The following is a 72,089-nucleotide window of genomic DNA, read 5'->3' as shown; positions in this document are numbered from 1 at the left end:
AGAATATTGTCAATATAATACATTAAAATTGGTCATTAAAATAAATGAAAAATACTTGAATTTATTTTTAATGTTTAGAAACTTTTGTTTCAAGAATATATCTTAAATTGATCAGTAATAAAATATATTTTGAAAAATTTAAAACTAGTACAGTTGAGTAGAACATGCTCAAAGAAACAGAGTTTGCTATCTTCTGCCCTCTGCTGTTCAATTTTGGTAATTATCTAAAATATAAGTACTGTTGATGCAAGGGATAAGTTACAGAAAAAAGAAATTAAGATATTATCCATCCTATCATTTGTTTGCTTGACTTGTCATTATTGTTGTTGTTTTATGTGTGTTTTTAGCATCGAGACTAGTAAAAGTATTATGTGTAAAGTTTTAATTTCCGTACCACTCAATTTTTGTTCCAATATAGAAAATAGTTTTCCTTTAAAATCTGAAAAAGCTTTGCATAAAGGAAAGTCATTTTGTGTGAGGAGCCGATAATTTTGAAATGACTGGCAGAGCAAGTTTTAGCTGATGCAACATTAGAAAAGGAGAGTCCATGCTAGTTTCAGCAGAAGATAGCAAAGTTAGAGCTTCTTGCAGAAGGAACCCAGGTTTATAACATGAAATCCTACTGGCTGAGTAGAGAAAATTTAACAATAAAAAACAGGAGCATTTTATTCACACAGGGCTATTAATAGAAATACTCATTCTGGGGAGTTTCAGTTCTTTAATCAAGATAAAGAATAATATCAATATACATAGTTATTCTGATTGAGATAATATTAACTTGTACAGCACAATTTTAAATCGCTGATTCAATAAGATCAATTACATGCCACAATATATTCAGTAAATGTAAACTTATGTACTTTTTTCTTTATGAGTTGAAAATGAAGTCCAAAAATCAAAAGATTAAGTAAAATGTTTATTTTAGATTGTTTAGGGACTTTGATAATATGGATTTTAATTAATTTTATCCCAAAAGATAGCAATCCTGTACCAGAAATATTTATTGAAAAACAGTATTTCAATTCATTAATTAATTCAACAAACTATAAGGACCTGCTATATTCCAAATAATGTGCTTGATACAGTGGATAAAAAGATGAACATAACAGAAACCTTCCTCATAAAGTTCCCAGACTTTATTCAAGTAAGCAAATTGTTAAGACTGTGAGGGGGGCAATAAGAAATGAAACAAATAAGTATGTGATTAAGATAATATGATGAGGCAAAGAAAAATCTGTCATGTACATTATATCCTGGAGCTCACAGAGGAAGAAAGTCAAAGGCTAACACCTAAATGAGTCAAGTAGAGGTTATCTAAGTGAAGAGTTGAGATGTGACTATGGAGAACACTTTATTTAATTTTATTTTCATCTTTATTAAAGTATAATTGACAAAACAGTAAGATGTTTAAAGTGCTACAATGTCAGAATTTCATATATGTATACATTATGAAAGGATTAAACCCATCGAGTTAACTGGCACATTTATCACCTCCATCTTTAACCTATATTTTGTTTTGTGAGATCATTTAATTTCTACTCCCTCAGGAAATCTCAGTTATATAATAGTGTTTTCACTTATAGTCACTGTGTTCAATACTACATCTTCAGATCTTATTCGACTTATAGCTGAAAGTTCGTACCCTTGTACCAAGCTCTTTCTATTTCCCCCAGCCTCCCAGACCCACCAACCACTTTTCTACTTTATTTCTATGAGCTTGACTTTTTTTGTTGTTGTTTAGATGGGATATATAAGGGATGCTATGCCACATTTGTCTTTCTCTGTCTGGCTTATTTCACTTAGCATAATGCCCTCTAGATTTATCTATATTGGGTCTGAATGATGTTTCATTGTATATATATATGCAACATTTTCCTGATCCATTCATGCATTGACAGACACTTAGGTTATTTCCATATAACCTATAACACAATGAATTGGCTATTGTTAATAATGCTGCAATGAACATGAGAGTACAGATATCTCTTTGAGATAATGATTTTATTTCCTTTATATATACACCCAGGACCAGATTGCTGGATCATATGATAACTCTATTTTTAATTTGTTGAGAAACCTCCATTTTGTTTTCCATAGTAGCTGTACACAGTTTTCATTCCTACTAACAGTGTACAATGGTTCCCAATTATTCTTTATCTCCACCAGCATTTATCTCTTGTCTTTTTAATAATAACCATCCTAAAAGATGCTAGGTGATCCCATTGTGGTTTTGATTTGCATTTCCCTGATGATTAGTGGTATGGAGCACCTTTACATGTAGCAGGTGGCAATTTGTGTGTCTTCCTTAGAAAAATGTCTATTCAGGTCCTTTGTCCATTAATCAGGTTATTTGTTTTCTAGTTTGTTTGCTATTGTGATGAATGAATTTCTTGTATATTTTGGATATTAACTCCTATCAAATATAGGATCTGAAAATATTTTATTCCATCTATAGGTTGCCTTTTCATTGTGTTGATCATTTCGTTTGCTGTGCAAAAGCTTTTTAGTTTGATATAGACCTACTTGTTTATTTTTGGTTTTAGTGTCAAATCCAAAAAAATCATTGTCAGGTTTGGTGTCAAGGAGTTTACCCCTTATGTTTTCTTCTAGGAGTTTTATGGTTTCATGTCTTGTGTTCAAAATTTTAATCTATTTTGAGTTGATTTTTAAATATAGTATAAGATCGAGGCCCACTTTCATTTTTTTTGTATGTGGCATTCCAGTTTTCCCAAAACCATTTATTTAAGAGATTATCCTTTTACCCATTGTGTATTCTTGGCTCATTTATCAAAAATTAATTAACCATACATATGCAGGTTTACTTATGGGCTCGCTATTCTGTTCCATGGATCTATGTGTCTGTTTTTAATGCTAATACCATACTGTTTTGATTACTACAGCTTTGTAATATAGTTTGGCCTCCTATGTTGTCATCTTGGTTGACCCTCAAAATAATTCATTTAAATGCAGTGACATCAAGAAAGGTATGTGTGTGGTCCAGGAATTACAAGCAGCATAATGTTTCTAGAATGGAAAGTGTGAGTCAAAGAGTGAAAGAAATAAGTCAGACCATGGTACAAAATATTTGGTTTATCCCATAGGAAAAATAGATTATTTTGAGAATTTTAAGTGGAGAGGTGAGTTCATACTGGAGGCTATCTAGAGAAGGTATATATGGGAAAACATGTTGAATATAGTGAGATCAGGTATGAGGCTATATTCCTGATAGAGGTGATGAGAATCTGGAATAATAGTACAGATGGAAATCAAAGATAGATTTCAAGAAATATTTAAGATAGAAACAGTAGAAATTGTTAGTAAACTTGTACCTGATGGAGATAAAAGATGTGGAGAAACAAAGCCAACTCCCAGAGTACAAGGCTGCGTGCCCAGGAAAATGTTGTCTCATCTCATAATGAGATGTAGAGAGCAGATATGTAGGCAAAGTTATGTGTTCACTTTTTGACATGTTTGGTTTACAGGGTTTTGAGTGGGCCACATCCACTCAAACTGTTGTGTTAGTACTTAAGACTGATTCTGATGCTCAGGGAACAGGCCTCATCTGGAGGTTAATTTTGAGAATCAACAGCCCGTGGTGTTTTATGGCAGTTACTATTTCTTGAAAAAGTCAGTTAAAGCAAAAAATTGAAAAAAGAGAAGACACATACATACCTTAAAAAATCTACTTTCACTTAAAACCGATAATGTAAGTCATTATCCACTCATTTGAAGTGGGACCAGGCCATTAACTTGCACATGAATCTACTGAATATTTTCTCATTTCGGTCTCTTTAAAGTAGAACAAGAACTTAAGAATGTTTGGGGAAAATCGAAATACTAAATATTTTTCAATTTTTAGGACTTTTCTAGTATTTTATGATCATGTGACTCACTCTTAAACAGAATAATTTTTACCTACTGGCATTCAACATAGATTTTCAGAGCATTCAACATAAATTTCAATAATTATCTTTCACATGTTTTCAACTTACAAAGTATTTTAACTAAATTACCTAATCACAATATCAAATTCATCTGTCATAAATGTTTTCTTTTTAAAAAATACACTTGGCTTCTACTCAATGGGTAACAGCAGAAATAAGAAGGGCACACTGATAGCCAAAACTATGCAGCAGGCCTCCACTGTAGTTTTTCGTATAACACAGGAAGGGACAAAGGGAGAAGAAAAGAAACAAATAAATAGCGTAAAACATAACTACACAGTTCCCAAATCTGTAGATGGTTACATGACTTAAATAGGTGATCACAACCACTTTCTTCAAATAACCCCTCCATATCCACATTACTTTTGTCAGCACTTTAACTAGACAGAATGCTTTATTTGGTGTGTGATCCAGCCTTTATTTCTGTAGGATCTGAGTCCTTGATGTTCTTGTTTTTTGAGTTTTCATAGTTTTCTTTGAACCTATTACTGGACAAGAGAATACTAAGAGGCAATGTTGTAAACAGTGAACCTCTTTATCTCCTCCATTGTGTTGCCCATTTCCCACCCCTCTCCCCAGTTTAGTATATACCATTTCTATTTTTTAATGGATGCTGCCGTGCACATAGAATTTTTGGGTTCAATGGATTAAATAATGGCATTTCCTCAAGATGAGAAGATCAGGATATTGAATCATGTAGTATCCTCTGGACAGAAGCTTAGCGTATACCAGGTCCCAGTGGCAAGTCAGAAGCTACTTTTGAGATGGAAGAGTTGCCAACAGAGGGGAGCACAGTTTTACTTCAAACCCTAGGCATCTGTGCTGTGATTCCCTTGCTGGAGCTTTTCAGAGTCTACATATTAGCATCTCTGTCTGCCCCAGGCACTTCAAATAGCATTGGGTCTACTCGGTTTCAAGACTGAAGTATCAGTTTGCACTGCAAATTGAACCTTCTGTTGCAATTTATTTCCTTGTGTCTAGTTGATTGCCGGATAGGTTAATACTAGTAAATGTGTCAGAACAGCATCTCCAGATGTGGTGCACATTGTCTACAAAGTCCAAACAGATTTTCCAAGTGTTGCTTTTTTCTTTGTGGAGCATGGTAAAAGGTGCAACTGGCCTTAGATCATTGGATCCTTAAGAAACTTTACTTATGAGGCAGACCCTCTAATGTTTCAGTTTTATCTCATCACACATGTTTTTACTAAGACATCTAAGTGGCTTACTACTTCTGGCTCATCAGATCCAATTAACATGGTGTCATCAATCTAATGGACCAGTTTATTGTTCTGCTACTGAAGTCCACACATTCAGAGCGGTCCTTGTACCCCTCTTGAGGATATGGTGGGATATAATTTTTATTACTGGCCTAAAAATAATGAGAAATGTTGAAGTGAGAAAGAAGTGGCTTCATCTTGGGAGGCAACTGTTCCATGTGTAGACATTTTTTTTTTTTCGCATAGGGGATGGCTCTCTTGCAGAGCTAAAATTTCTATGCTCTATGCTCCTATTTTTATCTAAATTAGTACAAATGTCTATTCAATGTGGCAAAGTTCTACCCTTTGCCTACCAGTACCATTATATTAGAGACCTGTGGTGGAACATTTAATTTATATTGCAAACTGTTTATCTTGGTTTCCCTAAGGATGACATAAAATGCTTCTGACTTAGGTTCAGATACATTGATTATACCTTTGGAGAGAGATAATAATGAAGGAGATGGTTTTACAAATTTCCATGAAACAGTATGACACAATTAGTGCCATTTAAGATGATCCCTTTTACCCCAAATCTACTTGAATCATAATATGACTATGTCAACATAAAGATCTAAGGAATTCTCTGAGACTTCAACAGCTTGAGGTTTTGTCACTGTAAGAACACAATAAAAAGTACATAGATGTTCTCACATATGGCACTAGAATCAGAGGATGAGGACGGTACATCACAAAATGGCTTCATAAGTTTCAGATATTGATGAGGGGATTATAACTGAAGAACCTGAGCACACAGAGACAAATGCAGAACAATGCTTAGCTTCTTACTATATCTGAACGAGGCAGGAAGGAATAAAATTTCCTTTTCTCAAAAGAGTAATTTGGTTATTAAGTCTGTGACATTTTATGCAATAAAAAAAAATTCAGCTTCAACTGCTTTAAAAATGAGATAAATGTATTAATTCATAGAACTATAATTCTGATGTCATATTAGGATTTGGTTGACCTAATCACTTTAACTTTCTTTCCATTATCTTTAGTCTAAAATTAATTCTTGTTATGTTTGTAGTAACTAGTGTTTTCTATAAACAGAAAGAAAGCACTCGGGTTGTGGCATTCTGACAAGATGTTCTAAAATTTATCTCAACTGGATTTTTTAGGTCACCAGGTCAGCTTTAACCCAGGGTGTATGTCCAGGGGAGAAGGAATGCAGTGGTTGGGTTTGGGACCTACCATGAAAGCCAGGAGTTAATCGAATGTATGTTTATGTCTAACAATGGCAAGGAGGGAGAAAGGCATGCTAAGCAGAGAAACCAGCATGTCCACTAGAGTAGATAGAAATGAAAGAAAATAAGGCTAATTCCAAAAAAAGGAGAAATGCTATGACTTTATACAGAAACATCCTTACTCTAATCTTAGAAACCTTTATATTAATTTGATCACTTAGAGATAATTTGCTGTGAGCATAGCATTCTACTAATTTCAAAGGCTATTCCCTGAACATTGTATAAATTCCAGTAACACTGTAAACTCTCTTGGAATAACATCATTTGCCACTATATATACAACTTGAGAGAAATTCAAGGCCATGAAAGTTGTTTAAGGCCCAAATAAACCCTAAATTGCACTGAATACCTCCTCTGTTTTCAGCAGTTTTATAACATCATAAATATTGTTGTGTCTGACACTGCTAATGAGTTCCATAAAAGAATTTTTAGCTTACAAATATTCTTGTTCAGTACTCTCCTTTTGGTAGTTTTTGTTTGTTTGTTGTTTTGTTTTGTTTTGTTTTGTTTTATGTGACTGTGCTAAAATACATCATGGTTGGATAGATATTTTAAAAAATTAAAATACAATTTTATTACATCATAGCGAAAAGGCAGATTTTTGTTTTGATCATTCAGTTGTTTCTTGTTTGCTTGTCTCCCCCCCCCCCCCCACCAACATTAAAATAGCAGTGTCCAACTGATATGCCTCCAATGACAGGTTTTTGCCACTCTATATCAGGTACGGATAAATGCATTAAAGTTTTAACCTAAACGTTTTTCAGGTGGTGACATTAAAACCAAAATTGTATTAGAGTACATTCACCAAAGGATCAAAGTTACTTATTGAAATAAGAAAAAAAACCTCAAATAAATCTCATCAACCACCTGAAGTTTTGAAAGTTAATTATATATTTGTATAATCTTACAATCTATTAATAATTTTAGAAAAATACTCTGTCAGATTATACAGGAAAGCCAAATTCAGAGATGCCATTAACATTCCTTTGTATTGAAATGCATTACAGAGCCTATCTTAATGTCAGGCAATCCTGGTACCATTAGTGGGAAGATGATTTATAGAGATAAATAATTTATGTTTTGTTCTCCCTGTTGCAGAAGCATTTTAAAGAATGAGAGCTCCTTTCTTGTGCTTAACCCTTTTGAAATGTTTTTCTGGGCTTTGAGTCCTACAGGCAGAAGGATGCCCTTGCCCTAGGGTCAGATATAATAGGATTTGGATTAAATTGTCATAAATTGAAGGGTGTGGTTCTGAAATTAGTAGAAAATTAAGGCTGAAAGGACCTAAACCTCTCGACAGTTTCTCTAAGGTAAAGGATAGATAGAGATGAGTGTTTTGTTTACTTTAGTTTTTATTCTTTTTCTTGAGAGTTGTGGAGAATGGAATTCTTCATGACACACAGAAAAATATGGAAAGATTTAAAAGCTTTAACATATGGAAAGATAAAAGCCAAAATGGGGTGGCATGTAGAGACAGAGAGATGGAGAACCCTAAATACTATGGCCTTGGTGTTTAGAAAAAGGGTTCTGGGCTCATGCTTGCATGGAAAGAAAGGGCTGCTCACATGTGAAGATCACATGACTCAGAAAATGACTTGCTACCCTGGAGACTACGTATACTTTCTTCTTCCATTTTCTAGGCATTACTAAGTTCTTCAGTTTGTCTTGTGATCATAGGAAAAGGAAGGGTCCTTCAAGTTATGCAAAAATTGAATTTCTCACTACCCCAGTGAAGTGAGGGCATAGCATCAGATTTAATTTAATTTAATTTAATTTAATTTAGGGTAAAATAAGGGTACCGTGGACCTCCCTTACACCTTCCTTACAATCGTGAGTGGAAATCATATCCTCTATTTGTTATACCTCTGGTCTCTGCTAAAATCATCAAAATTCTCTTTCAGTTGCCATATTTTCAAATATTAAAATAATTTCTATCTTCAAATTCTAAATAAGAGACAAAAAAAAAGAAATAATTACTTAGCTAAATTACTTCTGTAAACATTAAAACTCTCTTTGATGTAGAAACAAAAAGAAATGAAAAGAGAATTTATTAGTTTAAAACAATCCCAGACTCAGGTAAGGGCTGCCTTTAGCACACTGTTTTCCAAGCAGCTTTTATAGTTGAGAGAGTGAACAGATAGGAACAAAGTAGCCATAGCTCAGGAATATCTGACCTTCATGAATAACATTTTCGGCAAATGTGGACACAAGATGAAACCAGTTGAACTACTTGCTTTCTAGTTATTATAAAGATAAGGTACTGCAAGAATGAGAAACTTAACTAGAATAAAATGTATACAGCTCAAGTTTCTCCACAGATTAGCAAGAAAATTTGGTTGTAAAGGAGCCACACATATCCATGGTATTCTTTAATTGGCGTTATCATATTTACAATGTGGTATATTTGGTGTATAAATTTCCAAACAGCTTTTATGTTCATCTGACAATAAAAATCTTGGTTCATAAATGAGATGTAAAAGACTGGAGATCATCTAGCCCATCATTCCATTAGAAAATTTCAAGACTAATAATCAAGATTTGTTTTTCATATTCCTTTGGCAGCTTATAATTTTAAAACATTGTTGGATTTTAAAATCTGATGTGTATAATTGTATTATATATACGAGTAATACTAATTTGTTCCATTTATCCTCCCAATATATAAAAGGGAAAACATATTGAATGCCAGAAGTTCTGAAATAGTTGTCTTTATTGAGTACCTACTATGTGCCAGATACTAGATGTTGAAATATTTTACCTCATTTTATCTTCATTGCAACCCAATTAGAAATAATGTTACTTGAAAGAAGAACAAACTGGGCCCTGAAATTTAAGTAATCAATCATGAACTAGTTCAAATTCCTAAAACCCTATGTGACCCACTGTTCTATAATGTAAATAAAATCATAGTAGTGAGGAATAGGATGTGATTCTCATTGTCTAAATTAGGTATGCAATCTACCACCCAGACCAGCCCTCATGTGCTTCTTCCTACAGTTTCATTCATCATGAACTTGCTCATCAATTATTTGTTGAATTCCTCCTTTGTGCCAGGTAATAAACTTTTGAAATACAATGGTTAACAAGTAGCTGTGGTCCCTATTATAAAACTTTATTTAATATTTTCTTAAAATTAGTAAGACCAACAATAGCAAGTTACTACACACGCTTACAAAATATCTTAGTGATTATCAGAAGGAAAGGGGGGAAGGGGAGACATAGATTAGGGTAAAGGGAGTCAAACATATGGTGACAGAAGGAGATTTGACTTTAGGTGGTGAATACAATGCAATAGATGAATGATGTATTATCAAATTATACACTTGAAACCTATATAATTTTATTAACCAATGTCACCCTGATAAATTTAATAAAAAGTAGTTACAGATTGTGATAAGTAATGGAACTAACCAGAGGCACTATCTTTTAAAGAATGGTCATCAGAGAAGCCATTTTGAAGCTGTTACCTGAAGGAGTGGAAGGAAGAATCACATCTTTCAACATACTTACTTCCAAATTCAATTTAAGTGTTCATGTAATTTAAAACAGTGAGAGGCACACTCCAAGTAAATTGATGATTGTTCCAAGATACCCCAATGATCAACCATACAACAAAATCATGTAGTCTTTCTCTCGCTGCGGAATCCCTTTAAAACTCCTTAATAAATATAGAAAATAAAATACCAATGTACACTTACTTATAAGTAGACTATATAACAGGATATAGCATGGGTTTTATCTTATTTTACACGTAAGATTCTCTAGATAGTGGGGATGTTTAAAAGGACAGTTTTGCAGCTATTTACTGTCATTTTATATTGAAGATAAAAATGTTAAAACATTTAAGGATTATCTGTGGTTTTATGAAGGATGTTGTAGAAAATTCTGAGGCCATACATGATTTGAGCAGGAGAAGAGCCATGGTATGTGTGTGCAATGGTAATAATTAGTGACAGCAATGGAAGTCAGAGAAGAGCTTGGTGGCAAAATACATCCCATTTGCCATCCCTCTCTAAGACATAAAAGTTACCCAGAAGCATGACAAGAATTGGACACTATTAATTAGGTATCTTAAGTTAGATTTCCTAGAAATAGAACCTGAACCAAAAATTCAAATGCAAGTACTTTGTGAAGTGCTCCAGGGAGAAACTAAGGAATAAGGGATGCCAGATTGAGAAAAGGAACAAGAACAAGATGGTTACAACTTCAGGTGAAGTCCCAGATTCAATCTGATCTCTTGGGAAGCTCAAAAAAATAAATTCTATTTGAGTGGGGATCTGGACTTCTTTTCACCCACCTTAATCATTTTTATGTGTATCAGTTATATTAAGTATGTTCATGATGCTTTGCAACTAGCATTGCCATCCATCTCCATCACTCTTTTCATCTGCTAAAACTGAACCTATATACCCATTAAACAATAACCTCTGTTGTGGTGTGATCAAATCCAAGACCCACAGAGCCAATTGAGATGAATTGTAAGCCTTTATTAGCCGGTCAGCGGCTGACTCTCAACCACGCAGGGCTAGAAGAGATCAGCCCCGAGCTCCCAGAAGAGGCAGTTTATATAGCTACCAGCACATCCCTGAGCAGATCACCACACTCTGTTAACAGTTGGCCGTTAGCATATCCTTGATCAGATTACCCTGGTTAACAGCATCTCCTTTATCAGATTACCATACCCTGGTTAACGGAATCCTTGATCAGATTACCACACCCTGGTTAACAGAATCAGAAGTAAATATTTAATACTGGCTTACTGGAAAATCGTCCGCCCATAACACCTCCTATTTCTCTTTCCCCCTATACCCTATTTACCACTATTCCACTATTCTGGTTTTTCTCTCTGTGATTTTGACTACTCTTAGTACCTCATATAAGTAGAATCATATGGTATTTGTCTCTTCATGACCTGCTTATTTCACATAGCATAACATCCTCAAAGTTCATCGATGTAGCATACATCAGAGTTTCCATCAAGGAAAAAATACTGTTGGCAATTCTGAACCTCTGCCTCTCTGTGTTTTGTGATTACCTGTATCACTGAGAGACTTAGTAAAGCTTAATGCTAGGTAATTTTAAAAGTGAATAGATTAAGAGGATTGCAGGAGTTTCAGACAGAGAGAGTAAGAAAATGATGGTGAAGCTGTAATATAATAGACAATAAGTTTTTTCTCAAACTAATAAAGACAGATCCCTCAATTTAGAAATCCACTAACTGTTGAGGACTAAGAGAAAAAAGTATCTAGTCGATATTCAAACTATCAAGGGATAAAAAAATATCCTAACTTCTATTAATCTATTAGTGAGAAAAAGGCAGATTACCTACCAAAAAACAACAACAACAAAACAAAACAAAACAAAACAAAAAAACCCACAAGACCCAGAGTGATAGTAGACATTTCATCTGAAACATTAGTGGGAAAACAACTTTAGATTTAAAATACTATACACAGCTAAATAGTCATTTAAGAATAAGAGAGAAATGTAGACATTTTTAGGTGTACATGAACCCATAAAGTTTACCACAGTACATAATACCTTGATGAAAAACTTCTAAATAATATAATGCCATAAAAAGAAAAAAAGATAGGAGTGGGGCACGAGGGAAGGATAAGCAAGCAAGTGACTAAAATATATTGATAAATCTAAATAAATACTGAATAAATGCTGAATTTAATAATAAACATCTATGTTTTAAAAAGCATTCTAGAATAAAAACTTCAGGCAATTATAGGAGTTTTAGGAGTTGAGAGAATAATGTTGAAAGAAGAAAATACTTATTGACATTCTTATTTTGTTCAAAGAATGAATGCAGATATTATACACATTAAAATGTAGGGGGAAAACTTTTATATGCATAGAGACTAGCTCCATGCAGAGCTGGTTCCTGCTGGAGTCTGTAGCATAATCATCTACTGAAAGCTTCCCTATTTTTATTGCTTCATCTGCTTTCACCCAGGGGTCCCCTAAGCTGGTATTGAAACATGGACAGGACCTGGAAATGGGGCTGCAAAGGCACGAAGCAGAAGGTGAGTGCTGGTTCAGTGTTGCTTCTCTCCTGCATAGGCCCCCTTAGGCTTATCGATAAGTAATATATGAATATTTTGTCTTATTTTTTAAAATTAGAACCTTAAACAGTTATCTGGAGAGTCCTAATTGAATACAGGCAAGGCAGGGAAAGGAATAAAATACACAAAGCTTAAGGATGTAAAGTTTTCATTTATAAAGGCAAGGGCATTCCAGATGGCACAGAGGAAACGAATCAAATGGAAGGAACTAGAGGAATGGAAGGATGGGAAGGCAAGAAGAATTGGGATTTGGGCTGTGATCAAAGATGATGATTCATGAATAGATACTGCAATAGGATATTCTGCAGGTGCCAAACCCCTCTGGAGGACAGGAGTCGCTTGGCCTATTTGGAAGGAGTTAGATTCAGCCTGAATTACATGTAAATCCAAAAGAAGCAGACTAAATGAGTAGGGAGGCAACTGGGTGTGTTTCCTTCCAGAACAACTGGCATGTAGAAAAAAGGAGTTGTTCTTGATGTATAGAATGATGGGGTGAAGGAGAATCTAGTTCCTTTTATGAGGTGGGGCAGAATAAACCTGAGGTATATACAAGAATGAGAGTGTTTTTCAGTGAATAGCATACAAATAAATAAATGGAACAACTTGTTGAGACTAAGTTTTCTCTGTGGGCCATCTGGTTTATATCAAGTAGCATGCACTTATTTTCTTTGATCTTTAAATAGGCATTCTCTCAAAGAGCTCCTAATGTAACCTTATTGTGAAACTGTTGCATATATACATAAAATAGGTATGCTACAGGACTTCCAAAAGTACAAAAATATAGTATGTCTTAATTGCAAATAAAACACCCATTAATCTTATTATACTTCATGTATGTATGTACAAATACATATACATTCACCTACATCTATTTATACATGTATGTATTTCATTTATTTTAGTACCTTTCCAGCATTATACTTGTCTTTTGTCAAGTGCTTAACAAATGTTTCTTTAATACATGGATAAATATTCTGGCTACAATATAAAATATATTTCCTTAAGGACAGATAAATATGATTTTATTGCTTAGAAGTCAGTCTTATACATTTTTAATAGGAGTTCAGAATGCAACACATTATTATTTATACAGAATCAGATTGACTATTTTGATTAATTGAGAATAATCATTATGTTCAGTAGTTGGATTACTGATTTTCAAAGAAATATAATATAATAAAATATATTAATACTACAATTCTACTGAGCATAATTTAGCATTTCCTCTGTTTCAGAAATAATTTCAGAATCATGCAGTTTTCCTGGATAATCATTATGATCATTAATTATCTTTAATTAATACTATGCATGCATGAGTTATAAGAGACTGAGCTCAATGTATACAACATTTTTAACATATCTAGGAAATAAGTATGTTATTCTCCTTGTTATTTTAAAAAAGTTCTGAAATAGTCTCATTTATTTAGTTTTTAATCAGATAATGTAAAATATGACCCTTAAATATATGGATTCTGAATATTTGGCATTATTAAATTGCATTGCCCACAACCTAATTTTTAAATCATGAACATCCAAGTAAGTATTCTAAAAACTCCTTTACTAACTTTAAGAATATATTAACATGCAATTTATAGCTCCTGTTAATGTTTCTGTTCTGAAATTATTTTATTCTCTAAATTGATCTCAATGATTATGGATGCTAAAATTGCTAAAGGGCAGAAGTAATATGCACCTATTATATATGAAAATGCCAGTGTATTTTTTAGCCTAATACCCAAAGTTAATAAAGAAAATTTGAAAAATTCGAAACATCATTACAGGTAGTGTTAGTGCTAGAAATAGTATAGTAAAGGTAGTACTAAGAGGTAAAAAAGGATAATAATTATAATTAATTGCACACTTACTATGTGCTAGAAACTCTGCCGAGCACTTTACATTTAATAATACATTAAATCCTCACAGTAATGTTATTAGGTTGTCATTATTATCCATGTAATAATGGGGAAATTGAAGCTCACAAATGTAAGATAATTTGCCAAGGTTTACAATAATAAGAAGGACTCTTGCCTGGACTGTGTTTCCAAGTCCTTGCTTGTAACTATTATGAAAGACAGACTTACACATTGTAATCAGTAATTCTTCTGTTATTTTTACTCACTCTTTAAAAAGGAGGTAACTGAGAAAAATATTTTTTGACAAGGTTTGCAAGTCGTAAATGGCAAACCTAAACTATAACCCAGGTATTATTATTCCAGTCTGAGGGTCTTTCTACTACCTTCTCCTGCTTCCCTATATGTTTACATAAGATATTGGCTTTTGGCTTATTTTAGATCCTCGGGTTATTTTTATGTAATGCATGTTCCACATATGTTGTTTAGGAAATTTCACATTTTTATTTAGACGTTTAAATTAATTCATCTAGAAATTTGAAAGCTTCTATGATGCCCATGGACTGATTGGAAACTAGATGAATTTTGAATGAAAGGGCTTTTCAGTATACAAATGAATGAACCAGAAAAGTGCAGCTGTGTTTAGAAAGAGGCTTTATAATAGTCCAAGGCAGAATTTATTAGGTATTCCCTCCTAATGAGTTCCATATAATATTCTCCTAGCTAATAAGTTAAAGATCATCTTGTAACTGACAAGCTTGTAGATTCTGGCATTGATTTATTTTTAAAAATACTTATGTTTGGTGGTAAAGCAAACAGACATGATGCTGCCTTTGTATGCCAAATTCTAGTCCTAGAGAGGAGAGTCCTAAAAGCTAGATGACATGAGACTGAAGTCCTCAAGGAAAATCAGATGGAGTGTTTACTATTTGTAAATGCCGTTTTCCTCCCTCTACATTTTCAACTCTAGTAAACACTTAAAGGAACATCCCACTGGAATATACAGTAAACCAAGTTGAGCTTTTCAAAAGTTAAGATTATTTACCTCTTCATCTTGTTTACCGTTTCGCAAAATGTTATGTGTTCTGTTATGTGTCAACAGTGGAATAGGGCAAGACAATGCTAATTGACTAATAAAATCCCCATTTGATGGGGGTGATTGATTGGGAAAGGACCTGCAGTTTGAATGCAATTCTTGCTAAACCATGGCAGGCTCTGCCTCCTTTTGGCTGCCTCAGTGAGAATGATATTAATGGAACTGCAATTGCCTCAGACTGGAAATTGGGATTTACTGAAAATTGTTTCCTGTTATAGGATTAAGATTAAATGGGAGTTTAAGTTAAGAAATAAACATTAGGTAGAGTGCATTACATCATTAACTAAGGAAAATTTGCTTTACTGCTCATTATTTCCTCAGCAATGCTAACTAGGAAATAAAATTCAAATAGCACTTTAATATTTTCTATTACAATATTTCTGAACTTTGTAATTCATAATTTTTCTTGTAGTTAAAATTGTAGCTTCAAAATTGTATGATCTATAGTAAAATGGCTTGTATTTAGCTATATTAAAGTATTTTTTATTTATTTTCCTTTAAGGCAGCTCTTTTTCTTTTAGACAAATGATTGATTTTGTTTGTTATGCTTTTCAAAATGCATTATATTCTGATTTATATTATAATGATTTGTGTATTTAACATATCTTTTTTTCTCATGCTATTGACTATTATTTAAGATTGGAACTCACGTTTTATTCATCTTTACAATTTTTGGCTAACATAAAACCTTTAATATATTAAACACCCAATAAGCATTTACTGATTTATGATTTTTTTTGTTTAGTATTCTGCTTTGAGAGGGCTTAGAAAGAACTGTTTTGGATGTGAATGTGAGATCTGAGAAATTTAAAAATACATATGGGAGTGAGAATGCATTTATTTGAAATACAGAAATTCCAACTGAAATAGAATTCATTAATTTTCTCATTGTTTTTGCTGGTTAGGGACAAAATAAAATAATATATATGCACATATATAACATGTATGGGTATATAGGTAGAAAGAATGCACATTGTAATAAAAAATAAAATATTAACTTACACACTGAGTATAACTAACTTTGAATATGACATCTATATTATCTATAATATTAATCATAAGTCTGCAAAGTATTTTTACTCCGTTGATGTAGCTGACATTATGACAGAACTTTACCATAACCTTTTAAAAGGTCGTCTAGCTTCATAAAAAGAGAGAAGTTAGTGAATGTTAAATTTTTGATATATCGTATAAACATATACATTTTATTTGAAAATATAACTGAAATAAATCTACTGTTATAAAATGAGGTAATAACATTCTATTGAGAAAGCCTTGATTAAATGTTATAGAAAAGATTTCAAATTCTTTGTCATCTTAGGCTTGCTACTTTAAAACTGTATATCCACCGATTTATGTAAACTGAAATTTTCAGTAATATTGGTGATAAATCAAATAGTTTTTAAGGCATATGTAATGAGAAATATTTTAATTTCATTATTCAACAGAGATAAAAACCATATGACTAAAAAAACAATGTTGAATCAAAACATATTAGTTAAAATGAGTATTTGAGACATTATATACAACATGACCCACTTAAGAGAAATAGTGAAACATAAAATTAACCACCTACCTGAAAGGATAAGGATCTGGCTGAACCAGGTGCTCCAATTACTGCTAAATATGATACATAAAAATCAAAATCAGTTTAGTTGGAGTTTAAGAGGCGAGCAGAGGTATATGATAAACACTTGCAAAAATTAATTAAACACTTAGTAAGAAAGAATTTTATGTCAGATAGAGAATTTTTACTTGGTTTATTGGGCAATACAAAGTACTAAAGAGGTTTGAGCAGAATAATATGATTTACAGCTTTATTATAAAGAAATTAATGTCATGACAATCAAGTGAAATATGTGAGACTGATTGGATCCTGCACAACAACAAAAATACTTGTAGTTTTGGTTTTTTTGTTGTTGTTGTTGTTCAGGATCCAATCAGTCTCACATGTTTCACTTAATTGTCATGACATTAATTTATATTTATGTAAGTTAATAAATATTACATAATATCTTGGCGATTGGCAAATTTGTAAAAAATCTCTAGATTATAGCTTTTTATCAATGTTAATTTCTTGATCTCAATACCTGGTACTACTTTGGTTATGAAAGAATGTCCTGCTTTAGGAAACATACACTAAAGTATGTAGAGATAAGGAGACATATTGCAACTTTATTTTAAAGTTTCAGGGAAAAAATGTCTCATGCACATATAAAATTGAGGAACAAATAAAACAAATTTGATAAAATATTAACATTTGGGGCATCTGGATGAATGGAACATGGGAATTCTTTGTAATACTTTTTGTAACTTTTTACAACATCTGAACATTGCCAAAAAAAGTTTTTTGAAAAATAAAACTATGTCAATGACATAAAATAAGTTAAGAGATGACTAGGCTGTGAGAGCTTGGGCACATAATGGTAAAATCTATGTTAGCAGCTTTCTAGAGGGAAATTTGGGAGAACCTCTCAGAATTTAAAATGTGTACACATCTTTCGATTCAGCAACTCCATTCCTGGCATCTGCCTCATGGAAATACACATATATGTGCACAAAGAAATGTATTGAAATACTATTTTATATAAGAAAAACCATCAAAATTCTTGCTTAATTTCAGGCACATTCATACCATAGACTAGTAGAAGGCAGAAGATTAACATCTAATGTGTCCTCAAATAGAAAGGTCTCTAAGACATATTAAATGAAAATTAAACTGCAAATCTATACACATGGTAAAATACCCTTTATGTTAAATCCCATTATGTTAAATTATCTTTATATACTTAAAAATTATATAGAGGTTATAAATGCCCAGAGTAAGGTCTGGGTAGATACATGACAGTGGCGACCTCTTGAGAAGAGAGAGAAGAGTTTAAAGAGAAATGCTACAAGAGAAACTTTAAATGCTTACTCTAAATACATGTTTGTTCTATAATACATTAAGATATTCATGTATTCCTTGTGCAATTAAAAAATGAAAATCACAAAGTTAGTTCAAAAATAAATTGTTATAGTGGAGCAAAATTGTAAACTACTGTAATAGTCTGATTAAGAATGGGAAACTGGATCTTTTTTTCTTGTTATTGAGTCATATGAGTTCTTTGTATATTTTGGGTATTAGGCCCTTATGAGAAGCGTTGCTTGCAAATATATTTTCCCGTTCGGATGGTTGTCTCTTTATTTTCTTAACTATTTCTTTTGCTGAGCGGAAGCTTTTTAGTTTGATGTAGTCCCATTCATTTAGTTTCGCTTTTACTCCCACAGAGGACCTGAACAGACACTTCTCCCTAGAGGACATACAAATGGCCAACGAATATATGAAAAGATGCTCAATATCACTAGCTATTAGGGAAATGCAAATCAAAACCACAAGGAGATACTATCTCACATCTGTCAGAATACCTATAATCAACAGGACAGGCAATAACCCTCATAAATTGCTGGTGGGACTGCAAAATGGTACAGCCACTATGGAAAACAGTATAGAGGTTCATCAAAAAACTAAGAATTGATCTACCATATGATCCATCAATCCCTCTACTGGGTATTTACCCCAAAGACTTGAAAATTCATATCCGTAAAGATATTTGCACACCGACATTCATAGCAGCATTATTTACAGTGGCCAGGACATGGAAGCAACTGAAGTATCCTACGATAGATGATTGGTTTAAGAAGCTGTGGTCCATATATACAATGGAATATTACTCAGCCATAAGAAGAGATGAAATAATGCCATTAGTAAACAATATGGATGGACCTTGAAATAATCCTACTAAGCGAAATAAACCAGACAGAAAAAGTTGAAAATCACATGATATCGCTTATATGTAGGATTTAAACCTAAAAGCAACAAATGAACAGGATAAACAGAGACTCATGGACATGGACTATAGACTAGCTGTTACCAGAAGGACTCTGGACTTTGGGTGGTAAACACATAAGAGAATATATAGATGTCAAATTATAATGTGCACCTGAAAATTATATAATTGTATTAACAAATGTTACCCCAATAAATTTAATTTAAAAATTTTTTTTAAAAAATGGGAAACTGAATTAGGGTGGTGACAGCAGAAATAGAGAGGAGGTAATGGGTGTAAGAGGGAGAATCTATAGTACTTGGTACTTGAAAGTGTACATATTCAGCATAAGAAAGATTTAATATGAGTGACTGGAATAGTGATGACTTTAACAGAAATAGAAAACAAAGGATTTGTGAGAAGATAATTTTTATTTTGGAGATACTGAATTTGACATACTGTATCCAGGTAAATATACTGCAAGACTCCTAGAAAGACATAATGTTTAAAATACACATATCAGAACTACTCTGGGACCAAATCCTTGAGATAACAATTATAAAGCAACAGTTAGTGGACACCGATTATACTTCTTTGTTATGATCATTATCTAATGTTCCATTCATAGTTATACATACACACTTAATCGTGGTATAGCTATTTATATATATTTGGGTATTAAAATTGATCTTAAGAGGCTATAATGTTATATTACAAAAACTTGATTCACATTATTTTCAATAAATAAATTCTTATATAATGAGACATGTCTTACATTTGGTCTTACATTTTCCACTTAAAACTAAATCAAACCTCCAATATAAATAAAACTCGCAAGTATAAAGAATAATATAAGCAACTATAATTATTATAAATAAAAAATTAAATGGTTTAAGTCCTATTCAAGACACTTTTTTTCCTACCACAGTTCCATTAAAATGTTATTGCTGGGGTTCTAGCAGGATAGTGAAGTCTATCGATAGGATTACTTGTAGCATTTTAAAACTGCTTATAGGGCTAAACTTTTGTAACTACAAGTGTCGAAGGATTATATAGGATTAGATTACATCTCTCTCTCTTTTTTAAATTTAGTAATCGGTGAGGATCTTTTAAAAATTAAAGTCTTCAATAAAATAGCCTTGAATTACATATGGCAATTAGCATAAATATTTAAACACATTTTAATATTGAATCAACCAAACTCTCAGCGGCAACAAAATTTTCCAAATAATGTAAATATATTACTTTGATCTCATGTTCATGTTAATTACTGACAGTTCCAATTTCAGCTATGAGAAATAAAAAAGCTACAGTGGCTGTGATATTAGCAAGAATGGGAGTTTTATAGACCCAAAAGTGCCCATTTTTAGGTTGAAACTAGATCAAAGTAAGTAAATCTAAGTAGTCTAGACTTTTAGCAAGAAAGAAAACATAAGTAGAAGTGGGCCTTAATATGAACAATGATATTATTTACTTAAACTTTAAATGTTTTATAACAAATCTAAAAATATTCAAATAAATATAGAAATAAGAAATGGCATCAGAAAAAAATAATTTTGCTTAAAAATATGTAAATAGTTTAATAAAATAAAGAAGTTAAAATTCTTAAATGACAATGGTTTTTTTTTTTTCTTTCCTAACTCCAGTTACTTCTAGTAATAGGGTATTTTCCTCTGGGGTTCTTAACAATGATGTGAAATCACATGTCCATTACTATATTCCAATTTAAAATATATATCACTCTTTTAAGGCACAATGATTTTGTATACTCTGTATCAACAAAATTAATACATGAAAATATATTTAAGTTTTAAGGTGGATTAAATAGAATTTCTTTTATCAGAAATATTTGATCAATGTATCTATCCTTTATTTTTATTTTATCAGAAGCCAGAATTGAGTATGAATTTACATGAATCCAGACTTCCCTTTGTTTCAAAAGTGCTTACTGTGTTTTATTTTCTGGCATTTTGACAACACCGGCACACTTTAAAATGAGCTAATTTTACAAATTAGTCATTGTTTGAACTTTATTCCGCCATGGAGCCCACATATATTTCTACTTACAAAGTTTAAACATTATGTAATATAATTTTTGCTTAATCTATGATAATATCATCTAAAATTATACAAGAATAAGATGGCTTTCTCTGAAAGTTATAAGGAAGGAAATTTGAAATACTACATACATTAGAATGGTGATCATAACAGGATTCAGCGTGCACATCCTTTTATTACCAGAATCATCTGAAGTATTTGTAATGTACATTAACTAAAGAGAATTGTTTGAATTTTATTTTATGTAGTATGCTTATGCTTCATTTATTCCTAAAGCATTATGTTTGCTATACATATAGACGTCATTATTAGAGCACAGGTGTAACAAGACCATGCTGCCATTCAAAATTAAGGTGCCACATTTTTCTTACAATCAAATGGCATCCAAAATGCAATATATTGCTATGAAAATGCAATTTTTTTCACAGATTGGCATTTATGAATGAGGTTAGTCATAATGAAATGGGATTTTATTTTATATAAATGGAAAAGATTTATCATAAATATATAGACCAATATATAACATTGAAGAACAGGAAGCAGAAAGGAAACAGCGCTCTTGCATAAAGGTCAATTCTCTTTGCTGCTGTTGGAATAACAGGTTTGGCAGGGGGTGGCTTCTTGTTGTTCTTTGCCTGAGATTTCCCAAGTCCATTGTTGACTTCAATAGGTTTTCCATAGCAGTCATAATTGGATAATTCGAAATCTCTTGGTAAGCTTCCAACAATGCTGAAGTCATTAGATCTCAGGTCAGACTTAGAAGTACAAACTTTTTTGCACCTGGTCTCACCAACCTGAGAATAAAAATTAAACACAAGAGTGTATTTAGAATTTTCTATTTATAAAATACATCTCTTCAAAGGGGTATTTTAAAAATCAGATATAATAGTCGACTGACTAAACCGCCAGACTGCCTGAACATTTAACTCTAAAATGTAGCCTATATAACAAGGCTTGTGTTACGGAATAAACTTTTGATAGGTTATTTTATGTTAAGGGATCTAAGCATAAATAAACATTTATCTTAGGTGCTCTCAGGCTTGTGAGTTCTCAACAAAAAGGCTAATAAATAAAAGTCCAATATTTAACCAGAACATAGACCATATTACTACAGTGTATGAATTAGAGAATCTTTCAGTACTTCTAACATTTGACTTCCCTGTGGACCCAATTTCTAAATAGGGTGGTTTATAAATGACTCAGATATTTACCACTCCAATGAAACAAACTGTATCTCTAACCCACACTCACAAATAAGAACTAAAAGATGGTCACAATTATCATGAACCAAAGATTTACCAGGCATTCCTAACTTGTTGGCTAAAGTCAAATTAGCCAACCACACTCAGAGAATCTAATGAAATTGTGTATATTTCAGCCAGATCATATGCTACAGAGATATTCCATTGATCTCTGAATTATTAAATTTAATTCCCAAATATACAAAATAATGATTTCACACTGAACTTTCTCTAGCAATCTGAAATGCTCTTCAACCAGAGATATAGGCTAACCTCAGTGGTGTAAGATATACAGCAAGGAGAGATCTTAACTCAACTGCTTAATCTTCTGTTCTTACCCCTGAATTCTGTCATTCGACTTTCAAATACTCACTGTTGACATTCACTGTTTTTATTGAAAAGGGAAACTATGTTCTTGTACACTGTTAGTAGACTGTAGCTACTCTTTTTTTTTTCCTTTTCCTAATTAGTATAATACACTGCCTAGTTACATAGGTTCTATATACATGAACTAGATTGTGGTTGAATAAAAATGATGCTTAATGTAAGTGATAAAACAAATGACTCTCCAGAAATCGCTCAGGTACCAGGACACTGTCTTTTATTTGAACAAAGTCACACATGTGACTTTGGAACATCATTCATTCATAGATAGATAGATAGATAGATAGATAGATAGATAGATAGATATAGATAGATGATAGATAGATAGATAGATAGATAGATAGATAGATAGATAGATATAGATGATGATGATAGATGATAGATAGATAGATAGATAGATAGATAGATAGATGATAGATAATAGGTAGATAGATAATTTCCAGACCTTCCATTTAAATTCCCCAATTTCACATTTTAAGAGGCCATTTTTGGTAAGCAATCTGTCATCTAAGCTTCATCACCATGCACATATACACAGACTTACACATTTGTATTTGTACACCTTCCCTATAAGTGTTCCAGACAGAAGACTACATTTAAAGTTCTGGTTTTCCAGGGCTGTTTGAGGACTATGTCAGGCTCAGCATGTATTAGTGAATTTTCATAATAGTACATCACTACCTTGATTGGATTAGAAGCTGAGACCCGACTCAAAATATTAAATATTTGTTATCCTCTGACTATCAAGAGCAGTTTTTCGAAATCTGGGACACTGTGGGTATAACAGTCTTTCTCTCTTTAGAATTCTTCACTTCAAAAGCCTTAGAATTCTTCACTAACTTTGCTTTTGAACCACTTATCAAAACAAAGGAGTACATAGCTTCTGCCAATAGACTAAGAGAGCATGACTGCTTCTCAGTCATTTTTACTTTTTCACAAAGAAGGCCAAATGTAGTTATATAGAAATGCATTTGCTCTAAATTGTATTTTATATGTGGCTTTATGTATATGTGTGGTTTTAGTACCTGTAAGAAACTAAACAAGAATCCAAATTTATATGATATTACAACTAAGTCACACATAAATAGTCCAAGTTTTCTCATCTGTTTTTCTGCCAGCAATTTTAATGATGTTAGAATGTTATCTATATAGTTTATTCAATGTAGATATAGAATGCTATGTTGATTCTGAGAGAATGTTAAAATAATAACATAGAAAAGCTCTCTAAAAAGCCTCTATTTGCTTATACTAATTTTTTAATCATTTATTTTATCAAAACCTTTTCCAAAGATGTATTCGAAGATCTTGTATTTTAAATCAGTAGAATTGTGTGTGTGTGTGTGCATACATGTGTGTGTGAATTGTCAGAAAAAACCTCTACTACAGAAGTAATTTTTAATAATGTGACACAACTGAATAAGGTATAAGATTGTTTCCTACTGACAAGTTCTCAGGTTACTTAAATAGCTCAAGATACATTAACTAATTGGCTGATCTCATACTGATCCATTTATCAGAGGTTTTACACAAACATAACTTTCTTTTTTAGTCAATGTTCTCTACACATAAGTATCATATTATATATTTAGATGAAAGTGCAAAAGAATTTATAATATAAATACTATTTTGAATAATTATAGTATCACATGAAGAGAGGTTAAATAAACTGTTTATAAATAAAATAGTAACTCTATTTAACATATTCTTAAAAGTAAACCTCTAATTTACAATTTCTCATTTTTCCACATATGAATTTGTGTCTCACTTTCATATAAACTTGTCACTTCTGACAATTACTGGTACCGAAAATGAGGTAGTGTGATAATGAGACTGTAAAGAATTAAAAAATGATGTAAACACTTTCTAATGCTTTCAATTTTAGCCTTTAAAATTTTCCTTCTGGTCCTTTTCAGTTTGCGTCTGCACCCATTTAAAAGCAAATAACCTTAAATGATATTTCTTGGTCAGAAGACCTAGGCATTATTTCATGGCAATTATGGTATCTTCTACAGATGATAAAAATATGTTCAGAAAGGAATAATCACTATATATTGTACCAACTTGAAATCGATCCTTAATTTTAAAATGTTATTACCATAAAAAAGCAATTATCTCATTCATGCGTGGACAGCAGCTTTTATTTTTAATTTATTCAAATCTGTAGACATGGATACTATTTTGTCTTTTATTCGCAACACCTTTGTTGTAAATAGCACATGGCGCATACTAGGTCTTGGGAATAGGATGATACTAATTACAGTAGGCTCTAAACTGTATTTATTGAATAAAAAAGAAATATAAGAGCAAATAACAAATTAGTAACAAAAATATTGGAATAGCTAAGGAAGTATCAAATTTTTGTATGCAGGCAAATTATGAAAATTCCTTCCTAAAAGCTAGATTAAATAAAAATCATTGATCTTTCTTACACTTTATAATTTATTTACTTAGCAAGTACAATATTCTTTTAAAAAACAGCATCAAAATTTTTCTACAATCCAAATTTCATTATTTTCTTTGGTTAATATCATTATTCTATCTAAAAATAAATTGAAATTATTTAGAAAAAGTTTGTGTTCTGAAAAGCAAAATATACTGGAACAAAAATGTTTTGAAACTAAAACTATAATTATATTTATCACAGCAAATTCAGTAAATTAAGAAGGCAAAAAATTTTTAATTTCCTTTTTATATTTTTCTTTCACATGACGATGTGTAGTAATCATACTAATTTATCAATACACATTTGCTGCAAGTTTAATGTGTATATTAAAGCTAAGTTGTTTTGAATTCTTATTCTCATTTTGAAGCCTGTCTCAGGATACAAATATTACATGAGTACAATATTAACTTTGGAAATCACATTTTGGCCTGTGAGATATAAGTAATTTACATTTACTTCTGAATATTATATTTTCTGGTCAACTTTTAAACTGTCTAAGCATCACTCTATGACTTTTGTAACAAAATGTCGGCAGTTTCAGAATCCAGACATGTGTTTCTATTAGCAACTAAAAACAGAGAATTGAAATAAGGAAGTTCTTAAATATGTTGAACTTTTATACATTAAGTGATTATTTTAATGCTTGAGAGGTAAATTTAAAATAATAGAATTCACTCTAATATTCTGGATCCTATTTATCCTTATATTTATGTTCATAAATAATCTTGATATGTTCTACAGTACTTCAGAAATCTGGTTCCAATACATCTCCTTCCATTAATACTCCAGTTCACAGAGTCTATTAAAATTCCAAGATCATCTGCACATGGCTGTTCTCTCATCCTAGAGAATTTCTGCAGTCATTGAGGCCCCAGAACATACCAGAGAAGGGAGCTGATCGTGACACCCCTGGAAATCAAGCATCTGCTCTATAAAATATCTTCGCTTTCTGTCTCCAGATCTCTTACCCAGGGTCTAAGTTCAAGGGTGGAAAGATTAGTGGGTTGGAAACACAAGAAAGAAGTAAAAATGGGGTGATGTAAATGGAGGGGTTAGATATGTCAAAGACATGACTTCTTTAAGGCCATGACAGCTCTGCATTTATGGAAATTTCATACTTAATCTTTGCAAAGAGAATTAGGGTATGAAAGAGATGTCTGAAGAACCCTCCCACAAGGTATTAACTAAGAATTTGCAGAAGTTTTGGCTATAGGCTCAGAAAATGAGTTTAAAGACCAAACAACAATAACAGCAAAAAGCTATGGGCGATACCATACAGTTCACTAGTTTTTGCATCTAAAGAAATATATGTGACATACTTGTCTAATATTCTAGGTATGGTGAATGATGGCAGTCAACAACCTGATATAATATGAAGCTAGAATATAGGCAGAGAAGGCAAGTTTTCAAGGTTGTAGGATGGTATGGATCCTTAGTTCCTTTTGAAATTTACCATACTAAGCTCAATGGAAATGTTGTCCTGGTTTACTAGTCTTACTAACCAAAGGGCATCAATCAGGGGCACTTTAGGCTAAGTGGACAGCTATCCTAATCCATGAAGCATCCTGTTGCTCCAAGATTTATCAGTAACTGACCCTAGAAACACTACCCACTATTTTTAGACCTATTATCAAGTACAAGACAATGTAAGGCAGTTAAACCTGTCCAATTCTTCCCTACTTACCACTGGGCTGGACAGATCCCAAACTAGGGGCATAGTATCCCTGTGGGCCAGGCATCCAATGAGTAAGTAGCCTGCCAGTCATGTTCTGTGTGAAGCTCTTTAACCTGATGGGGAACAGGGGGTTTAATCCAGAGCATGACTTCTCTAAACCTTCAGTGTTGATGGAAGGTCACTGCTTCTCCAGAAGTCCTCTGGCCTTTCACTAAGGCTTTTCAAATGAGAAACTGTAGGAGGCCTGTAGTTCTGGCAAGGCCTCCACATTGGATGGTGACTGTCAAGCAGAGTTGTATCATTAAATCGACACCTTATCAAATTCATGGAATTTTGATAAGATGTTGTCTTTTTTTCTTAGTTTGTAACCTAAGTGTTTTCTATGTCTTTTCCAAAAGTTATGTTGGCCTTTACATCTGTGAGAGAAAAATGAGTGAATACCAATTCTATCAAACATCTATACCCACAGAAAAGTGTCTCTCTCCTGACACTGCAGAGAGCCATGCTGGGGGAAATGATTTCGCTGGACAATTTCATTCTTACCTGCAAAGTGCTAATGTGAACCGGAGTCCCCGTACCATTCACAGTATTCTTTTTAGCTGCATTTCCTCCTTTTCCATCTGCTTGCTCAGCCTTAGCAATTCTGGCTTTTTCTGCTTCAACTCGTTTGGGGTTATTCAGCATCACCTGGACAACAGCATACTCCACCAGGGAAGCAAACCCAAAGAGAAGACAAGCAATGAGCCATACATCAAGAGCCTTCACGTAAGATACTTTGGGCAGTTCAGCAGCAAGGGTTGTGCACTCAGAGGCCAAGCTGAGTACTGAAAAGATACCTACAGAAACAGAAGTAGGAGTTAGAGTTGCTGCTTACCCCTGTGAAATCTCCTGCAATCCTTCCTCTGACTAATCCCTCTATAAAAACTTCCAAAGGGCCATGAACAATTCATCAGGTCCATTTAAAGCTCAAAGAGTGGAATAAATAATACATATATACTTATTATGTAAGCATTATTACATGTTGTTGTAGATATTTATAAACACTCAGCATTTTAAAACAAAGAAATAGAAATGTAAGCCATGCTTTAAAAATCATAATTCGGATCTGGTTTAAATAGTCAAGATATCTAAAACTATTCTATAGTATCACTGAAGAAGTAACAAAGCTTATTTCATTTTTTTAAGCATTATTTTAGATAGTTCTAGAGCTGAATTTTCTCCTATGAACAACTAGATCAGAACACAAATAGAACATATAAAGCAATTTTCTGATAAGGGTCACAGCTTTAAAAAATATAATAGAAAAGACAAAGTAGAGAACATTCCTGGTTACTTCAGAGAAACAAACGATTCCAGTTTTTCAGGGAAAGAATAAAATTCTGCTATACATAATATTAACCATATTTGAAAAGCTAACTCTAAATTACCCTTGGAAGTCTGACATTTCAATTTATATCACTGCATGACAGAAAGATATTTCTAATAAACAAAAAATATTGACTATTTTGGGAAAATGCATAATATTTTTGACAAGCTTAAAAATTTAAATCTAGTTTTGGGTGTTTTAGTCCCAGAACTTTATACTACATAGTTAATTCTCATCCCTTGAAGAACTAATCTGTCAGTTGTCATTGTCTTCATCACAGATTTATGATATAGATTTGATTTTTATTAAGATGTAAACCACCAAATTTCTTATTATTCAGATAAAGCTGTCATTTTCATCGTTTCTTTCCTGGTTTCCTACTCTTTAAAATCTGTAGTACATTTAATTCCTCCAATAAATCAGGAGGGAGATTTTTTTACAAGGCTTTTTTGATGGAAGAAAAAAATGAAATGCTGCAACCAATTAGCCACTGTGAAGTTACATATCACATCCTTACTTATGTAAGTTACAAGTGATATTCAGAATACACGCACACAAACACACATACACACATGCATACAGAGTAATGAAAAATTTTAAAACACTCCAAATGAAACATTCTGTTACCATGTCTTTAGTTTGAAGTTTGCTCACATTAAAGGGCTCTTGATTATTTCCCAAGCACAGAGTAGTAACCTTTATACAGACCGATACAATGTTTAAGTCTGGCTAATGGTAGTTCTGTCACAGAACATTAAAAATAACAAATCGAGGAGGATGGATAACTGGCGCCTAAGCTCTCTAGGTATAGCTGATGATATATAGCACACAATAACTGATGTTTAGAAAAATGATGTAAGCCATTTTTAAAAAGATAAATTATACTCTATATTCCTTGATTAAGAGTATGAGATAGTATATAATATGACTTAAAAGATTTCCATAGAAATTACTTATTTTTAAGTTTGGCACTATTGGGGATTTCAGACTTTACTTATCTGTGAATATCACTTACTAAAAATTATTTCATGAGAGTCAAGGTAGGAAAAATTATAATACTCCAAGAACACAAAGAGTAAAATTTAGGTTAACTATAAAAACAGACATATGGAGAAAATCTAGTTCAGTGTCAAAGTTTGAAGGAAGTCATAAAAAAAAATGTTGCCGTCAATTCCCAAACTCATTATTTCGAAAGAGTTGATGATACAGTTGGTGAATGAAGACGTGACATTCTTGGCATAGAGAGAAGCATGGCACATGTTACCCAGGGGCACGCGGGCAGCACTTGCATCTGGGTTGATCCAGAAGGAGAGCCAGGAGAGAACCACAATCAGCAGGGTTGGGGCATAGACACCCATCATGTAAAACCCGACCTGTCTCCTTAGGGTGAAGATGACTTCCACGCATGTGTAGTACCCTTTCAGAAACAAACATTAAAAGTATGAGGTTCTCATCCACCTACAACTGCAAAAATCAATTACGTGCCTGTACGTCACTTCTATGCGAGGCAATTTCACAAAGTAAACACACAAAACCAGGGTTTTCTTCTATAAATATATATAATTGATGTTATCTAAAAATTTGACATTATGGAACCGGTTTCACCTGTCCTTTGGCAACTTCGTCAACACAGAAATAGACATCGCATTCAGCTCCACTGTTGCACTGTTTCAGCTTTTAAGCCTTTGTTCAGAGAATTTGCAATGGACTTAAACTTTTCATTATCCCTGGGTATTCTCAGAGAAAATGACTTAAAGGAGTCACACAGAGAGCAGAAAATCAAAGTAGAACAAGTCTAAAAAAAACCACTACTGGACTACATATCGTCAGTATAATTTTTCAACTATATGTATTACTTATCTAGAATGGATGGCAGTTTACAATATCTCATATGCATATTTAAGCCTTAAAAATTAAGAAAGTATGGGAAATAAATATTACAAAGGATATAAAGTGTTTTCAATCTATATAGATAAGAGATTATAAAGTGCAATCATCTGACATTCCTCTCAATTCTCTCCCTTCCACTAATCTAGGCCCTCAAACGTAGTCTAATTAAGAAAAAAAAAACTTCAATTTTCAGAAGCTGAGACACATGCCGAAATTGTTTTTCAACATAATCCTAGAGCTGCCATGACATCAACTAGTCCCCCAAATTAATCACAGAGTATGAGCAGCCTCATAATAGCCTTTGCTGAGGAGAAAGAAAAGTGACACAAATATTCTCCTAGCACTGGAGTATTTCCAGATGTCTATTTTTTAAATGTTTTAATCTTTTCAGTTAGAATTTAAATACAATACTTAATGCCTTAAGCACTTAAATAAAAATGTCATTTATCATTCAACATAAGGTCATGTGCAAATAACAAGAACTTAAAATATCTTTGTGTTCACCTTAAACTGTACATAATTATTTATAAATGTTCAAATAAATAAATGAATGAACAATGAAAACATAAAAATTATAGGGAAAGGACAATATTACTTTTTACTATTTTTATATTTTAAAAGTAATATTTTCTATTTTTTCTGGTTGGGAAAAATATATATACTTCTAACACTAGAAAATCTTTATATTTATTCATTAATGGCACCTACAGCACTAATCGCTCACATTAAGATCTTAATAAATGTTAAATAAAAGGGTTCAGATCCTCTTATCAAAAAACTTAGATTAGAAATCTATCCTTTTTTTTTAATGTGAATTATAATAATTGCTACTTCTAAGAGATTAAAAAGATATTAGAGCTAATATGTAAGAAAAATAAATAGTTGATCTGAAGTAACTTCTAATTATGCTAAATGTTTCCTTTCCATATTATATCAAAAAACAAGAAATGCAGTGTTTGTATTTTAAATTTTGGTTTCATTAAAATTTAATGAAATTTTAGGCAATTTAATGAAAATTTAGGTAATTCATTTAAATCGTGCACAGGTTTTAAAAGGATACAAAAGGCAAAACAAAAAATTTCCCTTCTTTTTCTGTTCCCCACCACTTATCTTAATTTCTTGCCTAGACAAACAAGAACATATGTTTCTAACTAATGATCATATGCAAAAGTTCAAAAATATAATCTTTCATAAATCCAGTGTGCGGCAAATAAGACTCTCAAAGTATTTCCTAAAAATGGTTCTGGAGTACCCGTTTCTGTAAGAGTATCCTTACTCAAGTTAATTTTATATCCACCTGGTGCATGTGAATAGAGAAGGACACATATGTGCTTATTGTGTGTTGTTAGACAGCCTTAATGGTCAAAATATAACAATTTACTATGGAGTTGCTCACTTTAAAATGAATTTTTGCATTCCATCCCACCATATTTAAATGACAGCCTAAAACATATGAGTCCTGTGTTCTGAAGCAATTTTCTACCAAGTCCCTTTATGCAGGCAGCCACTAGCGAGCCTCCCAAAATTTGGATGTATTCGGCAGTAAAATACATGCTTGGATATTATCATGATTTGCTCAATAAACTTTTATGAGAAACATTTCTTTATCCTTTTGATCTTTTCCTGGTACTGTTACATTTATGAGAGGTGAGTGGGCAGCTAATTGATATAAATGTTCATTGGCAAATTTAATTTAGTTTCTATTTCCTGTAGAGTTTCCTTTCATTATTATTAATGCAGGCTTCCAATTTAAGTATTTTTGTTTACTTGTTTTTCTATATATTTCTCTACCTTTGCAGTTTCTAAAATTATAAAAAATCATAATTATTAATAAAGTCAAGACTAAATCATTAATTATTTCTGTATGTATTAAAGAAAATATTGGCCATCATTGTATATGTTGCTCTTATCTTTTTCATTGTTCTACCTTATTATGTATTCCATATATTCTGAATGTTTTATTTTTCTAAATACATGTTTAAATATTATCCAAAGATTAAAATGTTTTACTTATATTCATATGATGATTCATGTCAATGCTGATAAAGCATGTTTACTGAAACACAGTAAGTGCCCGTTAATTTTGGGTAAGCCATAAGTTTTTTTGTTGTTGCTGTTTTCTGTAGCTAATGAAGTATCAGTGACTTATGATAACGCAAAAAATACTACAAAGTCCTTTATCATAAATCTTGAGTAATTCCCCAAATATTCTCTACCACACACACCCTCTCATTTCCTTCTTAGAACTAAAGTGAACTATATTTACTTTCTTTACTTGTTTATCATATTAGAATATGGAGCTACAAAAGGGCGTGGATCTGTCTTTTATTCACTGTCGAGTCCCCAAATGGAGACTTTTAAATGTAGCAATTAAAAAATGAATACTCCCAAGAATTTCAATGCTATTATATAATTTTGTGCTATTACTTAAAATTAGAAATAAAATTGCTAGTTTTATTTTCATTTCTAGGTGAATTTTAAAACTTCAAGAGGGTCTATTTCAAAGGTTTCAAAACAATATAAAGACTGTTTATTTTGAAATGTTAAGCATATATTCTGGATACGGGTAACTGTTTTCACAGTATAATAGGACTGACGCCACAGGTCACGTAGCGATGCCAGACTCACTATTCCAGCACATTGCTTCTTAACAGAAGAACTTGGACAGGTGTCTTTGCTTCATTCTCCTCACATGTAAAACAAGGATAATAAAACACTGAACTCATAGGCTGTTGTGAGGATTACATTATAGAATTTTTGCAAAGCACTGAAAATAATGCCTACCATAGAGCAAGAACTCAAAAGCCATCTACAAATTATTTGTTCCTACATGATAATCCTAAAGTAAATTTCTTGGCTTTCAAGCTTCTTTAATTCAGTACTTGGTGAGTTGAAAACTCCCTAAAATTTTAGTCAGTCTCCTTATTTTTAATGAGTAGTACAGGGAGGAGAAGGAATACTACTATGGCTGACACTGATTATCTGGTGACAGTCAGCAAGTCATTCAGTCATCCTCCACCTCAGTTATTTTGTCAGTACCAACAACAGCACTTCCATATTTAGCAATCTATATATCTATGACGTTCTCATTGAGTACCTACCTGCATGGTCAATTTTTTTAAGAGCTCAATTTTTCCTTTTAAAACACTTGATAATTCTTTTTTTTATTATTAAAGTGTAGTTGACATACAATATTGTATTAGTTTCAGGTGTATGACATAATGACTCAACATTTATATATCTTATAAAGGGATCACCGTGATATGTCTGGTATCCATCTGTCACCATACAAAGTTATTATGATATTATTGATTATATTCCCTGTGGTGGACATTAAATCTCTGTGACCTACTGAATTTATAACTAGAAGTTTGTACCCCAACAACTTTTTCACCCATTCTTCCATGTCCCTCTGCCCTGGCAGTGTTATAATGAATGTAACACTAGGCAATTTGGAGATAAAGTTAGTTTAAATTATCTGTGATTGTTGACCTTCAAATAAATCAACAGGTTACATAACATAATGTAACTAGATTATATAAAATATATGTAAATAGTCCCTAAGGACTATTTGATAATCTGTTATTAAGAAATTATATATAACATTTATATGTAAATAGATTATGTAACACCTACTTATAAACAGTCCCTAAGGACTATTGGTTAATTTATTTGAAGGTTAACAACCACAGATGTTTAAACTAACTTTATTTCCAAATTGCCTAGAGTTGCCCTTATTATAATACTTTTAATATTGCAAATATTCACTCTAGCTTTTAATATTGACAGGAATGTTTTAAATTATATTTTTGTCCTTGATAATGTCATGAAGGCAGCATGTTAGCTCAAACATCTGATCTCTCTAAATTCTACATATTACAACATTTATTTTTATTTTTGCAAAGTCAAAATAAATGTTAAAATAATTGTGAACTTTATATCTATTCCTGAATATCTATGTCTCGATTTACTTCCTGATACACAAGTAGAACTGTGTAGTATTTACAAGTTGAATTGATTATTAGTATTAATAATTCAATGATAATAATAATAAAAATTCAATCACCTTTTTATTTATATTGTTAAGTGAAATAACACTATATTTAAGAATATAAAACTGCTCAATAACCTATAACTATCAGCAGAGGCTTAAAAGTTTAATAGTTATCATACTATAAAAGTATTGAGCAGTGATTACTGTATTTTTATTAATGCAAAAGCTAAATGCAGTTTAATGAATGATATTAGCTTGTTGTGCTTTTCATACCTAGCTATTCCATAACCTAGGCCAAAAATATTTTACAAGAATATTTACCGATGTCCAATTATTTCACATTTATTGTTTCTTGCACAACATGAAGATCAATGCTTTTAAAGTTAAGAATATGGGTCACCCAGTATTTAAAAACTGTCCAAAAGACAATAGACCAGTATATATGGATTACATTGTTCATATCTATAATGTTTAACCCCAAATTGAATCTTACTAAGCATAGAATTTCTTGGCAACATCTATGAGAACCACAATCTGGCAAAGTTCATAGTACTAAAGTAAAAATTGAAAACCTCTTCCTACCCAGAATTACATACAGAAAACCAAAATTCTCCAGTAATATAAAATTTTTTAAAAACTTCAGTGAATGTAATTTTATGAAAGATTTAAATATATAAATGTAAATATAAACTACTTATAAATACTGACCTTATTTTTAACTAGTTTTCTTCTATTCTGCACTTAATATATATTAATATTAAAATGAATCTTTGAAATAAGACAGTTTTGTTTAAAGAATATTACTTACCAGTGCCTTTATAGTATTTTGTACAGTTGCCATATTCAATATCCTCCTTTTTAATATCAAATTGAGGCAAGGCAATTTTTTCTAATTGAACAGGATCCCCTGATTGCCAGATAAATCGTAAATCATCAGTGGTGTAACCAACTATAAGCAAAAATAAATAAAAATATGAGTTTGAAATATAATTATTAATGCTTTTAAAATATTTTAATAATTTAAATATTAAATATCAAACGGTTAAGAAAACAAAGACTTATATGAAATTGTTGTAAGAATATAGAAATGTAAAATCTATGGCCAATGATGAAAATATTATCACAGAAGTTACAGATAGTTGTGTTAAAGAAAGAACAAGTTAAAATAATCGGTATACGGCAAATAGTTAAAATCCTAAAGTGTCCATACACAGTAGTACATTACTTTGTCAGAATTCTGAAATGTCATCAGTAAAAAAAGTAATAAAGAAGTGATACTTGATTTCTGAATATATACATTTACAATCATGAGATATGCTACCTGGAAATTTTTAAAGAAATGTAAGCATCGAAATATTTTTTTTTTCCAAAATAATGACAAACTTCCCTAAAGGAGCAGCATTGCCATGAGATAGCAATAAATAATCCCTCAAATGGACACCATTATAGCATTCTGAAGCACACATTTTGGGCTTAGGTAATGTGACTACTATTCAAGATCACACGGGGTTTTACAGCATATAGTAACTCACTTTTCAACTCTAATGTGCACATATTTTTTAAAGCAATTCTTTAGTTCTTCTGGCAACATAATTGTATATAAACAGTTGGAATTTTTTATACAAATACATACTGACACACAGTTATACATATGTACAACATATGCACCAGTATGGACATACATACTCTTACATCTGGAAAATCTCATCTTATAGAAAGAAAGCAATAAATATTGTTCAGATTTAGTATCCAGGTTCAGTAATTAAAAAAAAAAAAAGTGAATGATTACCAAGTAACTTTAAAGCATATCATTTAGCAAGCATATACAACACATTTTACAAGGTTACTCTTGTTTATTCTCTGAAGAAATAGGTCATGATATGTAGGTATTTAATACATTTCTTTTAAAGATTTCTTATATTAGAGTTAATTTTTCAGGTTTTATTTTCAAAAGATAAGCATCATAGCAAATTAATTAATATGCTTTAGAGATAAATAATTATTTTAGTTAACACATCTAGTACATCTTTTATTTCCTGAAAAATATATAATCATAGAAACACATAAAATTGAATTTTGTAAAAGTTGTTTATACATCCACAGAAAGTGAATGCTTAGTAGAATTCAGATAACACCTTTAATTTTTTTCCAAATTTTCTGCTCTAAAAATGTAGTTTTAACATCAAAAAGTTATTAGAATATAATATTCTTCTTTATCTTGCCTATATGACTAATTCAAATGAAAATGGTAATTGGAATAGTTAGAAGTGTAGATCTACATCAACTTAATTGAAATCAAAAAGTAGTGCCAAAAGGAACTGTTTTAGTACAATTAATAGAGTGAAAGATTAATTATAATTTTCCTAAACTATCCTAATGGCTATTTTTAATTAAAAGCATTAGTTTTACCATTGTTATTTAAGATATTAGTAGAATGCATTGTCTAGAAATTTTAAACATTTTTATTCCTATAGTCATTTAGTGTCTCATTTACGTACAGCTCTCAAGTTGCATCTTGCAACGTTGTGTGTCCATGGGAAATAAGGTCAAGTCCAATGGGCATGAAAGAGTAATAGATAACCTGAAAATAGAAACGGAGGTCTTAGAAGTCATTTAATACATTTCTCTGTGATACACTGATTTTAAAAGGACAATATAAATGTACAAACACTGAAGATAAAAGTGTACCTCATGCTGACGAGGACATCTCCATCCCGAAAAATAAAGAGGAGGATATTTTCCTGTGTTACATCGTGAAAATTGGCACTTTTTTCATTTGCAAAAAATAAGTCAGGTTTCCACAGACACTTGTACATTGTGGGATCCACTGTCAATGCATCTGAGCCCCGAAAATCACTAGGGAGCTTCAGCCTGGGATCATTCCATTTTTGTCTCAGGAAGATATTAACTCTGTAGTCCTAGAGAAAAAAAAAAATGTGTAGGTGCCGGTATATTGCTATTTTTGAAGAATGCATTCAGTGCCAGAGTAAAAAAGGTTCCGGTGATTAGCAGTGGAAGTATTTTTTCTCTTCCAACCTTAACCAGGATCAAAACAGCTCGGTCTCAAAATATGAAGAGCCCTATTAGCAGTAAAAAAAAGACCACTGTGTCTATCTAATTACTCTCGACAGATGTTTCTGTAGTACTTGCTAGCTCAAACATCAGAATATAATTTTATCATTAATTGCTTTACCTTTATATAAACACAAATTATATCCATTGATTTGGTGATGTTATTATCATAAAAGCATGAGAACTGCTAAAAAACTTCCCCCCAAAAAGTAGAATGAAACTTAGTTAAAGATAGATAAAAAGTCAAGGGGAAATATTTTAACTTGTCTTTTGCTGAGTAGAAAACTACAAAAATTATACGTATTCCTGAGACTATCCTTGACTATTCATACATGTAAATGATTATTAAGAGAATTTGAGATAATCAAAAAAGATTTGGATTATGCAAAACAGATGAGAGCACATGCAAAATTTATAAATATTATGTTATATTCAAGTATAGTAGAAAAACCTTTTGAAATCTACTAAATAGCTAAATATTTTATTTTGGTTCTCTGCCTATCTTAAAAGTTTTAATTTTAAAACTTTGTAAAAGTTGAATTATATCAAGACATACAGATTATAAGGATATGTGAAGCTAGAAACATGTTTTATATTTGCCAGTGAAATGCATTTTGGCAAAATTGAGATATTAGTATTTACACCGAAACTCAGCATTGAGGCATCAAGCTTAGATCTTTTAATTTTAATTTATATACCAAACTCAGAATATGCATAAAATATTCAAGGTATAAATTATATTGGGCTTCAGCTTTCTTATATTCAATCATTCAAAAATCCACAAAACACTATTTCTCCATAATTTTTTGACATAATCAAAATGAATTAGATCATAAACTTCAAAGTCCAAATATTAAATAAGAAGAGCTGGCAGATAATCTTTTGTTAAAGTATAAGAGCTAATTCATTCCATGAAACAAATACACATGCTCTCTGTATGTATAAAAGATAAAATGAAGCGTAAGCAATGGACTCTAGAAAAGCTTTGGGAATTTACTTTCTCATATGATCTTCAGACCATTAATAGTAATTTAATCTACCTATATCTTATAGCTACTCTAAACTTGATTGTAAAAAAACTTCAACATACAAATTAATTCTTAAAAATTATATGCAGATAGTTTTGGAGAGCCAAAGTCAAGTAAATTAAGGATTAGATTAGTTGACATTGAACATATTTGTACCACAGAAGAGAAAAAAGGATAACATTTTCCCAATCAAATGAACATGGAATCAGAAGATAGTAGAAAAGGCCTAAAACCAAAGAAAATGAAGATTTCAATTGCACAGCAACATGAACTTTTTGTCAAAATATATGTGTATCTTAAAATTCACAATGGGACTTAAATTATTACTTTGTGTCTGACCGTGATTGTGACTACAAAAATTAACCCAAACATATCCAAGATAAATGACTATCTACCTCATATGGTAAGCCTTCTAGTAGACAAAAGGTTTTTATCTATTCCACACAAATATGCATAGCCCTTCACTTGCAATGGAATACTGATTAAGTTCAATCATTTTCTAATAAAATACCAGTTATGCTACCTCAGCTAAAGCACATGGTTGATATCTACTTGATTTTATTTTGAGTAGTCAGCAGTAGTCAATTTCAAGTTATTTACTAAAAGCTTTCTTGTAATGATCTGCCAAAATTTTTGGTATTCTAAATGTACGTTCAGTAAAATCTATTTTATTGTCTTCTCTAATGCTGTGTCTTATTAACATAACTGATCAAAATTATATCTTTAAACTGTGGTATTTAAAATACACAATCACAATATTGTAGTAAAATACTATGTCCTTAATTTGTTATCAGGGATCAGTATTAAAAACTAAGCAGATGAGATTGCCCACGTATCTATTATAAGCTTGAACTAAAGACATGGCTCCTTATTTTGGTCAATGATCATTATATGAAAATACTCAAGATGAATTCTTTTTTACTTACTTAATTTTTCATTTTATTTGCATCCATTACTATATTATCACTATATGAGTATTTGCTATATGCCAGTCATATTTGGTCTAAGTGCTTTACAAAAATACAAGTACTTTTCAGAATTTATATTATGAAAATGTTCTCTTGATGCTCTTATACGCTTCCTATTACTGGAAAGTAAGACATAAGTATCTCGTCATGTTTTTCTTTCTGTCTGGCACCTAGGAAACTGAAAGCTAAATCCTATAGCCAACTGAATTAATTTAACTCTCAGATCCTAGTGTGACTATCATTGTATGGCTCTTGCACACATAGTACTATTTCAATTATTTCATTGTATTTTTGTTATTATTTTTATAGACCTCAATCCTTTATGGAAATAGGGATAGATGAAAATATATGAAATAACAGGTGAGAGATTGTCAACTACTTAACTAGAGTCAGCAGTTTTTGGATGCAGCTCATAAGCGACTTTGCCAATGTGGCTTCTAGATTCAGGATGCTTTATTTTAGACTAATGTTAGGTTTTCTTATTTTAATAGAATGTTAAATATATGTATAGACATAAATATTACAATTACTTTCGTATTCTTTATCTAGATCAAAACAACTACATTTTGGAATGTGCATTAGTTTGCTTTTTCGTAATTAATTTCTAAAGACATTATATAAATATTTTATAATAACATTCAAGATATCTGATAGAAATTAAAGCAACACTTTAATCTTTAAGTTCAGTATGTTTTGCATAATTAAAACATAAACCATCCTATAACATTTGGGGTGGAACTTTAGAAACTAGGCCTGCATTATACTGAATTCCCCTTAAAATCTCCATACATGAGCACATTCTTTGGGGAGCACTATTCTGTGTTCCATCTATTTTCAAAATGGTGTGGTTAATTCATCTAAAATTATGTAGCAAAATTATTTTTCTTTTTAAGTTTTTATAGCAACTGCAATGGTGTTTCTGCATATGAAGTTAATTTTTCTAAATTCTTCTTGAAGTCTAATCAATGTTTCTACACAAGAACATATTTATATCATTTATCAGTTAATAAGTTCAAAGCATTTTAACCAGAAGAAAGCTGATTAAAACCCTAAATAGTCCTACGTGGTATTAAAGGCCCTGACAAAATAAAACCTATATATGGGGGAAATTACTAATGATATAAGAATGTTTTAATTTATACTCAACCCCCTTTTTATTCTACATTCCATCATAAATAACTTTTTAAAAAATTATATTAATCAAATCATAAAGCCTAGTATAATGGCGTCAGCATGAGCTTAGAAATATAAAAGTCCTGATTCAAAGCTCAGCTCTGAATCTTAGAAGCTTTGACCCAGAGCAAGTTTCCTAACCTCGCTGAGCTCGGTTTTCTGATATAAAAAAGTAGGAATACCAATATCTTAAGTGGTAATTAAATACTCAGTGTAAAAGATTAATACAGTACCTGCTATATAAATTAGTTTTCTTTCCACTTTACATCCTTAAGAATCCAGCCACAGAGTTCATCAATTTTCTTTTGAAAAACATTTAAATTCCTCCTAAATACCTAGGTGAGTGGCTCAGCTCATTCATTCAATTCAGAAATTGCTTATTAGCCATATATTCCTTTTCATGCTCTGGGTAACAAGGATACAGCTGTGAGTACTCCCAGACTTCACAGAAAGAACTGTAAGAGATATTGACCCTCAGTAAAGTATAAAACAATTTGAAAAAAGCGAAATCAAAGGAAATAGTTTGCAATGGGACGTCTGATCTAGACTTGGAAGATTAGGCAACAGTAACTAGTGAAATGGCACCTATGCTGAGATGTGAAGGGTCACTGAAGTTAGGCAAGTCTGGGTCTGAACTATGTCCTGCTCTTTGGCCTAAGGCAAGTTATTTAACCTCCCTGAGCCTCAAATTCCTTGTCAATAAAAACGGTCCCGGGTTATTCAAAAGAATTAAGTGAGACGCTTTACCTAAAGCATAAAACCTGGCACAAAAAAAGTACTCAAGAAAGTTACTAATCTTATTATATGTTTTATTAACATTATCATATATCTATTATCACCACTTTGAAATGACCAAAATTTACAACTGACAGCATTCCTAGCCTGTTGCTAAAAAGATGCTGCCTAGAAGTTTTAATTGGTTACTAAACATCTAAACTAACATTAATTTTATTAATTCTTTGAAAGGTTTTTAAAAAGCATTTTTTCATGCATTAGATATCAAGCTCTATGGTAGCTACTAGCCATACAGAGATCAATACAACACAGTACTAGAAAGCAAAGCTTAGGTTACTGGACTTTTATTCATATCTCACTCAAGATAATTTGATTAACAATGGTAAACTTGTTTTATGAACTAACAACATAAAATATCTGCATGTAATTATGTTCCAGACTAAATTTAATGTTTACGAAAGAGGCTCTGTTAATAATTGGTTTTTCTGTGTTGTTAAACATTCCTTCCTTCCTTCATTTATTCATTCATTCAACAGTTACGCATTAAGTGCTTCCTATGTTCAAAAGTCTGAGCTATTTGTCTGGGAGGTACAAAAACTTGAGCTATTATTCCAGGAGGAAAAAAAACTTGAGCTACAGGCCCTCAGGAAGTGATGATTAAACAAGTAAGAAAATAATTGATAAGGACTCTAAGGATGATGGTGTTTAATGAGAGAATAAATGATTACTTCAGAAACTGGGGATCAGTAGAGGCTGTAGAATGTGTCTAAGGAGGTTCTTGAAGAGTGGGCAGAATTTTGGCAGATGGTGGCGTCGAAGAAGGGCAGGATTAAAGACAGAGGCAAAAAGTCATTGTTTCTTAAGCATTTCATCAACAACACAAAAGCATCACCATGAAAATATAGAAAATGGCAGAACCAATATCATCACTAAAAGAGTATCATCACTAAAAGCAAGAGACAGAGGTTTTACAGTGATCAGTGAAAAGATAGGAGTTAAAATCAAGACCAAGAAATATACGAAGAACTCTTAAAATGCAACAAGGAAACAAACAACCCAATTAAAAAGTGAGCAAATTATTTTAACAGGCAGACACCTTATGAAAGATTTTATGGCAAATGAACACATGAAAAAAATGTTCTATATCATGTCATCAGGGAATTGCAAATTAAAACAAGAAGATACGATGACACATGTATTAGAATGGCCAAAATCCAGAAAACTGACACCAACAAACGCTTACAAGGATGTAAAGCAATTCCACCCAAGGTATATACCGAAAATAATTGAAGGCAGAGACTACAAAAGATACTTGCACATCCATGTTCATAGCAGCATTATTCACAGTAACCAATGGTGGAAATAACCCAAGTATCCATCAATAGATAAACAGACAACCAAAATGTAGTATATACATATTCATATAATGAAATATTATTCAGCCATAAAAAGGAATGAAATTATGATGCATGTTACAACGTGAATGATCCTTGAAAACATTCCCGAAAAAAAAATCAAGACAAAGGAATATTACTAGTTAGAGTGAGAATTCAGGGCAAAAAATTAACCCTGGGGATGACAAACATTTAAAGGGCAAGCTAGAAGACTGAGAAAAAAAAGAAAACCCTGGGAATGTGATTTTACCAAAGTAAAGGGGCAAAACTTTGAGACAGTCAACAGCAACAACTACCTTAGAGGATCAAGTACAATGAAACTGAACGCTTTCAATAAATGAGGAAGCCATTCAAGATTTTGGCAACACTTTTTGGGTATAACACCAAAGATGACTGCAGAGGACAAAATTTCCTATATATAAGATGGAGATAATATAGTACAACATAGGGCTTTTATAAGAATTAAATGAGATAATATATATAAAGTGCATGAAGTCACCTGGCCTTATTAAGCACTAAACAAGTGTTTCTTCTTACTAGGATATGTCCTTTATGCTGTTATTATTATTTTATAATGTTAGTAATAATGAATAATATACTTTTGCCTCAAAAAATTTTGCATATAGCGTAACACATTTGGTTTGCTTTGTACTGTACTGGTCAACTTACAATCATTCTTTTTTACCCCCTACAATTATTTTGAACAGTAATCCACTCCTAGGTCCCAAATCTTGAAATAATGCTAAAATGTTTTTTTGAGCATCTCCTGAATTCTTGCTTTCAGCACACTAATGTAAGTTCCATATGCAGCATAAGCTTTGAGTCTCTACTGTAATCCTTCTTTTTAAGATTATTTTTTAGTAGAATTCCAAAGATATATTACAATGAGCATCACTGAAACATTGGAAATTGATTACTGTGTTACATCATTCTTGATCATTATGTCATATTATTTCATTATGAAAGTGTCTCAAAGATGCTCTTCTATTAGCTATGTAGCTATATTCTATTATGATTCAACACAAGTTGCAGCAAGCTTATATATCTTTTAAGAATGCTCTAATATTTTACAATTTAAATTAACAGTTTGGGTTCAAAATTCATTAAAAGACAAAAGCTCATTAGTATGCTTCGGTTAATGTTTTATGAATGTTTCTAAATGATCGCTAGTTATTGGCATCTCAAATACTCTATATCTTTGAAACCTACTTATTTTCATTTTCAATTACTCAATCACAATAATTATAACTCTGTCTTTTATTGCAATGAATCAATTCCCATCAGAAACAGACTTCTTTTATCAATGGGCAATTACTTAATTGTTTTTAGAGAACTTGGTAACAAATACTACTCATTGTTCATTCCAAATGACTATTAGCCATTATCTGGAAAACGGATGGTCTCCAAAATTTTCAGTACCAATTAACACCCAAATTAAATTATCTCTTCAAGGCAATAAACATTTCACAACAAGACACTAAAACTATTTAAGTTTCATTAGTGATATTTTAATTTTAAGAACAGTTCATCTATATTTTGTATTGTTGATAGGATAGCTCATCCGGTAACCTGTAATTTTTACCAAACTGTCACATATGCAATCTTTAGCCAGCAATAGTTGGCATTTGAATTTAAAAAATAAATAAGCAGGAAGGAATGTTTTCCAAGTAGAATCAGTTAAAATTCCCTGACAGTGATGCTAATACCTATACCCTTGAATGTGTCTCGGTTTGATAATCAGCCTTATGTGCTGGAGGAATAGGTTGTCCTCTACCTTCAGAAGCTGCCCTGCATCTGTCTGCCACTGGACTTGCAGCTGCTCATGTTACATCCACCCCCAATCTCTGAGTTTTACATTATACTTTTTGGAATAATCAACTGCCAGTTGAGGTAAGAAGGTTTGAACTGAAGAGGAAATCGTCAGGCAATAATGAAGCTTCCCAGATTTTAGGACTTCCTTTATTTCAGCAGATCTTTGTAAGGGAAAATTCTAGTGGGCTATTAATAGACAAAACCACAACTGTATTAGGGGGCTACTAACAAACTTATACATGGTTCATTTTCTTTAGCATTTTCTTTGAGACGAGATTCCATTGTGAAATATTACATTAATTTGCAAATGCATGAAAACCAAAGTCACTATAACTGAGAGCTGTAATTTTTTCACTTTTTAAAGCATAGCACATCAAATATACAATTCAAGCGCAAGCCTCTCTAATGTCATAACTCACACACTGTCCACAATATTGTTTTCATGAACATAGATCTTGTATTTAGACAAATCTTTTGCTCTCTGTTTTTCCAAACTCTTGTTTTGGGAGGCTTTTTGTTTTGCTCTTAAAAACTATGCTCTCTGGCTATCTTCTAAAAGACAAGATATGACAAATGCTGGTGAGGATATAGAGGAAAGGGAACCACTGTACACTATTGGTGGGAATAAAAACTGGTACAACCACTAAGGAAAACAGTATGGAGTTTCCTCAAAAAATTAAAAATATAATTACCATATGATCCAACAATCCATTTCAGAGTATATATCCAAAGGAACCAAAAACATTATCTAGAAGAGATACCTGTATTCCCTTATTCACTGAAGGATTATTCACAATAGCAAAGTATGGAAACAATGTAAGTGTCTATCAACAGATGAATGAATCGAGAAAATGCAGTGTATTTATATAATGGAACATTATTAGGACTTAAAAAGAAAGAAAGAAAGAAAGACATTCTATCATTTGCAACAACATCGATGAATCTGGAAGATATGCTAAATAAAATAAGCCATATAGAGAAAGACATGTTATGGTACTACTTATATGTGGAATCTTAAAAAAAAAAGTCAAATTCATGGAAACATTAGCAAAGTGGTTGTCGGGGACTTAGAGATATGGAAAATAGGGAGAGGTTGGTACAAGGGTACAAATTTTCAGTTATAAGATGAATTAGGTCTGAGGATCTAATGTATATCATGGCGACTATAGTTGATAACACTGTGTTGTATAACTGAAATTTGCTAAGAGAGTAGAACTGAAATGATCTCACACAAAAAAATCATAAATATATGAGGTGATGGATATGTCAACTTGATGGGAGGAAATTCACAATTTAGATGTATTTCAAATCATCACATACGCTAAATATCTTACTTTTTTTTGTCAATTAAACCTCAATAATCTGGGGTGGTGGTGGGGGGGAATAATAAGCTCGCCCTAGGAGATTGGAAAAAAGAGAAAAGAAATATTTTCTCATGATGTATCTTTTATCTATACATGTTTTTAGTTGCCTTCCTGAGCAACTGACCAGTATTTGTAACAGGTGATAAAGAATGAGGTTTATCTCAGATCTATTTTCTTTTCCTTAGATGACATCTTAATGTTATCTACATATCTATAATAGCTTATGACTTTCTTATTAAGCAATAAGTTATCAGAGCATTTGTTTTTGAAAAGATTGAGCAAATCTATAAAATATAGTAGCTTCAAAAGACACATATATAAAACTTTGTTCTGTAGAGATGTATGAATAAACATTGCAGAAAGCAAAAACCAATACTTTGACGAAGTGGAATATTTAAGTCTATTTGCTGAGTGTGGCTCTGACTCTGAACCTTTAGACTGTGGCTGCACAACACGAAGTGAAAGGCAGATTGGTTTTTATCCAGATTATTTCAGCAAAAGAAACAGCAAATATAAATGATCTGACTATGCTGGATAAAGATGTCTAAAATTTCAAAAATTAAGATTACAATAATAACATTATTCAGTCTCTTATTTAACCAAATAAATGTTCAATATGAATCTAGTGTTTACATTTTTTTCTGCCAACTTTTTAATGGCTACTTTAACTCACTTTGTGCTAATCAAATAGCAAAATTTATTTGTTCATTTATTTAATCAATATTAGCTAATATAATTATTTATGTACACTTTTTATTGAGTGCCTATGGCCTTCTGTATTTTATGGAAAATGAAGAAGTAGAATACATTACTCCTGACTTTAAGAGATTTATAGTCCATTGAGAATAGAAAGAATACACACAAAAGTATGATAATTACTGTAAAGAAGCTATCAGATTTAATTAACGAATAACTAATGAGATGAACAACGTGGATTGAAAAGGGGGCATAAAGTGAGTCAAAATAGCCATAAAAGGCTCTGAATAGAATACAAGAGGTTGAGATCAGGGATAAATAAAAGGGGGCAAAGACTCCATATGAGAATTGGTTGAATCTGGTCCCAACAATAAATACTTTGGGCTAGTACTATGATGAGTCTGTTCAGGAGAACAATTGAAGATATATTAAAAATTATGAAATATTTTATTATATTCCTCAACTAATCTATAAAAAAGTTTTCCATTTTTCTAACATCCCTATTTCCTTGTGTTTTCAACTTGATGCAACCAAGTAACTACTGATGGGACCAAGAAAAGTTTAAGTGTCTGATATTTGAAAGCTTTCAAATATCAGACACTTAACAAACACGAGAAAAAAAAAATTCTTGCATTAGTTGTCCTCAAATGCAAAACAGAGTTGGGGATGTTTCCAACAGACTGTAACATCTTGATAGTGGTGTTTTAGGATTAGTGCAGTGGTGCCATGAAAGATAAAATATGGCATAGAGAAGAATGTAGAGACCAGAACAACAACCTTTATAGTTTCACTTTGAGAAAATGACATCGCTTACTCTTGTGAAGTGAAGTGCTTTGATAGACTAATTATATTTTCAATTCATGAGTGCTACACTTGCCTCCTGAGTGACATATAGTAATCTTTATTATATTTCAAAGCTGTCTTTTACTGATCTGTACTGTATGCCTAAGTTATTGAAATGAACTAAAAAAAAAAAATCACTGGAAGTGCATTTTGGACTTGATTCCGAAATTTTCTTTTAAATAATTCTCTAAAAATACTTATACGTTGTCTAAGAAAATCAATTATTCAGAGTCTAAATGCATGCTTCTATAAAAAATAAATAAGATGACATTCTCATCACAATTAGAGATAAAAATAGGCATCACAATTTAAATGCAATATACAATTGTTTTTTGTAGCACACTTCTGCTATTAGGAATAAAGGAATAGTTTCAATCATTCTTTCTCTTGTCTAAGGTATTTCTTGAATAACTGTATAGTGCTCTAAGCATTATTACTAGACTTTCAATCCAAATCTTTTATTACTTTAGAAAAATACAAGTGTCTCAAAACAACAACAACAAAAAACAACAAAACACTTGGGCCTTCTTTCTCCTGATGTATCTGAAGTACCATTTCAGCATGCGGTTTTTCAAAAAGGGCACGCATTTACATTTTAAGACATTAAAAAGCAAGTAGACTTTATTGAATGTCTTTTGATCTGAGGGTAATCACATCACACATCACTCAGGAAATCTAATCATACTTTGTCCCTAAAGGCAAACTCATCAAGGATAGCATCTACTCCCTTAAACCTTTCTTTTCTGTTCCTTCAAGACAGGAGCCAGCCTGTCACTATCTTCCCACCTCTCTTTTGCTTTTCCTTGCTCTTTCCTCTGGTTACATAATCTTTTCAGGGAAATCCATGGCCATATTTTATGAAAATAAGTTTTTATTTTTACAGTTCTCTCCTCCACACATCATGAAATTAGCACCACAGAGAAAACAAAGATTCTTCTCTGGATACTGAAAGGAAAAAGAATGATGAATGCTTAAATATTTTTAATACTCATACATATAAGCATATTAGGAAAATTTTTTTGCTACAGAGTATTAATTGCATGAACCCTATCCCCATGTGGTATCCAATTAATTGTTCAGAGTGAGTATAGTAATTCTTCTAAGTCTGTAGATTTTAATCCAGTATTAATGCATAGGCACTGATTTAACAAAATCCTGGAATTGGATTATTTTATACTAGGAGAGAACACGCATTTTTCCTTAGACTTACTAGGTACTTTTTAATTTTAATATTACATTCGCTATGCTCTAGTCTAAATTTTTATAATTACAATATTAATTATAATATTACCATTGTTGTCTCTTGAATGGATCCAAAACTGTTGATAAAAATGTTGACTACTACATCAACAGGAATACCTGTAAATAAAAATTGAGTATATATTTAGGAGGTGTAAAAAATCTTGGTCAAAATCTTCATATTTAATGGTTTATGCATTTGATTTCATATTTTTTCCTAGTCTACATGGGATGCAATATTAGAAATCAGTGGTCTCAGTATACCATGTTCGCAACACTATTAACTTATTTTCCTAAATAGAGATCATAGTACAAATCAGAAACAAGTTAAGTTGTAGTTTATGTTATTTCTTCAGATATATTTATCTCTTAAATTGTAAACACTCTGAAAAATATGTTTACCTTTCAAAAAATTTTAAATTGGTTGATGACTCATTAAAGAAAATGTGAGTTATTCTTTAAAAAACATTATTTAAAAAATAAGGCTTAATTTTTTGCATTTTTATAATCATCCCAAATTCATACTTTAATGGGTCAAGCAGTATTCAATAAATTGTACTTACAACTGTTACATTTTTATTTTTAATTCACAAAAATGCAAAGTGAGACACATAACAGAGTTATTATAAAGATTTTTGCCTGACCTTTTGGAAAATAATTTGAAAGTTCATGGAGTGAGAACTAGGGTATAATGTTGCAAAGTTCTTCTCCTTTCTTTCTTTCTTTCTTTCTTTCTTTTTTTTTTTTATTCATTGAGGGCTGCTGGTTGGGCTAACAAAGGGAAAATGTGAATTTAGCCTTTCAGCCACATAACCCTGACTGATGAAAAACAGGTGGTGAATCAATATATGGTAGACATGTGACAATCCAGACCATGGCTGTTGTTGAAAGTAACTGAATAGGTTCTGGTAATGAACAAAAACCCCTGTTTTTACAACATAGTTGTATAACTTCAGTTGACTAGAAGCAGCTGCAGACTATTTTTTTTCTGTTAAGGAAAAAGAAATCAAGCTTTATAATGTTAATCTGATCTACATTAATACCTGTCCTTAGGATTACAGTTTTCCGGAGAAGAATTTTTCATACAGCTTTTCCTAATTCATCCAGGGACCAAAAAGAAAAAAGAAAAAAAAAAGAAAGAAAGAAAGAAAAAGGAAAAAAAAAGAAAAAAAAGAAAGAAAAAGGAAAAAAAAGGAAAAGAAAAGGAAAGTTTGCACAACTATACAATCTCATGACTCTTATTGTAAGTATGAATTTTGTTTTTTAAAAGTGCGATAAACTATAGTATTTTATTGGAGTAAAAACAATCAATGTTGTAGAAAGCATAGTCACTTTTATTCACAAAATGTTTTTTAAAAACTAGATAGCTATTTTTTTTAGCTGAAGAGTAGAGGAAATTTTTAATCAATGTAAAATGCTTTTAAAAAGTAAAAAAAGAATCTAAATACATATCAGAAATGTAGTTTGTCCCTAAGTGAGTCTATGGCCGCTCTCCTACAAACCATAACCTTGGTGTCAGGGAATAAAGCCAGCTCTGCATGCAGAACCTAAATTTTAAATCACTAGTGTTAAGAACACTAAGTACTTACAAAACCCATTACAGAAATTAGCTATTAATTCACAACATACCCATAAAAAAAAAAGCTGGAAACCATATAAACTATTTGAATTAATATTTTGTTCATCTTTGAGCATTTTTGGCATTAAATTGCTCTGAATCTAAGTATGTTACAGAACAGTTACATGTCAATTTAAAATCTTACTACTTTAAATATTATAAATAAATGATTTCAGAAAACCAAATTAATTTTAAACTGCAAAGAATGAAGATATTTGGGAGGGGGGGAACAAACCTTTAAAATTTGGTCTTATCCTGGGATCATAACTGACCAATAGCCTGTTCAAGATATTGCTAGTGGAGTTGGCAGGCACTCGGGCAAGGTCCTCTGCTGATTGCTGGCTGTAAGAGAAAAGAACAAAATAGAATGTTGGCAAGTATTTAGAAATAGCAAGCAACAAGAATGGGTAATTTTTACTGGAGAAAAGACTTTTCTTTTTGGCACAAATCTACAATTATAGCATGACATTTCTAAACAGAAGTAAATGAAAAGTAGTATGCATTGTCAAAGTCCAATTGTCAAAGTCCAAAATATATTTGTCATAAAAAATGAAAAACAAAAAATATTTTAGCAGTTCATTTTACCAAATGCATGAAACACTGTCCTAAATACTCCAAGTTACTTTTTTAAAAATAAAATTAAGCAGACATCTTACTTGTCCTCAAGTAAGCTGCAGTCAGAATCTAAACAAGCACAAAAGGAGTGCAGACAATGAGAAAAAAGCTAAAAAAAAAAAAAAAGTTTTGAATAATGTATGTTAACCTTCTAAGCAAATGAATATATGCTTACTATAAGATGAGATGGCTAGAGAGATAGTCTAACAATTCGAAAACAGTCATGCTGACATTTATAAAATGATGTTGCCTAAGAAATACACAATGAATGTTACTGAGTTAAACATGTTTGGGGATGGGGGAAGGTAAAAATGAACGTACTTCTAAAGGAACTCTCATTTAAAATGTAGCCCTGAAGGGGGAGCTCTCATGAAGGTACCATTCATTGCAGCCAGAAAACAAGCAGGAAGATAATTATTTCAAAAAGTGAGAACTTTTGTTATGTAGGAATTTTATCTCCTGCTTTTAAGAAAACGAAGAAGGATCCCTCCTGTCCCCAGCAACAGCACTACCCATCCCTTGCAGCTGATGAAAATCCACCACGCCCTCAAAATCATTTTCTTCTCCAATGAACAACCCTCCCCGATTTCCTCCTGAAACCTCGGTAAAGCCAACCTTTCCTTTGACTCTTCCACTTTGCCTATGGTTCACCATTCCTGCTTGTCCCAAATTGCAATTCTCTGCTTATTCCCGAATAAACTCATCCACTAATAAAATAACTGGCTATTTTTATTCTTGAGGTTGACTATGGAAATTGGTAAAAGATGTTTTTCTATTATCAGGTCAATTAAACAAGAAAAATGCAGCTATAAAATACAACTCTTTCATATGCATATATGAAAGGCTGTCAACTATCACAAAGGGGAAAAATTGCCCTATTTTTCTATTTCAATTAACTTTGAACAATAGGTCTTGATTAAAATGGTAGTTGTTTGAGAACACTTAAAAAATAACCACACTTGGAAGCCAAGTGGAAAATGTGTAGTTGCTTATTGTTTGTTAGGGTTTGTTTTACTACCCATGAAATCTTATCATATAATCATTTTCCAATACAAAAAAAAATAATAATCCATGAAAATCACAAGGAAAAGTAAAATTATACTTGGAGCATCTAGCATATTCCATCCTGTATTTATATGATAAAAGTGTCAATTTCATAAATGATATTAATTTATATGAAGTAAATTTAGATGTATTGGGCATGGCTTTGTTTTGAAATTCTAACTCTTACCTATCTGGCAATTCTGTTCTGAGTTAATTATCATATAACCTACTGATAAGGTACAACCACTATAGATAAGATATAACTGATATTAAGAAATTTAGGAAATTTTAAAAATACTATGAACTGATATAGCCTTATCAGACAGAGTCCAAAACATTAAAGAAAAAAAAAAAAAGAATGTCGATCAGTTAAACCTCCCAAAGTTGCAGGAGATGATATAGATTTTTAAAATTGCTTTTCATGGGCTTATTAGCTCCAATACCACAACTGCAGGGAGTTGGGGACTGGTAATAAGATTTTCCATTTCATTGTAGGTGAAATTGTAATCTCCTTAGAGCCAATTGTCATCCCTATCGAAGACAGAAAACTCTAAAGAGAACGAGCATATGTGGGAAGGTTGGATATTAGAATGAAAATTAGAATGAAAAGCCATCTACCAGATTTCTCATTCAAGGGAAGAAATTAGAATCGATTAACTACAAAATACACTTTATTGATTTTATTAAGGACCGCTATTATTGTGCCTTTTGATATAAAATCTTTCACAAGTACATTCCGTCTAAGCAGTGAAATGACAACATAAAGACAACACGTTTTTGTAGTAGAGAAATTTCCAGGCTGATATTTTTCTTATAGCTGTGAAGGGTGACAGAATATGCCACCCTACAATATGCTTATTTGGTATAAGAATTATTTTGAGCTAAAAGGCATCTATCTGAAAAACAGCCAATGCAGGGAGAAGCTTTCTCTGAACTCTCATTTTCTGTTTAAAAACAGATCTTCCAAAAGAAACTCAGTTGTCATAGGTTCCTTCCCATGAGTTTCATCGGCTCAGAAAGACTGACTTTAATCACAAGAGAGGAGACTACAAGTGGACAACACACCCAGACTTTGTCATAAACTATCATATTTCCTGTTTGTTTTTCTAAGGGCCCATTCATCTTTCCTAAAATCGTTTATTCCAACTTAAGTGGCCTATGTCCCTCCTCCCGTCCTCCTATTAGATGATATATAAGCTCCTAAATTTCTCTACTTTTTTGTGTATTCACTTTTTTTTTTTTTGCTCTGGTGCTCCATGCATATATTAAAACAATAAATTTGCATCCCTTCTCTCCTGTTAATCTGCCTGTTCCCAGTTTATTTAATAGACCCAGCTATAAGCTATAAGCTGCATCAAACTCATTTTCTAGCTATTCTAACTCACTACCAAATTTTGTCTTTCCTCCATTTACTAGCTCAGAATAAATCTTCCTTCCTGAAATATTGTAACTTCCACTCCTTATTGTACTAATCTAAAACCAACCTCTCCTTTAAGATTGGCTTTCTAAAATCTTGCCTCAATGAATACACCCTACTCTAATGAATACATGTTAGCAATGATTTTGTAGCTTCTTTTCCTATCTATTTGTATATTACCAATTAGACTGGATGCAGACAGTATGATTCTTGAGAAAATTATAGCTTCTATATTTGGTAATTGCTGATACTGCTTGTGTAGTACTATATACACATTGGTTCAAGCATCAAGCACTTTCCATCTGCCAGCTTTTCTAAGTAGACCAGCCTCAAGATACCTGCATGTGCTATAGCGGTGGCATCTCCACACATCAATTCCAGATGAAGAGCATTTCTTCCTGTGGTGTCCTCTTAGGAGAAAGGACATTTTTTCCCCCCTCAGAAGCTTCCCAGCTTTGGACATTGTTGAACAAATGATTGGCCAGGAGGAAGAAACAATCATGATTGGCTCAGATAATAATCTAGTATGAAATAGATATCGGATAACCAACCATCCTGTCCTTGACATTCTTTCATTTCATGATTACAGAAGAGATATAAGCCATACAGAGAGCTGTTTTTCGGTCGTGTAAAAGAGAAAAGCCAGACTGGTAAAAGAATGGGTAGTAGGTGAGTAAACGGAGCAATAGAGCACGTGGTATATGTGGAAATGAAGACACAGCAAGGTTACTAGATGTATCTAAAGTGGTAGAAGGAAACCTGATAATCCCTATTCCTACTTAATGTTTTATAATAAGCCTGCCATGATGGAAGTGAAATATTACCTACCGTCTTATTACCATCTGCCCATATATTGTTTTATATTGCTTTAGGACAATAATGTATATCACACCTTAAGTTCTGCTAGTCTTACTAATTTTTAAAAACCATTAGTCCTTTTTAGAATTTATCAGTGTCACTGTTCCCTCTAGCTATCTCCAAATGTTTATATTTTCTTCACAGTCCCCCACCCCCCAAATCTTAGTTGTTAACAACAAAAAAAAGTTGGTTGACAAATCTCTTGAAATTAAAAAATATATATATTCTATAGCTCCCTATCTTTTATTCTTATTCTTATTTTCATGTTTCTGATGCAGGTAACTTGATATAAATAGTTTGCCCTTCTCTGTATTAGAATTTCAGAGACGTTTTAAAATTTAAGTAAAACTTCATGTAATTTATACTCGCCTGCATGAATTTAGGGATTTTTCCTACCTTAAAAAATAGAGAAATCATATTTTTTCACTTGGTCAATACTAAAATTACATTAAAATCATCTCTATACATTGAAAAACATCTTAAGAGTGAGATGCCTATACCTCTTTCTTTCAAAAAGCTGAAAAAATTTGCAGGTAGCACATTTTCCTATATCCGCATTTTACTATATATAACCTTATAATTTGGAAAGAAACTAGTAGTACATACGCAAAATAAGCAGGAACAAGAAGAGTTAAATGATTTTAACTAGGTCAGACAATGCTAGTTTTGTTATTAGAGCCTTCATATTCTGAACCTCAATCCAGTGTTTTATCTATCCGACTATGCCATTTTATTTCAAGAAATCTATCAACAATTATGATATTATTACAAAACAGGATTTATTTCATGGAAATATGATATTAATTTAAGAAAATAACTTACTCTACTTAGGCAATGTGATCAAATGACTAGAGAAAATAATGTTTTATATCAAAAGCCTTTTTACAACCAATCCTCTTTTGTTCACTTGCCTAAACTTGAACTGATGTCATTACTGATATGTAAAGTTATGGAAGGAATGTAGCGGGCTGTATAGCTGTATGATGTCATGTTTTCCAGCACTAAAGGAAAATCCAGAAATTTCTTTCCAAAGGGGGAAGCTCATTTTTCTATTAACTGTAGAATGTTCATATTTTACATGACCCTTTAGTGATCGCATTGCTAAGTTCCATTTCAAAACTGGGGTGTATGAGTATATTGTCTTAATCTCCTCCCTCAAAACAGGAATCTGAGTCCAAAGGGATTGTTTTGTTTTCCATAGTTATAAATGCTACAACAATGGTCAAAGTTCTTCTCAGACCTGAATGTGATAAGGCATGTGTCAGCATTAGTAATCTGGGTGTGAGAGCTGCAAAGCTTTCAGCTGGACATAAACTGAAGCAAGCAGAAAACAGCAAGAAAAGAGTCAAGTATGTAAAATGTGTGGGTTGTATTATTTCCCCTCTTTAATCTAGGGCAATGATTCTTTACCTTCTTTTCAGGTTATACACACTGCTGAGAATCTGATTTAAACTATGTTCTTCCCTGAAAAATATACAAAGTTTGTAATGCTGAGCTTCATGTAAACAAATGTTGGTCTTCTCATCTAAAGTGAGTGGAAAAAGAAGATTAAAAAAAAAATCAGTTATCTTGTAGTGAAAGAAAGTAAGCTCAGAAGAAAAATGTGATGAGATTATGGCAAAGGGACACAAAAGCCAACTGAATGAGCTCCCAATGGCCAAATGTGAATGACTTGAGTGATAAAATATAGTATTGGGTTATATTCTGAACTATAAAATAAAATCTATGAGTCCATATATATATATATACGGCTCTTAAAAACACATAACCCCAGTCTAATTAATCATTAGAAAAACATCGGACGAATCCCAACAGAGTGACATTTTACAAAATACCTGCATAGTACATCTCAAAACTATCATGGTCATTAAAACAAAAACAAAAACGAAAACAAAAACAAAACAAGAAAAGTCTGAGAAACTGTCAAAGCCAAGAGGAGCCTAAGATTAGATGTAATGTAATATCCAGAACAGGATTCTGGAAGAGCAAAAGGACATTAGGTAAAAACTAAAGAAATCTGACTTTAGTTAATAACAGTGTATCCAGCACTTGTTCTTTAATTGTAAAAACTATACCATACTAAAGTAAGATGTTAGTAATAGGGGAAACTAAATGCAGGGTATTTGTGAGCTCTGTAGTATTTGAACAATTTTTTCTATAAATCTAAAGTTGTTCTAAAATAAAAAGTGTACTTAAGAAGAAAAAGGAGCAGAGGGCCACAGACCTTAACAGATCCCTCGCCAAAGAAGATATACAGATGGCAAATAAGCATATGAAAAGACGCTCTAAGTTATAGGTCATCAGTGCAAATTAAAACAATGAGATACTACTACACACCTTGTAGAATGATGAAAATCCAGAACACTGACAACACCAAATACAAATGAGGATGTGGAACAACAGGACCTCTCATTTATTGTTAGTGAGAATGCAAAATGGTACAACCACTTTGAAAGACCTTTGGTCTTTTTTAAAAATAAAAATTAAAAATACTCTTCCTATCTGATCCAGCAATCTTGCTCCTTGGTAATATCCAAAAGAGATAAAAACAATATTCACACAAAAAACCTGCAAACAATGTTTATAACAGCTTTATTCATAATTGCCGAAACCTGGAAGTAACCAAGATGTCCTTCAGTAGATGAATAGATAAACTCTGGTACATTCAGACAATGGACTATTATTCAGTGTGAAAAAAAGGAATGAGCTATCAAGCCATGAAAAGACATGGCTAACTGTTTGATCCCAAGTATATGACAATCTTGAAAAAGCTAAGCTATAGAGATAGTAAAAAGATCAGTAGTTGCCAGGGGTTGAGGGAAAAGGGGAAATAGGCAGAGCACAGATTTTTAGGGCAGTGAAAATACTCTTCTAGATAATCAGATAAATATGCATACTAAAACATACACTTTTATATATTCAGGTAACAAACTAAGTCAGTAGTTATTTATGAATCCAGATAATCGAGGGGTTTCTATAGAATATTTTTGTTTTGTATTTTCTTAACTGTAGTATAATTTATTATTACCTCTCTTGACAGCTTCTGTATTTATCTCCCATTCTATTTTTACGGATTAAACTGTGAACAGAAGGTTTGTGAATACAAGCAGTGAGTGAAACCTTTTACATTAGTTGAATTTAATTAGTTTATATTTATTAGAAAAGAATGTGTTTATGGGTACATGTCTATGTGTGTGGCAAAGTCTGTTATGTTATTATAGGCCAAGAATCATAATTAAGAACAGTGTTCCACAAAATTCATTTTATTTATTCCCCCCTAGTTGGGCTTAAGGAACTTTTGGATCCTGTAGAAACATTTTGAAATCTTGTTTAACTTCAATTATGCAATTACATCATCTGTGGCTCAAAGAAAAATGTTTTTCACAAAATAGAAACATCTATTCGGAGAGGTGCTGGATTTCAGATACTAGCGATTTCCAAATCTCATCAAAGGCTACGGTCTTTTTAAACTTCGTATCACATGTGAGATCACTAGTACTATGAATTCTATGAGTATCTTCTACTTATATGGTATGTTTCTCAAACAGTGCAAAGCACTATACATTCTCACTACTTCTCATTAGTTTGTTAATTTGATACAAACCTCATGACACAGGGAGTTTAACTAAAGTCCGAACCCAAATAAAAAGTTTATCATGCAATTACTTTTCATACTATACAAAAATAGTATTATATCCTGGCCTAGCAAATAAAAATCCACAGTAACTCTCCTAAGTCTGCTACTAACTACAGCTTGAAAAGTACTTATCCTTCCTCAATATTCCATGCATGGCATAAATATAAAATGTTTCTCCTCTGGCTTAATAGAAATGGCAATAAGATAAACCCATACTCACATAATAAAGCTGAGTTAAGTGTGGGTATAATGGAAGAAACACTTGTCTGACAGTCAAGAGACTGGTGTTCTAACTCCAGACAGGCTAAAAAATTCTCGTATGATATGGGGCAAATCACTTACCCTCTCTCAGCCTCAGTCTCCTCACCTTTTAATCAAAGGTTTAAGTGGGGGTGATTTCTAAAATCCCATCCAGGCGATAACCCAGCTCTACCTGTAGTAGCTACTATGGTGCTGCATTTCCCAAATGGCCCCTTGAGAACTGAGGCTGCTGCCAGGAATGTTGGCTGCATAGGGTTCTGAGTGGAGTCCCTTCTGGAACAGTCTTCAGGTGAGGGAAGGTGTCTTGCCCTGGAGGCAATTCACATCCAAAGACTTTGATATGGGGATACAAAAGGATCGGAGTTTCTTTTTACTATTGGAGACAACTCTGAGAGGCCATCCCAGCTTCAGGCTCCCAGTGGCATTAACTGATGTGTCAGGTGCAGCTGCATTGTTCCTGTGTTTGAACTCGGTTTCCTCACCCACAAGAGGTGTTGTTCCAAAAGTGATTGCTCTCTGCATGTAAATTGTCTCAGGGTCTTTTTCTGAGAAAATTCAGGCTATAAGATCAACTAAATAATAAGATTCCTTAAAGAACAAAAGCTTAACCATCATGCAACTGTCAACATGCTACATTTTTCTTTTGCTTTAGTCATTTTTGAATTCATTTAACCAAGTTCTTGAGCATTTATTATATGCCATGCATGGTGCCATATGCTTGTTACGCATTTAAGAATCAAACACTATTTTCGATTATTTTCATATTAAAGTGGCATTTAAAACTGTGGGTTCAGATGAATTTATCTATTGAGTCTCAGCTTTGGCCATACATTGAATTCGTGTAAGAAACTCTGCAAACTACCGATGCCTAGCCCCACCTCCACCTCCAGATTTAATTAGTTTGGGATGAGGCCCAGCATCAGGATTTGAAAAGTTCAGATGATTCTAACAGTCAGATGAGTCACTTATAAAAAAAAAAAGAGAGTTTACAGTGAGGGAGGACATAGAATTGAAACATGAGGCACTCCAAGATTTTATGAACAGATGAAGGAAACTAAGACAACAATTAAGGCAAAGAATAAACTGCCCGAGGGGGAGGAGGAAATCCAGAAGTGTGTAGTGTCAACAGAACTCAAGGAAAAATAATATTTTATGGAAGGGTTAATTAAGAAGACCAAATGTCAGGGAGAGAGGTTCAGATAAGGACTGAAAACTCTCTGCGGGATTTAGCAAAAGGGTGAGGGGTTTCTTCAGCTGAGAAAGAGACAGAAGCCAGATTGGAGCAGATCAAATAGTGAGTAGGAGTAAAGGAAATGGAATGAGGGAGTCCATCTATTGAAAAGTTTGACTAGGAGTGACTTCAGCAAGATAAAATAGGAAGCTCTGGACCTTCCTTTCCCCCACGGACAAACTGACTCAACAGCAATGCACAGATCAATTACCTTTGTCAGAAATCCAGAAACTACTTGAGAGGCTTCTATACCTAACTAGCTGCAATGAAACTAATAGGGAAAGTAGAGACACCCTCTCTCCATAATCCCTACTGCCAGACAGCACAGAAGGCTTCCACCTAGAGGGAACCTTCAACTCCCAGCTTCTTCCTGAGGAGGGAAAGAGTATTGATCTCACATCTACACCCCAGCTTTTCTAGATGCTACCCTAAGGACCAGCTTCTATCTCGCTTGTTTTGGAGCAATGACAGGGACCAGTATATGCCTGTCCCCTGGGGACAACAGAGAATCAAGCAGCAGTTGGGACAGGTGAAGCTCACCACAGCTCCAAGCTCGCCCCTTTAATGCACAGCATCTGGGCCATAAACTACATTTCCTCCCTGTATCTGCACACCATTGTCATTGTATTCACAATAGCCACATGTAGAAACAACCTAAATGTCCATCGACAGAAGAATGGATTTTTATAAAATATATGATATTTTTTAAAAAATATATGATATATATTTTTAAAAATATATATATGGTATACACATACAATGAAATAGTATTCACCCTTAAAAAAGGAAATCCTACTATATGCAACAACACGGATGAACCTTGAGGGCATTATGCTAAGTGTAGTAAGTCAGTCACAGTTGCACAAATACTGCATGATCTTATTTATATGAAGCATCTACAATAGTCAAACTCATAGAAGCAAAGAACACAATGGTAATTGCCTGGGGTGAGGGGGAAATGGGGAGTTGCTAATCAACAGGTAAATTTTCAGTTATAGAAGGTGAGTAATTCTAGAGATCAGTTATACAATATTGTGCCTACAAATAACAGTACTGTATTGCACACTAAAAAAATCTGTTAAAAGGGTAGATCTCATGTTAAGTGTCTACACCACAATAATTTTAAAATGACTTCTAGTTACAACCCCCTAAAATGAAAAACAGTTGAATTAGTTTGCCTTTTTTTTTGGCTGAACCAAATGGCTGATTCCTTGAACTATTTGCATAACTATTGTTTGGAAATAAAATTTAATTTCTTGGCTTTCTTCTAAGGAGAATCTGGCACATGGAGAGATAAAAAGTAAACGCCAGTGGGACTAAATGTCATTTGATACAGCTCCTAAATACTTCAACTTTGAAAATTAATAAATCTACTTTTTCCACTTCCCCCCTCACAAGAAAATAAAAGTCTGAGTATATGGCTTCTAGTAAAAGAGAAAGAGTGACTCAAGATAGATGTGTTTCAGAGACACGTTGCATTTTCCTATGCATTAGTCTGTAATACAAAACTCAAGTTGAGTGGGAAAATCTGAAAAAGTTAATCCCCCCCCAAATAGGAGTCAGTGAGTTCTAAATGATGGGTGAAAAAAATTTTCCTTAGATGAGAGGATTCTTTCGCCATAAGGAGGGAAGGGAATAGAGGGAGAGGCAATATGGGCAGGATCGTATGCCCGGTAGCGGAAAACTGAGTCAGACGGATTTAGTGTCCTCTTTGAAAGCTTCAAGCCAACAATTCAGAACAATTTTCTTTATCTGCCATAATGTAAGAATACTTACATGAGCATCTGGAAGATAAAATAATGAAATATACTGCACTGTATTTTAAAACAGTTCAGAACCTTAAAGGTAATCAAATATACATTAATGTGACTGATTTTGAAATTTATTTTTAAAGGTATTATGATACCATATCCAGCATTGTTACAAATGATTAATGACATGATTAATGTCATCAATCACCCATATTTTGTTAACATTTTTTTTGGGGGGGGATGTTCCTTGAATGTAAATTTTTAAGAGTTAAAACTACTTTTCCCTCACAAAACTCATACTTAGATAGAAGTACATATTGTGAATATACTACACTTATAGTATTCCACAAATACTTAGTAAGTCATTCAACAAATATTTAGTGAGTCATTCAACTAATATTTAGTGTGTGCCTACCACAGCCAGGCATTTCCTAGGCCCTGGGAAAATACCGGCAAACAAAACATACAATAACACCTGCTCTATGAAACTCGACCCCTGATTCATGAGTGTTGGCTACAGAATAGGTATCAAAAAGTCCCCATTTCCCATTCCTTAAAGAATACTATTCAGTGCTATGGTTTGTTTTGATATGGTTCCCAATAACCATTATCCCAGGTCTAGTCACATTTATAAAAAGGTAACGGTTATTCCAATGTCATGGTAAATATCTTCATTTCTAATTTAATTAGTTTGCTTGCTTTCCCCTTTTTCTCATGTGTGGTTTCTTGTTTACTATTTTATTTAATCTTAGAATTAGAAACAAAATTGAGGCTGAACTAGAAAAAGCTGACATAGGTGAAGCCATTTTAAAATAGAGCCAGAGCAGCCATTCCGGAGAAACTGCTTACAAGTCTTGCTTCTTGAATACTTGGAATGTCTGAATTGGGCAAAACAACCTCTGGACTGAGCGAAAGCAACACTGTCTTACAAACCGTCATCTGTAAAACTAACAGGAAAGCAGACATCCTGCCTGAAAGAACTGTTAATTATGGGGCAGCTAAAGAATAACTCAGTTTGTTGACAATAACAGAAATTCCTTTCCTCTATTCATGTAACCATTTTCCTTCCTTTTCACATAAAAAGCCTTTGTCTTCATTCTGTAATCAGAATGCAATTTTGGTTTCTGCTTAAATCTGTGCCCTCAAATTACAATTCTGTGATCTCAAATAAACGGTGGTGCCTCTTGTTTTGGCTTTTTATTTTTAGATTAACAATACTACATCAATGAAAATCCCAGCATTTTGTCTCCATATGTTTGAAAATAGAGAAGCTGATTCTAAAATTCATATAGAGAGACAAAGGACCTAAAATAGCCAAGGTAATACTGAAGAAGAACAAAGCTAGAGGACATGGAAGGATTCCACTACAGTAATAAGAAAGTGCATGACTGGCACAGGTGAGCAGTAAGAGACTCAATGGTACAGCTGCAGTTTAGAAAGTATGGCCTTTTCAATAAATGTGCTGCATTAAGTGCCTATTTTAAGTCTTGACCCTATCCCACATCATGCACTAAAAACAAATTGAAGTGGATTACAGAACTCAGTGTGAAACATAAAACAATAAAGATTCTAGAGAAAATAATAAACTATCTTCATGACTTTGGAGTAGAGAAAGATTTCTGAAATAAAACACAAACGCATTTTAAAAGATTAATAAATCAGACTTCATTAAAAGTAAGTAGTTCATCAGAAGACACTTAAGAAAGTAAAAAATGCATGACAAAAGATTGGTGAAGAGATTCGTAGTAATATACCTGACAAAGAATTCTATTTAGAATATGTAAGGAACGTCTACATATCAATAAGAAGAAACCGAACAAGTTTTTTTTAAAGTGAGCAAATTTGAAAAGGCACCTATGAAAGTGAATAACTAAAAGTTCAATATACATATAAAAAGGTGTTCAGCAACATTAATCAAGAAAGTTAAAATTAAAATTATAATGTCATATTTTATACCCATACCAGATGGCTAAAATTAAAATGACCGCTGATAATATCAAGTTTTGATAAGGATGTAAAAGCAACTGGAACTCACGCACAGGTGATGGAAATAGAATTGGAAAACTGCCCTTGCCTTCTAAAGTTCAATATACTTATACTCTATGATTCAGAAATTTCATTTCTGAATCCATGAGTATAAATATTATCTTCAGTTTAGATGAGTGTTTCCATATGTATGGTCTGCAGTCATTGATAAAATGTTGAAGCTGATAAGTCCAAAATTTACCAGGAAACATCATCTGGGTTGAAGACATTCCACTAATTATACAGTTGTTAACCCATCTAGTTTTAATATTAAGACCACATTTCTGAATTTGAGACAGTAAGGTAGAAAGAGGAAGTTTAAGATGATCTCCAGGATTTGGATGGGAAAGGTCATGATGCTACAATTTGCTGTGAAATGAAACACCGTATTGGGAGTGGCAGGGAGGATTTTTGAACTCAGGTTTTCCCATTTTAAGCAGACTTTGAGGTCAAGATAAGATGGCCAGGTAGAAATGTTGAATGTGTACTATGGCTGGACATAGAGACTTAGGAGTTAACAGTGACTAGATGGTAGTTACAGCCATAGATTTGGACAAAATCACTCAGACAGAAGGTATAGAAAATCAGAGGAAAGACCAATAGATTAGGGTCAATGTCAATTCAAGCTGTAAATTAGAAAGCTGTACCCAAGTACTTAATCTAATATTTTTTCTAATTTAAAGTTTATTTCTTATTTATTAATATATATTAAAATTTTTATATAATTTATAATAAAAATTAGAAAGCAAATGTATTAGGTAGTTTGTCAGTGTTATACTGCTGTTTCATTTACACATCAAAGAACAAAGAATAATAGTATATATTTATGATTTTATAGCATCTCAAAACAATTTTTTTTAAATATAGTAAAGACCAGGAAAAGTTTATGATATAATTCAAGCTCAACATCAAAATTATACCCTAGAATATTAAGGACTCCACGTTCTCTATTTCTTCCATATTTTAAAACATTCATTTCCTTTACGTACAGTCTTTGGGCGAAAATATTGTCATACCAGAAAAATGGGGACATTTTCACTCATGTTTGCTACACTTATATGACACATGAATGCATATGTCTACATAACACAATTGTTTGATCAACTACTTAAAACTTTTTTTAAATAAATCAAATTGTCCCTGGGCAAGGATTTCACCATATTGAAGAGTATTATGATAGTCTGTACCTAATTTCTGAGTTTAGTAACCTTAAATTTTTCTCTTAGGTTTTATACTTAATCGAAGTACACAAAATGGGCAAACTATCATCCTCTGAGATACAAATACTTTGCATGTCCTTTCATAGCACATAATTAAAGCTGAGATTTTAATCTGGATGTTCAAAGAAATTTAATATAATGGTTCCAATCCTAGCCAGAGAAAACTCTAGTTTTCTGAGTTCACAATTCAGTGATACTAAAATCAAAGTTCTTAATAAATGTTCAAACCCCTCCAAAATACAAATCTAATTCTCCAAGGTACATCTACTTTTTAGTAAGTCCAATTTTTGACAGCATCACCAATGGCAACTATTAGTAAAGGTTTATCTAGTCTCATAATTTAAAAAAATAAATAAATAAAATTTTATATGATGGTAGAACATTTCAAAGATAAAATTTCAATTAATTGCTCAGCATATCTAAAATACTGTGATAAGGCTTACCAGGTAGGTATATGTTGGGTTTTCCACTTGAAGATTTCCATATTTATCAAAAGAAAACCTTTATTGTTTCACTCTTTATCTACGAGATTTAACTTAAAATATCTGTCTTATATAACTATAGACACGGTAAGTACATACCATTGGTTTATATATAACACAATTTTAATAGCGCAGTTCTGAAAAGGGATAGAATGTCCTCTAAAAAAGCCTCTTGTACAACATATGGCAGTTATAAGGCTTGCCGATACTATCTTCAGAACTCTTTGATTCATAATATTTAATGGGGGGAAGAAGACATGAGCCCTATCAGTTTCCTCTAATAGAGAAATTTGCCTCTCCAAAGATGACTTGACACCAATCACAGAATCACCATGAGTACAAAATATACACTACAATTTGTGTAAAATATGTCAACATTTATCAGATAAAAGATTAATGGTAAAGAACACCTAAAACATGAGAATGTGTCCTCTTACTTGGGAAGACTAAAGCCAACAATCTCCAGTTCCCTAAAATGCTAATCTCCTGGTTGTGGCAAAAAACTGCAGCAGTGAAAAATAGTTATAGTTGCAGATGATGGTCACTCTGGAACCTTCCCCCACAAGACACTTTGTACCCAATTGGGCGGATGTCTGTGGAGGGACACATGAATATAACTCAGAGCTGTTCCATCACATACCCAGAAATCTGGTCCAGACATCAAACTGTGTAGCACTGGAATAAACAGGACTATTAAAGCTGAAAATCAGGAGGTAATTCTTAATAGGGAGCCTCATTTAATGCTAGGCTTTATGTGGATTATAATACTGTCTCCAGACTTTTAGTCTCATATATCCATACATATATCCATTCCAAAATACCAAACCTAATATCCCTTCTTTATGAAATATACTTCCGAAGATGTATCTTAATATCTCTTACAGAACATCTATAAAACTATAATAATCCACATTCAAATGATAATATTACCTGTGATCAACATGGCCCTTAAAAATAATCTGTAACAGCAAATTTAATTTTTATTCCAGATCACTGTATGTATTAATTACCTAAAAGCACATTATATTTTGTCAAAGTTCTTTATGTATATACTGTTCAACTGCTCTAACTACTGGATATTATTTGCTGTTATTTAGTAATAATATTTTCCTATTCCTTAAAAAGAGTAAAAAACACAAAAGTCTGGGGTTTTTTTGTAGGAAGGAGTAGGTGATTAGGATTTAGGTTTTGCTTTTACGTGTAACTTCAAATTTAATGACCTATTGTTTGAGAAATAGCCTAAGTTCCTAATTTAAAAAGTCCTTTAACAACAACAACAAAAAATATTAAAATAGAAAAGTGATCCACCAAGTGAATTTTCTTGTGCCACGCATCAATATAAACTAAATAGACTTTAAAATCAGAGTTCAGCTGAAGTTTTAAATGAATATTCATTTCAGGAGTATTTTTTAAATCAACTTTTGAACTTGTATTTGGTCAAAGCATGGAAGGAATCTCAGTATCCAGTTAAAGTTGCACATTTAGGATAAGAAAGAAATAGTAACTTTTTCCACTTTGATAAAAGATATATAAAAATGTATAAGCCCAGGGCATAAACAAAACTTTGTAAAACTACCTTTAACACTGGAAATTAGCATTCAAGTTCTAAACCTCTCTACAGCTTATCATTTTCTACCTATGAAACAAATGGGCACATATTCTGATATGAAAAGTTCTGCTGATATCTATTTCAATAAATCACCTTACTTTGATTTAAAAAAAATGCAATAATATTTCTCCATATAAGAATATAAGACATGCAGAACATACGATGGGCATAGATACTGCTTCTTTTTCCCCTTCCCCTTCTTTGAAGACTTCTCTTTAGAATAGGCTTCTTCAACCCACAAGGAAATTAAAATAAAAAAGGCAATTGCCAATAAAAACTTCATCTTGAAAAGTTAAATTTCAGGAGATGGATCTACAAGAAAGAATAAGAAAACAATTACATTTTTTAAGCAAATAATTAACTACATGATACTTTATGACACTACATTACTACTCAATAGGATATTTGTACTTCAGATCCTCATTGTTCAATCCTATGTCATTATATACTTTGCGATGATTTAGCAGTAAATTATTAGTTTAAATGATAATGGTAGAAAATAAGACCCCAATGTGGTATAAAAGATAACTGTGTAATATTTCTGATTCTATAAATATATAGTATTATACATTGACATTGAATTGCACAGTATATAAATCTATGTTTAGAACAGTATCTTGAAGGATATTTAACACAGTGTTGAAATGGTTATCTCATGCTCATACGTTTGAATTCATTTTTGCTTCCTTTATTATTTCCTATACTGTTTGAATTTTACATGTATGATTTTTCATAAACAGTACAAACCATTTTAAAGAGAAGATAATTCTAAGTATTAAAGAACTGATAGAGATAAAAGAAATTAATTAATATCATAGAGTTTCACAGTCTAAATTCATTGTTTTTATTTACACACGCTAACATTGGAAGCTACCTTTTACTCTTAAAAGGGCATATATTGATTTACATTCGCTTTTTGGCTTTCCAACCTGCATGATACCAATGATTATTATTAAAAAAAAAAAAAAAACACGTGATTTCTAACTCCAGAAATTCTAGGTAACATTATATAAAATATTAAGTATGGTCAGACTTTTCCAAATAATCTTCTTAGCCATATTTTAATAACATTTTCCATGCTCAAATGAGAATTATATTCTTGCCAGAATCTGATGCATTAAAAAAAAAAAAAAATTAAGCCCCTACTAACACCAGAATATTTAAACCTCTTCTGTGTCCTTCAGTTCCAAACCACAAATTGTTTCTCCGTTGTTTTCTGCAGCGGGAGAGAGTTGTCACAGCCCTCGACATTAACTTAATTCCCATCTCACCCTTATAAATTTGCTTTTCCTATGTCATGTTTTTCATCTCCCTTTTTTCCAGGAATTATTTTCTCACATTTTATGTTTCACACACCCTAAAGCAAGCTGAGTCCTTTATAATGAAGACAACAGAGGGTGCTTATCAGGCCAAGAGCAACGACAGAAGGCTCTTCTCTGTCAATTTACAGCACTGGACGCTGCCTTCCCCCATCCTACGGTGGCATCTGCTTCCAGATACCTTTGCCCACAGCAGCAGGAACTTCTCCCACCTTCACGTCCTTCTCCAAGAAAACAGAAGGGCCATCCTGACGGTTTGTAGAGGCCATATAGAAATTCAACACTATGCCCTGTCTTCACCCCCAACCTTTCCAGGAGGACAGCTGCAATGACTGAAGGATCTTCACAAACAAACAACGCCAGGAGCCCTCCCCGCCAATCTCGCGCTCTCTAAGTATCCCGGGCCTCTCCATCCCTCCATCCCGAGTGTGTCCGCGGACGCCACCGCATCGGTGACCCGGCTGCAGCTGCCGGGCGCCCGGCGCCCCAGTACTCGCGCAGGGCAGCGCTCGCCTCCTCCCCCTGCACGCCGCAGTGCTCCTCGTTACTCCGCCACCCCAGGCTCGACCCAGTCTCTCCTCAGAGGCATTTATTCCGGTCCCCGCCACCCACCCCCATCCTCCCCAGCCCTCCCCTCCTCAGTGGAACCCCGGACACGTACCCCAGGCGCCGCCGCCCGCCGCCGCCCGTCGCCGCCAGGCCAGGACGAGGCGGCTCGGGGCCCAGACGGCGGTGGCTGTGGGGGTGCGGCGGGCGCAGAGCGGGGGCAGCTGCGTCCCCACCGCCCGCGCCACCGCCGAGCTCGGCTGACGCGCCTGCTCCGGTGGCGGAGCCTGCGCTGTGGCGCGCCGCTACCCCGCGCCCACGGCCACGGTCGGGGCTGCCGCGGGGACCGCCGGCCGTGTCTCTGGGGGCCGGGGACAGTGGGACAGCGGAACGGGGGCGGAAAGACGTGTCCTATACACCGGGGAAGGACGTCACAACACCTTCCCCTCCAGGAACTGGAGGGGTTTCGGAGCAGAAGAGATATAGTCCCCCTTTAGGGGACTAAAGACACCGGGGTGGGGGGGGGGGGGTGGTGGAAAGGACAGTGTTGGTACAGAAGAGATAAACTTTCCAGAAGCTGGAATCGTTTAGGGTCACCTTTGACCACTCGTGAAAAACAGTAGAACAACAAATGACCTTCCTGGACTAAAGTGTACAACCTACTGATGTCAGCACTCGCCTGGACTCCTGGCATCAGTAGCATAATCTCTGAGTTTTATTTCCAATTTCTAAAAAGCCGACCTTTCTAAGCAACCTTAAATTGGTCAAAATGACTGAGACCATATAATCATGCAGGTGACGCTGTTTTAACATTGGTTACATAATTAACATGTGTACAGAACTTTACAGTTTCAACACCTTTCACTACATTACTCAGTTGGCTCTCACAACGCTTACCTGGGGCAAGTTTTGTGCATTCATCCCATTTTGCAGATGAGGAAAATGAAGCCCCGATATATTAAGAGATCTTTTTGGTGTTACATAGCTTCAGTGGAATTTATAGGAGACTCAGAGTCTGATTTTTACACTTCTGAGCCTGATATGATTTTGACTTTCTCTAGCAAAGTGTTTATTGTCCATGTTGTTTACGAATTAGTGTTTCATTTGGCTGTGGATCTGTTGGATAACAGACAAAGCTTTCCTATTATCTCTTGACTGTATGCCTACTTGATATATATAGTTTTTCAATTTAAGAAAGCACCGACTCAGGTGACCATTGCTTAGCATTGCATTGTAGACCTGGAATACTAGTGTGATAGGTATCCACTAATAAGTTTCCAACTCAGATCAAATGGGGAGAAGGGAGCATTCCCAGTGTACAGTAATTGCCTGCCTCTTCTCACCAGAAACAGAAGACACAGATAGATGTTTTGTAGACATGACGGAATCTGGAAATACAAAACACAATATCCAAAAAAATGCTGGCAACACAGTGCACACTCACTGTCGAGTCTAGGTTGTTTACCCTCATGATTGTATGTCTGACTGGGAGCTGCCGCTCACTGTCACTGCCCAGAATCACAAGAGGGTATGGTATGACTTATCGCTTTCAAAGATCAAAATTCAAAACTTTATGTACTGTTGCTACTGAATGCGTATTACTTTTGCACCATTCTAAAGTCAAAAAGTTATGTCAAACCATCATAATTTGAGGTCTGTCTTTATAACCATGTTCTATAATCTTTACAAGATACTCTGCTAAGATTAGCATTTGGTCATTGCCTTATTTAAAGAGCTGTCTCTTTTAGAGACTCCAAATTGGATCAGATGTGACTTTGGATTTTAAAGGTATACAAAGCAGAACTGTATTGATTATACCAGTTGTAAAAGATATAAGTTTTGGAGAATATGTCATATAAGGAAGGATAAAATAATAAATTTCATGTAACTAAGGAAATTTAGAAGTTAAAAAATCTTAAACTTAGTTTTCATATAATCAAAGAATTTTTAAGAGTTTGAAATAATAGAATTCTCTGATTTGTATAATGAAATTGACTCATCTTTTATTTACAAAATCTTAGGAACACATTTAGAAGAACTTCTATGCTGAAAATACCTAAAATTTACTTGTAAATCTTCTGTAGTATTATTTCGACCTATGCCACCTATAGATACTCTATTGGAGAATTGGGTTAATCATTAGAAAAGCATGTCCAATTGTCTGGATGGATTTGGGTTTGGTTTGGTTTTAGTTTTTGCCCAAAGACCTAAAATGACCTCTCCTGAGCCTGTGGCACTGTGAAGTCAGAATTTTGAATTTGATGAAGATATTTTACATAGCTGTTTTATATTGTATTGTCAAAGAGGAATTTTCTAAATAATATCGTGAAATAATCTACTTTCCCCAAACCTGTCGAGTGTTTTCCAAGTTCTCTATTTTTTGTTTATCTCCATTCACTCCCTTGGTAATTTCATCCAGACTTCCAAATTTATTTCTCCAGATTAGACCTCTCTCCAGAACTCTAAACTAGTACATTCAACTACCTTCTGAACATCTCAACTTATACACTTAATAAACATTTCAAACCCAACATGTCCAAAATGAAACGAATATTCTTCCCAAAATTTGCTCCACGCTCAGGCTTCTTCTTAGTTGATGGCAACCCCTTCCTTCTTGTTGCTCAGGCCACAACTCTAGAATTTGTTTCTGATTTTTCTCTTTTTCTCACTCCTCACATCCAATCTGTGAGAAAACCCTGTTCATTCTCAAATTATATCCAGTATCCCACCACGTCTCGCTATTTTGGCTGCAACCAACCTGTACTGAGCCTCCATCATCTCTAAATTGGATTATCGCAATAGCTAGCTTCCTGGCTGCAACCCCTGCCTGTGCCATTGCCTTTCTCATCCCCCAGTATTCTTAACATAGCAGCCATATACTTTTAAAATATGTCATGTCAGATTATGTCACTCCTCAGCTCAGCGCTCAGCAAGACTCCTCGTTTCACTCGGATTCTGAATCAATCAAAGTGCTTGCCATGGTCTGCAAGGTCCCTATGGCTATGCCCTCCTCCCGAGAACTCTGACCTCTTCTCTCCTTCGCTCTTCCTTTTGCTTCCTCTACTCTAGCCACACTGATCTTGCTGCTTCTCGAACATGCCTGTGGCAGGTAGGGGTCCACTTTAGGTTATTAATTCCAGATGTTCCCTCTGCCTAAAATTTTCTTCGCCCAGAGATCCATATGCCAAACTCCCTAACCTCTTCAAGTTTTTTCTCAAGTTTTTTTGCTACCCCCTCAAGGAGATTTATCAAATATTATTTAAAAGTGCAAACTGCCCCCTGCAAAAAATTTCTGATCCCCCTTTATCTGCTTTTTATTTCTTTTTCGTGGTACTTATCACCATCTAAATATTATAGAACTTATTGATATACTTGTTACCTATATTTCCTTGTCGAAATGTGAGCTAAATCAAGGCAGAGATGTCTGTCTGTTTTTGTCCACTGATGGCCACTCAAGCACCTGGAATGACCTCTGGCCGTTCCTCAGCTCCTACCACAAACTGTCCAGTAAGCACATAGGAAGCTGTGCACAACTGCTCACCACCAATGAGAAACAGCATAGAGAATTACCCATGAGGCACTGCGCGTGCGCGCACGCACACACAACACATCTGTATTCTAGACATGTCAGTCAGCTCCTCTGCTACAATGCACCTTTCCTTCTTGCATATCCTTCTTGACCATAACCACAGTAATTTACTTTCTGACCCTTCCTGCTTCAGTCTTCCTTCAGAGGCTGATTGAACCAGTGGCAGCACCTAATATTAGCCAAACCCTACACAGATTAGGCTAAGTCAATCAGATTCTC

The 72,089-nt window shown here is 33.1% G+C and overlaps 1 protein-coding gene across 2 annotated transcripts; it reads right to left on the bottom strand.

Annotated features, from left to right (window-relative positions):
* Positions 1-19,685: 19,685 nt before the first annotated feature.
* GLRB (glycine receptor beta) lies at positions 19,686-68,554 on the bottom strand. 2 transcript variants are annotated; one of them, XM_016138673.2, is made up of 10 exons: positions 68,397-68,554; positions 66,578-66,728; positions 50,502-50,608; positions 48,701-48,768; positions 37,013-37,242; positions 36,823-36,905; positions 35,133-35,273; positions 29,705-29,857; positions 27,618-27,910; positions 19,686-22,125 (listed from the first exon to the last, which is right to left on the bottom strand). In XM_016138673.2, the coding sequence occupies exons 2-10, from the start codon at positions 66,697-66,699 to the stop codon at positions 21,829-21,831; spliced, it is 1,494 nt and encodes a 497-aa protein (XP_015994159.1). In that variant the 5' UTR covers positions 66,700-66,728; positions 68,397-68,554; the 3' UTR covers positions 19,686-21,828. The 2 variants fall into 2 exon arrangements, with proteins under 2 accessions (XP_015994159.1, XP_015994160.1); XM_016138674.2 differs by lacking the exon at positions 68,397-68,554 and adding an exon at positions 67,948-68,203.
* Between the last annotated feature and the right edge of the window lie 3,535 nt (positions 68,555-72,089).

Source organism: Rousettus aegyptiacus, unplaced genomic scaffold, assembly GCF_014176215.1.
Source record: "Rousettus aegyptiacus isolate mRouAeg1 unplaced genomic scaffold, mRouAeg1.p scaffold_m13_p_16, whole genome shotgun sequence".
In the NCBI taxonomy this organism is placed as follows: domain Eukaryota; kingdom Metazoa; phylum Chordata; class Mammalia; order Chiroptera; family Pteropodidae; genus Rousettus; species Rousettus aegyptiacus.
This window is presented reverse-complemented; position numbering and strand designations above follow the sequence as displayed.

Coding starts and splice junctions, on each gene's coding strand:
- GLRB (XM_016138673.2), bottom strand. CDS start 66,699: ATGAAGTTTTTATTGGCAATTGCCTTTTTTATTTTAATTTCCTTGTGG. Junction 27,911..29,704: donor TGCTGCCCGCGTGCCCCTGG/GTAACATGTGCC, acceptor CTGTTTCTGTAG/GTATCTTTTCAGTACTCAGC. Junction 22,126..27,617: donor TTCACATTAGCACTTTGCAG/GTAAGAATGAAA, acceptor TTTTATTCTCAG/GTTGGTGAGACCAGGTGCAA.